Source organism: Helianthus annuus, chromosome 3, assembly GCF_002127325.2.
Source record: "Helianthus annuus cultivar XRQ/B chromosome 3, HanXRQr2.0-SUNRISE, whole genome shotgun sequence".
In the NCBI taxonomy this organism is placed as follows: Eukaryota; Viridiplantae; Streptophyta; class Magnoliopsida; order Asterales; family Asteraceae; genus Helianthus; species Helianthus annuus.
This window is the reverse complement of record NC_035435.2, coordinates 34049947-34122035: the sequence shown is the minus strand read 5'-3', so window position 1 is coordinate 34122035 and position 72089 is coordinate 34049947.

Sequence of the window (72089 nt, the reverse complement as noted above, 5' to 3'; positions counted from 1 at the left end):
AGGTGTAGGTATCCAGCGGAAGGATGCCCTAACCTCCTATTCCAAAGCCATGCTTCTCTACTCTTTGTTCCGTGAGCAAGCATCGCAGTCCCTAACTGAGTCACCTTATCCGCATAGTATAAGCCCTGTCGTTCAGTACCACGCCCAATTATCTTTCCAGTTCCGATGTCCTGTTAGATACAAAAATGAGGATGCATTAGAACTGTGTAATTGAGTTCCTTTGTAACATGACTTATTGATAACAATTGTGTGTTAACGAAGGAACATATAAAAAATTTGACAGTCTCAGATTTGGAGATATTTCAACAGTTCCTCCTCCCTTTACTAAGGCATTTTCACCATTTGCAGTTCTGATGTGGGTTTTGTTTGGTTTCTTTGTAGATACGAAGTTCGAAGGTTCATACGTCATCGTACCAGTGGCTCCACAATCAAAGATCCAAGGGTTGATTTGATCACCGCTTTTCTGCATTTTTAGACAGGCTTCCCCACTTGTTGAGGGAAAGTCTTTCAACAACTCATAGACCTGGTGATTAGCCATTTTTTTCTTTTTCTTTTTTTCCTTTTTTCGTTTTTTTTAAAAACCAAGGGTTTCAAAACTATGCACAGCCGCCACACTATCTACTCTCCCTGTCTTATCTCTGCTATGAGCAAAACAACCTAAAAACCCTAATCTCAAACTTCAGCCGCCACCCACATCATTCCTTCTATCTCATTCTATATCTTATAATGAAAACAACAATTGTTCTTCTTCTACTTATTAAAACAAGTGATGGTTGAGGTTGTTTAACAGTGATTAATGGTGTTCCGACACAAGTGATGGTTGAGGTTGTTTAACAGTGATTAATGGTGATTTATCAAATACGCCAGGAAACTTGAACTCGCGTTCAAGATTTAGGGTTGTCAAGGTAATTGGGCATATTTATCAAAAAATATGTAGCGTATTTATCAAAGAAGGGCGGTTGTGATGGGAACCAAAATAAAAACTCTGAAACCCTAAAAAACCGATCCCCGTACAACTGCTAATGGCAGATTAAGCTCGAGATACAGATCGTGGTTAAGCTCGCTAATGGCGGATTGTCGGAGCAAAACGAATGGGTGACTGAGATCAATGTTCTGAATGATTGGCTATATTGCGACGGAATGAAGTTCGATCTGAATCTCTGAACAATTGATTGTTAGTGTTGATCAGAAGAAATAGAATTCCTGTTTGTTGATTGCGGCTGTGTTGATCAGACTGAATAAGAAGAAACTTATTTCTTCGGCTGATTTGTTGATAGAACGGTGTATTGGATGGATTGTAAAAAAGATTGAAATCGAAGGAGAAACAGAAGTTTCAATGGCTGGAATAGATTGTTTCAAGAATCAGAGACCTACTCTGATACCATATCAAGGGTATAGACCTACTAAATTAGCCAAAACAAGAAAAGGTAATGATACAATCTGGGTGATTGTAGACAGGCTAACTAAGTCAGCTCATTTCCTACCAATGAAGGAAACTTTCAGTATGGAACAGTTAGCTAAGTTGTATGTAAATGAAATAGTTTCATTACATGGAATTCCTTTATCAATTGTTTCTGATAGAGATAGCCGTTTTCCCTCTCATTTTTAGACAAGCTTCCAAAAAGCCATGGGAACCAAGTTAAATCTGAGCACAGCTTATCATCCTCAAACGGACGGACAAAGCGAAAGGACAATTTAGACAATGGAGGACATGCTTAGACTTGTGTAATTGATTTCGGAGGTAATTGGGATGACCACTTACCATTAATAGAATTTTCTTATAATAACAGCTATCATACCAGCATCAATGGTGCACCATTCGAAGCACTTTATGGACGAAAGTGCCGAACTCCAGTCTGTTGGGCAGAAATTGGAGAAAAGAAACTATCTGGACCAGAAATAATACAAGAAACAACCGACAAGATTATCTAAGTCAAGGAACGACTGAAAGCAGCACGTGACCGACAAAAGAGTTATGTTGATAACAGACGAAAGCCACTGGAATTTCAGGTAGGAGACAAGGTGTTATTAAAAGTCTCTCCTTGTAAAGGAGTGGTAAGATTCCTCAAAAGGGGAAAGTTAAGCCCTAGGTATGTTAGACCTTTTGAAATCATTAGAAGAATAGGACCTATAGCCCATTAGCTACAACTGCCAGAGGAAATGGCAAGAATACATGATGTATTTCATGTATCTAATCTCAAGAAATACTTAGCTGATAAATCACTGGTAGTACCTCTTAGGGATATAGACGTAAATGAAAAGCTTAAGTTTATAGAAAAGCCTCTACAGATTGAAGACAGAAAGGTCAAGAACCTCAAACACAAGAGATTAGTTCTAGTCAAAGTAAAATGGGATTCCAAAAGAGGACTAGAATACACTTGGGAGCTTGAATCAGAAATGCAAAGGAAATATCCACACCTATTCCAGTAGACAGTAGACCTCGAGGACGAGTTCTAAAACAAGGTGGGAAGGATATAACAACCCTCCAAAATAAATTTCGACACCCCTAATATATTTATAATGTCCCTATACATCTTAAAATACACCTCGTATACTAAAACCGGGCCCAAAATACCATATATAATTAAAAATAAAATAAAACAATTAAAACAAGTCTGTCGCGGGCCGCGACAGACTGCCTTTGCTCTTACGCGGGCCGCGAGCGCTCATCAACGAGGCGGCACCCTGACCTGCCACGTGGCAGCATCGTGTCGAGCCTATGTGTGTGACCAGTCAAGGCTAAGGGCTACCCGACCTACGTCGCGGGCCGGGAAGACCCCGTCTTCGTCCGTCGCGGGGCGCGAGGATGAGTTTTATCAGCACTATAAATAGGGTCGATCGGTTTCAGTTGAAATCGTTCAAAACTTTCGTATTCTCTTTACAAATTCTGAATATTGAAAATAGTATCGGGCATTATACCCCCTAACTAGCGAAGCCCTGCCTCGTTGTAAGTATCATAACCCCCGGTTACGTATTGGATATGCTACCTGATTAATCTAGAGTTCTGTACGGCTGTCGAGGTTCTGCCCGACGTAGTCGTTGGAATGCCGTCTCGGGGAGGGTATTACTAATGTAAATATTGGGTTATTATACTAACGCATATGCATTGTGTAATTAATAGATAATCATCAGGAAATCCTTAAAGAAAACCCTAAGACAGCAATGTGAGTAATCTCTTTTTTTTTTGCAAACTGTTTTTACAAAACCACATATGATTAACATTATATTAAACAGTGATTGAGTATTTGTATTCTACAATTATCGTCGGTATGTTGGGGTTTTGTATACAAAATTTGTTACTACATTGTGAGTAGTAACATGGCCACAAGTCGGGTTGACAGTACCGTGGGTGGTAATTAAACTAGATGGAAACAAATGTAATTGCACGACCGCCCTCGATACTGCACAACGGTTTTTACATGTCTTGATTAAATTGGGATTCACTCACCAGTATTTTCCACTGACAAAATGTTTTAAACGCGTTTCAGGTAACAAAATGTGAAAGCCAAATAGAAGCCATTTGGACAGCACTGAAGGCTTGGAAAAGTGGCTATAAAGTTACCTAAAATAAAGAGATGTTTTATTTAAATAAAATAGGGTTTATCCCTATAAAAATGTGTGTACTTGAAACTTGGATTTTCCCATCTGTTTAATATTATAAAAGTGTGGTATTTTACTCTAATAAAATATTTCCTAACTACGGTCCTGATGTAATTTCTGCAGCCAAAATGATAAACACCGATACCACCAAAACTGGCCACGGCCGCCCGTTCCCGGGTAATTAGGGGACGGGGGTTGCGACACCACGCGTGTTGAAGTACACGCGTGATGAATTAAGGCGGCGGCGGTGTATAACGTGGTGTAACGCGTGAAACTTTGTTCTTCACGCGACGCCCCGGGTGTTCTTAATAAACCTAAAAAACTAATAACATTCCGAAATAACTAATTTACGAGAAACGATCCTAACTAACATTAATTAGCTATAAAGGTTTTCATTGGCTGTAATTGATCATAACTGACATTAACTCAAGCCACCAACCAATGACCGTCATTGACCATCAACGACTATAATTGACCATCATTTATCTTAGTTAATCAATAATGACTCTTACTGACCATTGATAACCTATATGATAAAAAAATCAACTAATTCACCATAAACGGCCCTTGTTGACAATAATCCATTAGGCTACCCGGGGCGCAGCGTGATGAACTAAGCTCCATGCGTTTTATAACGTGAAACATCGCCGCCACCCCCGTTGTCCACGCGTGGAATTTAAAACGCGTTGCCATGATCACGCGTGATTTTTTTACCATGGTGATGAGAGCCGGATGTGTGGAGAGTGGCTGAAGAGCGATTTTTCCGGTGGAGAGTGGCCGAGGAGTGGCTGATCGATTTTTTTCTGGTGGAGAGTGGCTGAGGAGCGGCGGATGTGTGGAGGCTCTGGTTGTGGATATGATTTAGGGTTTGTGGTGATGGAGGTTGGGTGTTTATCTGTATAAAGATGGGCCAGGCCTAATGTTGGGCCTGTTGGACTTAAGATGGGCAAGTTTATTGTTAGATTATAATTAAAAAAAAAAAAAACATCACTAGTGATGGACATTTCCACTAAAATCCATCACTAGCGATTGAATAAAACTTGATAACGTGGCAGAACTTGATTGTATGTTGTGAGTGATAAGATTCCATCACTAGTGGAGCGCTCCTACCCCTTATAGTTTGTCATCATTGGCTATAATTAACCATAACATTTACGGCTCATCCACTAGGGACCTTAAAGGACCATCAATAACCTAATTGACCATAATTTATCCTAATTAACCAATAATTAACATACTTGACTACCAATGATATAGTGTGTATCCAATATTTACACATATTTTCAAATCTTAAATACAATTCATTTTTCCACACCATTTTCAAAAACTAAAATTATGATTTATTTACCTAATTATATGTATCCAATATCCACACTAATATATGTAGGTATTTATTTTTCTACGTCATTTTCAAAAATAAAAAAAAAACAAAATAAAACTTATTTTACTTAATTTTTATGTATCCGTTAAAAGCATAGATATTTATTTTCCCATGTCATTTAAAAAAAATAAAACAAAAGTTTATTTACTTAATTTATCAACATATGTATTTACAAATATTATGTGTTGGCAAACATAATAAATTACCCACACATACATTAGTTTCTTACATATGTGTAGATAATTTACATACACAACGAAAATTTGCCGCATGTGTGGGTAATTTAATATTTAATTGAACGTCAATTTTGAAGGGAAATGTTCCCACGAACGCCATGTGTAGGTAAAACGTATTACCAACATATATTAAGTGCTAGTCATTATGAAAAATATCATCACCGATTACCCACACATATGCAAACACGTGTAGGTAATTACCTATACATTTACAACTGTTCTGTGACCGAAGCTAGACACGAGTTTAACTTTATTATCTCATATTATTATTATTCGAAACCCGAACATGCCCAACTCTACTATCATTTTCTGATTTTATTTGCAAAACTTCTATGACGGGAGCATTTTCTATTTTTCAATTATTTTGGACTTTTTTTGTATTTTTTTCAGAAAATTTTATTGACTCAAGACACAACTTAACCCTACGACACTATATCCGATCCCCACACTTAAGATTTGCACAATGCAGGCATAGAATACAACTCAAAACTACCTAACTAAAAATAAATAACTAATAAATAAAATATACAAAAAATACGGTGGAACGACTTAGCTGATATGCGAGACTATCAATGTGCTAGTTAATTTCAGATATGCCCTCGAATCCGAACACGCTCAGCAAACAATTGCTAAACTCTCTCACGCGAACAGAAGCAGCAACCAATACACCATACATATCAAACCAAACAAATATACCAAAACAAAATAGATAGATACTAGTGTCAAAAAACATCCATCACAACCAACATAACCAACCCCACCCAACCAAACAACCCGAATGCCAAAACAAACGACCCAAATGTTTCCTTGTGCTTCCAACCGTCAACTAATGCTTCTAATGCTCCAAAAACGCTCCAATGTCAGCTGAGAACTTGCCCGTTTTGATGTTGATTCGCAATTAGGGTTGATTTGTGAGTTAATGATGTTTAAATATCAAGTTCTAACACAATCCTTCTAAAACTCAAATGTGTCACGAAGTACAACCCTTCGCGCTACGCGAAGGGCTTTTGCCAACATGCTCGCGCGATGCGGCGCGTTAAAATGGGATTTATTATATTTTATTTTCGCGTTTATCCAAGGCCCTTCCAAGATCTGGTCGCGGGACGCCAGAGACCTTTTTTCTGGATTTTCTCGTTTTCTGTTCCTGTTCAGCAGCGTCACAACCTGGTTCTCGTTACAAACCCCTTTTCACCATATTTTAAGTGTTTTTTTCCAACTTTCAGCAACCGAGACCTGCAAACAAACAAACTAACGTAAGAAACTAATTCTAACTAAAAACCAAAATAAATGAAACAAAAATTATACCAACTTTACACTGTAAAAGGATGTATTTTGCAATACATCACTAATCGAACATGATCATTGGTACAGACAGGCAAATACTATACACAATACTAATTAATCTACTGTTGAGATTAAATATACCTTAGTGGTTAAGATTAATGGATTAAGACAATTAGGTAAAACGAACGGATGCTAGAACGAACACGAAGGGAGAGGGCGGCATCTCGTAGTGGCTACCGGTCTTTAACCTTGGTCGGTCAACTATCAAAAGGGCAAAGAAGAAAAGTGGGTGGCACCTTTTACAGGTGGTAGCTACCTTGATGCTGTGACTGTATCATAAACCTAAAAAGGGAACTCTCCTTTTTGTTTTACGGCTGGTTTAGAGGTGGCAACTACCTTGCTTGTTGTGAGTGTATCGCAAAACTAAAAAGGGAACTCTCCTTTTTGTTTCTGTTTTACGGCTGGAATGATCACACAGTATTAGGATAAATTATATTTGATCTCTTAATACCCTAATAAACATGAGATAATCTCCTCCCATGACCCAAATAGATAAAATAGTTATATGACATGTTATTTGTAACCCGTATAAATAATAAATTATGTTCGTGATCACCAATTAATTAAGTTATGTGGATTTATAACCCGTATTATTTGTAACCGGTATAAATAACAAATTATGTTCTCGTGAATATATAATGATTCCAAATTTGGTTCTCGTGAATATATAATGATTCCGGATAATTATATATTTTGTTTCGTTAATTGTTCGTGATCACCACACGTTAATCAAGTTATGTGAATTTAATGTTCGTTGCCCCAGATGTAACTCTTACGGGTTATAACTCGGTCAACAGTGTTGACTAATCGAGTCCATACATCTAAATCCAACAAATATAGTGTTGCTACCTTCCTATTTACATTTAAGAAGTCATGGGTCTCTTAGTTGAGTAGTGGGTAGTAGATTTTGTTGTTTGCATTTTATTCAGAAACATTATTCAGAAGTTCTCTATCTCTTATCTTGTTCTTGGAGCCTAACCCACTCATGGGTTTATTGGAAGATTGACCATCTCGAATCGGTCTCTATCATTTGATGTTTTCATTCTGGATCATCATGAGCGGACACAAGCTTAGGCGGCATAATCGACCGACTAATGACCCAACAAGAAGCTATTGTCGCCCAAGAAGCCCCACACACGAAAACTTTTGATTTTTGCGCCTAGAACCTCCAACTCCACTGCCCGGTCGATCACCACAGACAACAAACCTCACCAGAAACGAATTATAGTTACATAGAAATCCATCATAACTATATGCATGTGTTGTTCAAAACTAGTGAATAGTTTGATTAATTTGGTTTTACTAATAATTAAAATAAATCAAAATTATAGAAGATTAATTAGTGGACCGAAAAATATAAAATCAGGGCCTAATTGGACCATTGGTACTCAAGAAAATTAAATCTCACCTTTAACTTTAGTTAAACACTTGCTTCGGCTTCACTCGTAAGTTTCTTCTTCCATCGCAATCCATCAAGATGCTCCAATCAACATTTTTAATCCCATAACTTCAATTTTTAAGTTAACCGAATTTAATTACCCATTGGTGCTTGTTATACCTAAGAGTTTTTTTCCATTACAACAATTCTTGCTATTTGATACAATCTGGCCCGACCAATGCCGTAATCCTACGAGTATCCAGAATTATAAACCGATGACGGGATGATGACGTGCTTCATGGGTTTTAGTATTGTGCATGGGTTTTTTATTTTTTATTATTGCTATTTATTTGATATTGGTCTAAATTGTTCATATAATTTTATTGACTAGATCTACAATTAATAAAATATGTAGCCGAATAATAATAATCAAAATAATAATAATAAAAATAATAATAATAATAATAATAATAATAATAATAATAATAATAATCTAAATTCTAATAAAAGAGTTGATATTAAGTGCTTGTTGCATTCTCTCCATTAATTTAGTATTATTGTTAATATTATTAAGTAATATATTAATCTAATTTATTTTTTATATTTTATGATGATTTACCGATATCTTTTTAAAACGTTACTGTAAATTTGTTTTACTAATGCTAAAACTTGGACGATTTTTTAAACAAATTCTTTTAAACGTAATTAGATTTACAAATTAATATTTTTTAACACTAAAACATGGCAAACATTTTATAGTGTAAGTTGTAAACACATTAACTCTATATACAATAACGGTTTTTCCTCAAAATGTTTATACAACCTTTAAAATTTAACTGCAACTTATTAATTTATGAAAAATTAGTTAAAACTTTAATAAACTGTTTTTTTGGAATAACTAAATTCAATAAACTAATACAATGAAGTTTTTTCCCTAAAAATGGTAGTTTTTAATGATAATAAATTCAAGGGTTTTGAGTTATGATTAGTACCTTTTTGGTTACGTATTGTTTATTCATTTTATCTGATCTAATTTTACTAAAGGATTTCAATTATTGGCACATAACATTCTCTCCAAGAATTTAGTAATATTTTGTTAATATATTAATCTAATATCTTATATATTTATTAATATATAATAACGCATTAATGCTTTTAAACCATATCACATATTTATGGTTGTGCGATAATCAAAATAAACTTTTAAATTAAATTATGTTTATCAATTATTGAAGTTTCGTATTTCTTTCTTTCTAGAATTCTAATTTTTATCAATTGATATTTTCAATATTTCTTTATGGTTAACTTATTCAGTTCTCGGTAATCTATACACATCCGAAAGGTTCCGTCTTTCTTCTTGACAAATAGCATCGGAGCTCCCCAATGTGAGAAACTCGGTCTATTGAATCCTTTGTCAAACAATTCCTGAAGCTGAGTAGATAATTCCTGCATCTCCGAGGGTGCGAGTCTATATGAGGCTTTCACCACCGGTGCAGCTCCTGGAAAAAGGTCGATACTGAATTCGACTTGTCGCTGCGGAGGTAGTCCCGGCAAGTCTTCTGGAAAGACTTCAGGGTATTCCCTTTCCACAGGGATGTCCTCCACCTTGTGCTACTCAGCCTTCTTGTCGACCACATGGACAAGAAAGGCGATGCATCCTGTTCTCAGACTTTTCCGAGCCTTCATACAGTTGTTGGTCAGCAGCCGTGTGTCGTGTTTCTCTCCGTGCACCAAAAGATGTTCTCTCGTCGGACAGGGGGAAAAAGAATAATAGTTTTCGCAGCACAACTACTTCTGCTCGGTTGTCGGCCAACCAGTCTATGCCAGAAGTTAAGTCGTAACAACCTAATTGAATGAGTGAAAAGCCGTTACTGAATTTTCGTGCTCCAAGTTCGAGTGTGCATCCTTTGATGTCTTTCCTGACTTGACTAATTTACCACTTGTCAATCCTATTGAATGGGAGGACGTCTTGTTTACTTGACTCGGCCAAGCATACTTTGAATTTTATGGGGATGAAACTAATGCCGACACCGGTGTTAAACAACAGGGATGCAATGGGTCGGTTCATAGGAACGTATCGGTGACCCTTAATGACTTCACATGACTTCGCTAATTCCTCATTAGCTAACTTGATAGAGCAAGACATGTTTAACCTACATGACTCTAATTCGTGTATATGCTTAGTATCTAAAGACACTAAGTTAAGCCGACGTTGGTATCCAAAGAATTGATACATGATGGTTGTAGTGTAGAGCATACCCCTAGACTTGCTTACTCACTAGCTTGATTCATCCTTAACCATCCATGCTCGTAGTGACCTCCTTGCCACAGTAAAAACCACCACGTTCATTCTTAAATATAGCTAACTCATTAGTTCATGTTTTGTGCCAAGACTCACCACACTGCTACTCTTGTCACTTTTGCAGGTGCCCTCATGATGAAAGTTTCACCTATCTCATTCCGAATTTTGACAAGTTATTAGCATACTTCTCAATGCGAGCATCGATTATGGCAGTAATCGCCTTCGCTTTGCTTGTCACAGGATTTCTCTTTCTCTTAACACCCTCCTTGGGCAGTCCCCAATCCTCACCTCATCCTTGGTGAGACTAACTGAGAGAGTTACTGTAGGAACGTTTTACGACCTGACGAGTCGATCAGAATAGCGCTTAGACAGAATCAGAGGCGGAATTCATTGATTCGGTCTTCGTAAAGCTTGATTTCACTACTTAACGTCTCTTTTATTGATTATCTGACAATTATACACGTTCTGGAGACAAATCGGCAGGGCTTCGCCGTTACACGCACAAGACTCACCCTCATCTGGTTCGCTCCTATGACCTATATATAGACTATCTGGTTCGCTTTTATGTCATGACATAAAAGCGGACCTAACACTTGACACATGAGCGGACCTATTCAAGTGACACATAAGCGGACCTCACCTTTGACATAAAAGCGAACCTAACTAAACTTATGTGTTTCTTGATTTCCGATCACTCTACAATCAGCCCTAACCTAAGACTCGAACTAAGATGTAGTCGACAGACAACTGCACCAACAGACTCCCCCTTGAATGTTGACGGAATCTTCAGTGAGAGTCTTCAACATGACATTATCGATTTCGATCAGTCTTCTTCAGGAACTCTGCCTGGGATCATATGCCTGGATCCTTCTCTGGCTCTAACTTTCATCAGACTCCCCCTATCATCATGCTGGGATCGCCGTCTGGAAATCGTTATCACCATTGAAATCAACTCCTGGCTTTATCTCATCAAACTTCTTCGCAGGTTCTGATGTATCTCCTGGCTTTCCGTAGCAACAGGATCAGAAACCTGCACAACTCAAACAATCTATCACAAACAAACACAATTGTGATTCAACTTAATGAATCAACTAATCATTTAAGAATATTCAAGAGTTTTTCACATTTAACAATTTATTAAACTTTCCAAAATCTGATTAACCATTTCAAATCACTTTAACCAAACCAACTATTCATCTTGTTTAGCCTTTGAGATTTTGAATTTCAGCTCTCGAACATCAGTTGTCGAAAATCTTTTTGGATTTTTCAAATATGAAACACAAATGCAATAACATCAATTAAAATGCAAAAATGAAATATATACAAACATATTTTTGTGAGTTCGTGCAAGAGGATCATATCAGCTGCTAACTAGACACTAGCACCGTTAAGCTGTTATTTCATTTTAAGCTTTTAAACAGTACGCGTTGAATGTCGATATATTGATCCACTTAAATTCTCACAAAATGTTCAACCTGTTCGGGATACAGATTTAGTGTTTTAGAACTTAAACATCTACATGTGTCCCACCTCAGTATATACTCCCGTATCCAGACCCCAATATTCGGTCTTACAGGTGAGTATACCACAGCTGATATCTGTTAAGGAGTTATGTGCGAGGGCCGTGAGAGCTCAGGTCGATACTTCCGTATACGCAGAGAGATGACGGCTTCGACTTTAAGGTGGGTCCCCTTTAGAGGATCTTTTATTACAACAGCAAAGATTATCAATTTTATTGTTTAATCAGATTGCTGAGGGCTAGCTTATATTTCAAAGCTTTTTGCAAAAAAGTATTATCCGGGGACTAGGTCAGTACTTCCATACAGCAGAAGTCCCGGGATAATACCCTAGATATCACTGAGCATAAAGACCTAGTATCTCAGAATACGGGACCCTTCAAACAGGATTTCAGGGGTTACCTATATATCCTGGAGGTGTTCCCCACGTATACGCAAGTGAAATTTATGTTTATATCCCAAACTGATCTACTAATTCTGTGAAAACCTACCGACACATCTTTAGCGAGACTGCTTAATTGCATTTATACATTAAAAATCTTTAGCGTACTGTGCCAGTCTAGCTGATGTACTATCATTTCCCCTATTCGCACCAAAACTCATTTTTTATTTTTTTATGTTTTTGACATTTTCAAATTTTCTAATTTTTTTAAAATTTTACTCCCCCTAAAATCAAAATATGTTTCAATTTTGATTTCCTGGGAAAATTTGAAACAAACTGTACAAATTTGACAACTTGATGAGAATCGCATTAATTCTCCATCCACATGGCGTAAACAATCAGAACTCCCCCTCACAACAAACTATTTTCCCATTGTGATCTCAAAACACTTAAGTTTGTTTTAATCAAAATGGTTTTTCCGGAAAACTTAGTTTGTTTACCAATCATTTGTAGATTCTGGGGATCAAATCATGTAGTTAACTCAAGTTCAATTTAATGACCTTGATTAACCACTTGTAGGATTGATCTGATTCAAAATCTGAACCACTTGAATCAATCACAAACAAACCTTTTACCTTTTAAATTAATGACGTTAACGAATACGAATTTTAGAAAGATGCCGATTCATGCTCCACGCTTACCAAGTCAGGTTTTTCTATTTAAACAGATTCACCCAAGCCTGACGGTCCTTGGGTGATTTCGAATTCTTATTCAACAATGGTGGAAAATTTGCATCACCCATTGTTAAATCTGAATTCTCCTTTTTTACTTCAACCAATGGCTCCTCTGGTTTTGACGAACCAGAATCATTGCCCGCAGGTGGCTTGTCTGACTTTGACCTGTCAGATTCATCGCCGACCATTTTCTTCTTCCTCTTTTCCTCTTTCGTCCTCAAATTTGTATCTGATGAATTCATCTTGCTTGACTTTGCAGCCGTGGAAGCTGATTCATCAGAACTCTTATTCTTTCCAACGGATGAACCCGAGGACAAAATCTTCTCTAAATACTCTCTTGCTTTCTTCCTCTTCTTCCTCAGTCTGTCTTTCTGCCCCTGTGAAAGTTTAACTTTCTTTTCTTGACTTGTCTGATCTTGAACTTTAGGTTTTAGAACCTTCTGTTCATGGGGCTTGACTTTGACTGGAATCTTTGCCAATTTCTGAGACTTAGCCCTCAATCTTTCATTCGATCTCCTTGGGCAATCTCTGGCAATGTGACCTTTGATCTGACAATTGTAGCATCTTCTCGTCTCATATCTCCAACTCTGGTAGTTAACAGCAATGTGTCCTTGATAGCTGCATCGGTAACACACTCTGTTATCGTACCAATCACCATTTTCACACCAAACGCTCAGATCAAAGCACTGTTTGGCTTGGTGATACTCTTTCCTCTTCTTGATTGCTGGATTTGACTTTTGAGCACTGTGGTCCGACCTGCGCCACTTATTACCAACAATTTTTGAATTTTCATTTTTTACTTTTTGTAATTTTTCATTTTGATTGGATGATCGATCTGATGAACTTTTATTATCTTTTTGTTTCTGTTCCACTTTCTTTTTCAAAGGTTTTTGCTTAGAGCATTCTCCCTTTTCAGTCGATTGTAAAACAGTTTTCTGAGATTTTTCTTTTAATTTCAAAAACACTTTTTGTTTTTCTATTTTTTCTTTTACATCATCAGATTTCTCATCGCAATCTTCAACTTTGACATTATCAAAGTTTGTGACATTGTCACTTATTGGAACAGAATTAACAGGTTTTGGACAAGGAAATTTCAAACCATCAGATAAAGTCACAAAACCTTTCAATTTCTTCTCGAGCTCATCAATTTTCTTTCTAGAATTTTCAGCTTCATTTTCAAACTGAGATATTTTACTAAGCTGAGAAGCAATTGTATTCTCATTTTCAATTTTCATGATTTCAAGAACAGATTTTTCATTTTCCAAAGCTTTTATCTGTTCTTGAAATTTCTTTTCATTTGCTTTCAGATTTTTGTTTTCAAGTTTTATCCAGAAATCTTCATTTTCCGAAGATTTCTGTTTGCTTTCAAACTCCTTTTCTTTTTCTTTCAAAACCTTGTTTTCTGATATTAAATTGTTTAAGTCATTTAACAGTTTAACATTCTCAGATTTCAACTTCTCACAATTTCCCTGTAAATTCAGAATCCGTTTAATATCAGCTTGCTTCTCATCGTTCAACTTCTTGACTTCCGATGTCAAACTTTCCGCATCCTTCAAGAGTTTGTCATTTTCAGTCTTGAAGCTGTCACACTTAGAGCACACTGATTCACAATTTGACAATTCAAACTTTGCAGATTCCTCAGCACTTGAAGCTTCCTCTTCCTTTGCCTTGAATGTACCTGCACAGAACATTTTAACGAAATCAAGAGGATTTCCATTATTATCAATATAACAACCTCTCTTAAAATCGTATTTCATCACATGTTTTGCCCTGATACATTTACCAATCCTTTTGATCATCTCCTCAATCACATATAAACCCAGATCCAGCACATGATTTTCTAAAACCTTTATCATTTCTTTCTTTTTCCTTCTAGTCTCAGAATCATGAGTCTTTTGTTTGCTGATGAATTGGTTTAGAGGTAATTTTGAAAAGTTTGAATCCTTACGCAAATTTTTCAAACATTTACTCCATTCAACAGATAATGCATCTGCAAACTTTTCTATCTTTTCAGAATCTGATAGAAATATCTCATGATCTTTCAAAAAACTGAGTAAGACTCTATATCGATTTTCTAACTCTTCCAAAGTTTCATTCTGCAAACTCACAAAATATTTAAATCTTTTGACCCATCCATCCTTTTTCACATTTCTATAACTGTCATCCATAAAACCTCGATGCCAATCATTAAATTTCTCAAAATAATAGTTTTCTTGTTCATCAAATACCATCGCCATATTTCAAATTATTCCGACACGTCTTTGTTGAACACAAAAGCGAAACTGTAGCTGTCACAAAAGCGAATTGGTCAAGTGTCGTAAAAGCGAACCAGAATTGACCACAAAAGCGGACAAGACTTGTCACAAAAGCGGATCTCAACTGTCACTAAAAGCGAACCTCAACTAATGTGACACAAAAGCGAACCAGTAATGTTCACAAAAGCGGATCTCGTATGTGACTTAAAAGCGGACCAGATTTTGCACTTCGAGCGAACCAGAATTGCAATTCGAGCGGACCAGATGTGCACTTCGAGCGGACCAGATTTGCACTATGAGCGAACCTTAAAAGCGGATCTCTCACTTTACCGTAAAAGGGGATGTCAAACGGACATCATTTTAACCCACTTTTAGACTGAATTTTAACACCAAACTTTCAAGGGTTTGTCAATGTCCTATAACGTACAATCTGTGAAATTTTTATCCAATTTTGACCAGTAACACTCACTGAACTGATGAAAGAAGGTGTAGAAATCAGAATTTTGAGCGAAATCGAGCTAAATGGTAAGAACTCTTCCTCCTGAGCTCTGATACCACTTGTAGGAACGTTTTATGACCTGACGAGTCGATCAGAAGAGCACTTAGACAGAATCAGAGGCGGAATTCATTGATTCGGTCTTCGTAAAGCTTGATTTCACTACTTAACGTCTCTTTTATTGATTATCTGACAATTATACACGTTCTGGAGACAAATCGGCAGGGCTTCGCCGTTACACGCACAAGACTCCCCCTCATCAGGTTCGCTCCTATGACCTATATATAGACTATTTGGTTCGCTTTTATGTCATGACATAAAAGCGGGCCTAACACTTGACACATGAGCGGACCTATTCAAGTGACACATAAGCGGACCTCACCTTTGACATAAAAGCGAACCTAACTAAACTTATGTGTTTCTTGATTTCCGATCACTCTACAATCAGCCCTAACCTAAGACTCGAACTAAGATGTAGTCGATAGACAACTGCACCAACAGACTCCCCCTTGAATGTTGATGGAATCTTCTGTGAGAGTCTTCAACATGACATTATCGATTTCGATCAGTCTTCTTCAGGAACTCTGCCTGGGATCATATGCCTGGATCCTTCTCTGGCTCTAACTTTCATCAGACTCCCCCTATCATCATGCTGGGATCGCCGTCTGGAAATCGTTATCACCATTGAAATCAACTCCTGGCTTTATGTCATCAAACTTCTTCTCAGGTTCTGATGTATCTCCTGGCTTTCCGTAGCAACAGGATCAGAAACCTTCATAACTCAAACAATCTATCACAAATAAACACAATTGTGATTCAACTTAATGAATCAACTAATCATTTAAGAATATTCAAGAGTTTTTCACATTTAACAATTTATTAAACTTTCCAAAATCTGATTAACCATTTCAAATCACTTTAACCAAACCAACTATTCATCTTGTTTAGCCTTTGAGATTTTGAATTTCAGCTCTCCAACATCAGTTGTCGAAAATCTTTTTGGATTTTTCAAATATGAAACACAAATGCAATAACATCAATTAAAATGCAAAAATGAAATATATACAAACATATTTTTGTGAGTTCGTGCAAGAGGATCATATCAGCTGCTGACTAGACACTAGCACCATTAAGCTGTTATTTCATTTTAAGCTTTTAAAAAGTTCGCGTTGAATGTCGATATATTGATCCACTTAAATTCTCACAAAATGTTCAACCTGTTCGGGATACAGATTTAGTGTTTTAGAACTTAAACATCTACATGTGTCCCACCTCAGTATATACTCCCGTATCCAGACCCTAATATTCGGTCTTACAGGTGAGTATACCACAGCTGATATCTGTTAAGGGGTTATGTGCGAGGGCCGTGAGAGCTCAGGTCGATACTTCCGTATACGCAGAGAGATGACGGCTTCGACTTTAAGGTGGGTCCCCTTTAGAGGATCTTTTATTACAACAGCAAAGATTATCAATTTTATTGTTTAATCAGATTGCTGAGGGCTAGCTTATATTTCAAAGCTTTTTGCAAAAAAGTATTATCCGGGGACTAGGTCAATACTTCCATACAGCAGAAGTCCCAGGATAATACCCCAGATATCACTGAGCATAAAGACCTAGTATCTCAGAATACGGGACCCTTCAAACAGGATTTTAGGGGTTACCTATATATCCTGGAGGTGTTCCCCACGTAGACGCAAGTGAAATTTATGTTTATATCCCAACTGATCTACTAATTCTGTGAAAACCTACCGACACATCTTTAGCGAGACTGCTTAATTGCATTTATACATTAAAAATCTTTAGCGTACTGTGCCAGTCTAGCTGATGTACTATCATTTCCCCTATTCGCACCAAAACTCCTTTTTAATTTTTTTATGTTTTTGACATTTTCAAATTTTCTAATTTTTAAAAATTTTACTCCCCCTAAAATAAAAATATGTTTCAATTTTGATTTTCTGGGAAAATTTGAAACAAACTGTACAAATTTGACAACTTGATGAGAATCGCATTAATTCTCCATCCACATGGCGTAAACAATCAGAACTTCCCCTCACAACAAACTATTTTCCCATTGTGCTCTCAAAACACTTAAGTTTGTTTTAATCAAAATGGTTTTTCCGGAAAACTTAGTTTGTTTACCAATCATTTGTAGATTCTGGGGATCAAATCATGTAGTTAACTCAAGTTCAATTTAATGACCTTGATTAACCACTTGTAGGATTGATCTGATTCAAAATCTGAACCACTTGAATCAATCACAAACAAACCTTTTACCTTTAAATGAATGACGTTAACGAATACGAATTTTAGAAAGATGCGGATTCATGCTCCACGCTTACCAACCTGGGAGCTCCGGCAAGTCAGGTTTTTCTATTTAAACAGATTCACCCAAGCCTGACGGTCCTTCGGTGATTTCGAATTCTTATTCAACAATGGTGGAAAATTTGCATCATCCATTGTTAAATCTGAATTCTCCTTTTTTACCTCAACCAATGGCTCCTCTGGTTTTGACGAACCAGAATCATTGCCCGTAGGTGGCTTGTCTGACTTTGACCTGTCAGATTCATCGCCGACCATTTTCTTCTTCCTCTTTTCCTCTTTCGTCCTCAAATTTGTATCTGATGAATTCATCTTGCTTGACTTTGCAGCCGAGGAAGCTGATTAATCAGAACTCTTATTCTTTCCAACGGATGAACCCGAGGACAAAATCTTCTCTAAATACTCTCTTGCTTTCTTCCTCTTCTTCCTCAGTCGGTCTTTCTGCCCCTGTGAAAGCTTCACTTTCGTCTCTTGAACTTTCTGTTCTTGAACTTTTGGTTTTTGAACTTTTGGTTCTTGAACTTTCAGTTCTTTGGGCTTGACCTTGACTGGAATTCTTGCCACTTTCTGAGATACAACCCTCGATCTTTCATTTGATCTCCTTGGGCAATCTCTAGCAATATGAATTTTGATTTGACAATTATAGCATCTTCTTGTCTCATAATTCCGACTTTGGCAGTTAACAACAATGTGTCCCTGATAACCGCATCGGTAACACACTCTGTTATCGTACCATGTATCACCTTCACACCAAACGCTCAGATCATAGCATTGTCTGGCTTGGTGATATTCTTTCCTCAAGTTTGCTGGTTTTGACTTTTCAGCACTGTGGTCCAACCTGCACCACTTATTACCAACAATTTTTGAGTTTTCATTTTTTACTTTTTGTAATTTTTCATTACGATTGGATGATCGATATGATGAACTTTTATTATCTTTGTGTTTCTGTTCCACTTTCTTCTTCAAAGGTTTTTGCTTAGAGCATTCTCCCTTTTCAGTTGATTGTAAAACATTTTTCTGAAATTTTTCTTTTAATTTCAAAAACAATTTTTGTTTTTCTATTTTTTCTTTTACATCATCAGATTTCTCATCGCAATCTTCAACTTTGACATTGTCAAAGTTTGTAACATCGTCACTTATTGGAATAAGTGGTGCAGGTCGACATTACCAATTCGCTCTGATACCACTTGTAGGAACGTTTTACGACCTGACGAGTCGATCAGAAGAGCGCTTAGACAGAATCAGAGGCGGAATTCATTGATTCGGTCTTCGTAAAGCTTGATTTCACTACTTAACGTCTCTTTTATTGATTATCTGACAATTATACACGTTCTGGAGACAAATCGGCAGGGCTTCGCCGTTACACGCACAAGACTCACCCTCATCAGGTTCGCTCCTATGACCTATATATAGACTATCTGATTCGCTTTGATGTCATGACATAAAAGCGGACCTAACACTTGACACATGAGCGGACCTATTCAAGTGACACATAAGCGGACCTCACCTTTGACATAAAAGCGAACCTAACTAAACTTATGTGTTTCTTGATTTCCGATCACTCTACAATCAGCCCTAAACTAAGACTCGAACTAAGATGTAGTCGACAGACAACTGCACCAACAGTTACTTGAAAATAAATCTAGGTAGGGTGACATGATGTGATCTTGATTCGGATCTCAGGGCTAAACCCCAAATGTAGCACTCAGTGCGTTTGGATTCGAGTGTTATCCAATATGCAATCATTCCTTGACAGATTGTAGAGGCGTCGGGGTAACTAACAACATTAGCTCTAATCATGATTGAGTCCTAGAGCTCGGTTCCCAAACTTGGAATTTTTACACTAGCGAGCAATACTCTTCTCGCTTAAGATTCTTGAGTTCTTCCCACAATAACCTCCTTGTTGTATTACTCCCTATAGTTTGCACTTGGAGATTCCACCAAGTTAACGCCTCATTCAACAGAAGTCTATTCGTTTACCAAAACGTTTACTTAGGAGTTCATTTATTAGCAAGGTTAACTGACTTCCTTGTCTTTATCTAGCGGATAGAACGCACCGCACCTTCCATATCAATGAGGTCTCGCGGCTTATAATCCGGAAAAGCCTTAGGATTAAAATCTGGTGTGATTGCATCTCCAAGTGCGACATTGCCACTCTTTCTCGTCCCATTGGGATTTGAACCACTTGAACTACCGGTACCATCAGTACCATCACTAGTGTCGACTCGACAATCTCATGTTGTTCCATATGACCACTAGTTCAACTTTAATAGTAGGGCGCTGATTATAACCCGATGACGGGATGATGACGTGCTTCATGGGTTTTAGTATTGTGCATGGGTTTTTTAGTTTTTTAGTATTGCTATTTATTTAGTATTAGTCTAAATTGTTCATATAATTTTATTGACTAGATCTACAATTAATAAAATATGTAGCCAAATAATAATAATCAAAATAATAATAATAATAATAATAATAATAATAATAATAATAATAATAATAATAATAATCTAAATTCTAATAAAAAAGTTGATATTAAATGCTTGTTGCATTCTCTCCATTAATTTAGTATTATTGTTAATATTATTAAGTAATATATTAATCTAATTTATTTTTTATATTTTATGATGATTTATCGATATCTTTTTAAAACGTTACTGTAAATTTGTTTTACCAATGCTAAAACTTGGTTGATTTTTTAAACAAATTCTTTTAAACGTAATTAGATTTACAAATTAATATTTTTTTAACACTAAAAGATGGCAAACATTTAATAGTGTAAGTTGTAAACACATTAACTCTATATACAATAACGGTTTTTCTTCAAAATGTTTATACAACCTTTAAAATTTAACTGCAACTTATTAATTTATGACAAATTAGTTAAAACTTTAATAAAATGTTTTTTGGAATAACTAAATTCAATAAACTAATACAACGAAGTTTTTTTCCCTAAAAATGGTAGTTGTTAATCATAATAAATTCAAGGGTTTTGAGTTATGATTAGTACCTTTTCGGTTACGTATTGTTTATTCATTTTATCTGATCTAATTTTACTAAAGGATTTCAATTATTGGCACATAACATTCTCTCCAATAATTTAGTAATAATTTTGTTAATATATTAATCTAATATCTTATATATTTATTAATATATAATAACACATTAATGCTTTCAAACCATATCACATATTTATGGTTGTGCGATAATCAAAATAAACTTTTAAATTAAATTTTGTTTATCAATTATTGAACTTTCGTATTTCTTTCTTTCTAGAATTCTAATTTTTATCAATTGATATTTTCAATATTTCGTATATTTTGTATAAATATTACATGATAAAACCACTTTCAATAACAATGGCATTAATATCATTTTAAGTATCATTCAAGTATAACTATTATGTATTTTTTCCACAAATAGTACATTAAAGTTCTTTTTTTTTTCAAAAACATATATTGACAACCGTGTGTGTTAATTGATTGCATTATATTTATTCAAGTCTTATAAAACACGTGTTTATTTGACCCATGCAATACTCAGGTTTTTAGAGTGTAACTTATTTATTACTTAGTATATAAAATAATATTTATTTATTTGTTGGCATATTTCACCTCATAAAATATTTTTCGTCCAAATTTCATCATGACCATAAATACATAAATATGTTATAAAGTAAAAAAAAAAAGTAAATTAATCGACCCTAAGACCATGTGTAGTGGTGAACTAACATAATGCCCCCACCATGGGGCATTATCCGACACGTGGCATCCTAGTCAGCGTTGGGGCATTATAGCAAAAGTGGCGTAGTGGGGCATTATGCCAATAACCCCATTCAATCATTTCACAATGATTATCCTAGTGTAATTTGATTATAGAAAGTGATTTCAGAAAAGTGTGATGTTTAAATGCTATATTGGGGCTTTATTGATGTTAAGTTAGCTAATTAGCGAGCTATGAACTTGAATGCAAAAGATATAAAAAAATTCTGCCTCTATAGTGTTTGTTGAAATGATTATCCTAGTGTAATTTGATTATAGAAAGTGATTTCAAAAAAGTGTGATGTTTAAATGCTATATGGGGGCTTTATTGATGTTAAGTTAGCTAATTAGCGAGCTATGAACTTGAATACAAAAGATATAAAAAAATTCTGCCTCTATAGTGTTTGTTGAAATGCCTCAAAGAAGGCTTGAAACTGAATTGTTATGTTAAAAACGCATAATTATGATGTATGACAAAATGTGCGTTATGTATGTGAAACAAAGAGTTCTAAACATAAAGTGATTGAACTCTATAGGAAAGGAAGCCGGGGCATCTAGCGGGCAAACCGGTGTGGACGCACGTCTGAAGGGCTTGCTTTAAAGATATGTAACTTGACCCGTTACATTAAGTAGATTTTGATAATCATATAATGCGTAATTGAATTTTTAGAATAAGAGTTGTTTTAAATTAAAGCGGTGATGTCGCTACATTGAATAATAGGTCAAAGTTGGTTGGAACTCGTTGGTAGTCGTCACAAAGGAGGATTCCTTAGACGAGCCAAACGGGTCGAATAATCAAGTAAGGCATGGTTGATGCTTCGGAATATGATGGATTGATCTTTGATATTGGTTGATAGATAGCATATTAGAAATACGAGAATTTAAATAATGGTATGCTAGAAAAGCGAAATTCGGGATTTGGGGTTGAGTGTAATGAACAAATTAAACGAGATATGGATTTCCAGGGACTACCATAAGTTACGGTAGTACTGTAACTTACGGTAGAGGTCAGATGCTTACGGTGGTTTGCCCCTGTCTTACGGCAGACCAAAAGTTTCCAGGACCTACCCGTAAGTTACGGTGGAACCAGAAAAACTTGTAATTTATTATTCATAATCAGATGTTGGATCTCGTGTTTATATACTATATAATAATGTCAAAACTAATGTTTTAAACGGTTTTGACCATAGGTGACGAAGTGGATCTTACGGATGGCGGTCGAGCGAATGATGAAGAACCGAACACTATATTTTGAAGCTTCCGCAATGTTTTAAATCTTTATTAGACTTTGTGTATGGGTTGTATCTAATTTTTAAACAACTTTTGAATGTTTTTAATTAGTCTTAGTTGACTAATAGTTTGAAACTTTTGAACTTAATTATGAAAACTATGTTATAATTAGATATCTTTATCTAAAATGGTTTGAAATTAAAATTAATTTCAAGTAAAATCTATACGGGTGTTACAAGTTGGTAATCAGAGCTTAAGGATGTCAACAAAGTGTTCGGTTCAAGCTTGATCGATCGTCCGGTAAGAATTAACTCATTATGTTAGTAGATTATGTCTTATGTAAGGAATGACAAACGAATTGTTATGCATGGGAAGAGCGTGTTAACACACTCAAACCTGGAAAGTGCATTGAATGTGAACGGTTAAAGCAAGTTAGGAACTTGGCTAAACCGAAACAAACAAAGCAATGTCATGAATGAAATGTTTAACGTTTGATGTAAACATTTCAGTTTCAAGATGTCGAAAGGAAGCAATAATGATCCGGTGCCGACAAGCATCAAACAAATGAAAGAAATAATTGCCGAGGAAGTAGGAAAGGCAATTGAAAGCAGTCTATCTGGGTTTATAGACAAGATTCAAGGTACGGTGTTGTCACTCGTAGAAGAACGAGTTAAAAGGTTGGAGGATACGGTCAACCTTATGAAAGACAAAACTGGAGAACGTAAAGGGTGCTCATATAAAGAATTCATGGCGTGTAAAACGCCAACCTATAACGGGGAGGTTGACCCGATAATTTGCCAAAGATGGATAAGTGATGTTGAAGGAGTGTTTGAACGAACCCATTGTGACGTAGGTGACTTTGTTGCTTACGGAACGGGTCAATTGAGAAATCAAGCCAAGGACTGGTGGGATAACAAAAAGAAGGAAATGGGAGCCGAAGCGGTGAGGGTTATGACTTGGGACGAGTTTAAGGTACCATTCCTTAAACACCACAGTCCCAAAGCGGTTATTAACAGAATCAAAGAAGAATTCATCCAGCTGAGACAAAAGGGTGAAACAATCGATAAGATCACGAACATCTTCATGGATAAGCTCAGATTTTGTGAAGAGTTAGTCACCACTGAAGAACAAAAGATATATTACTATTACAACATGCTGATTGCTGAGTACCGGGAATTTATGACTCCGTCAAAATACGAAACCCTCACGGAGATTATCAACACCGCCCGGGAACGGGAAATCGAGTTAAAGAAACAAGTGGAAAGAAGTGAGCGAAGGGCACATGATGTGAATCCAATCCCTACAAAGAAAGCCCGAACGGGAGAATTGGGAAAGAAGGTGGATGCTAAAGGTCGGTCGCCAAGTTGTAAAGTCTGCGGGAAGGGACACAAGGGGGAATGTCGATTCAAAGACAAGCCATGCCCCATATGTAATAAGACGGGGCACACGACCTCGCTATGCCCGGGAAAAGTCTCTGTTTGCTACAACTGTTATCAACCCGGCCACAAAAAGTCCGAATGTCCTGACTTAGTTGGAAAGAGAGATGTTAAAGAATCTCCAACAGAAGCTCCCAAAGCGAAGGCTAGGTCCTTCCAACTTACCGCGGCTGAAGCGAAGACAGAACCCGATGTGGTTTCAGGTATATTCACAATTAACTCAATTCCAGCACGTGTATTGTTTGATACGGGTGCGAATAAATCCTTCATTTCGCTTGGATTTATTCGACATCCTTCATTTGTATTGACGAAATTACCTGTGCCCTTAGAAGTTGAAATAGGGGACAACAAAAGTTTTATAGTTTGTGATGTTTGTCGAGGCTGCAAATTAAGCATCGACGATGAGGAATACTTGATAGATCTAATCCCGATGTCAATGGGGGAATTTCAAGTAGTCGTTGGGATGGATTGGCTAGTCCAACACCATGCAAAAGTCGTGTGATTTCGTAAAGAGATAAAACTAACATCTCCGAGCGGGAAACACGTCACCATTTATAGCGAAAAAGGAGGTAACCCTATAGTGTGCTCAATGTTGAAAGCTCACAAGCTTATGAAGCGAGGATGCAAGGCATTCATGATATACGCAAATGAGCCCGAGAAAGAATCACGGAAGATTGAAGATGTACCGGTAGTACGAGATTATGGAGATGTGTTTCCGGAGGATTTACCGGGGATACCGCCTGAACAGGAAGTAGAATTCGGGATCGAATTGATTTCGGGCGCAAAACCCGTAGCAAAAGCTCCGTACCGACTCGCACCGTCGGAATTACAAGAGTTGATGTCCCAAATTCAAGACCTGCTTGACAAGGGATTCATAAGGCTGAGTGTGTCTCCTTGGGGCGCACCGGTATTGTTCGTGAGAAAGAAAGACGGAAGCATGCGCATGTGTATTGATTACCGGGAGTTAAACAAACTCACGATAAAGAACCGATACCCGCTTCCGAGGATAGATGATTTATTCGACCAATTACAAGGTGCGAACTGGTTTTCAAAAATTGACCTTAGATCTGGGTATCACCAACTAAAGGTCAAAGAAGAAGATGTACCAAAGACGGCTTTCCGCACGAGATACGGACATTACGAATTCCTCGTGATGTCTTTTGGGCTAACAAATGCACCCGCGGCCTTCATGGACCTCATGAATCGGGTTTGCAAGCCAATGTTGGATAAGTCGGTCATTGTGTTTATCGATGATATTTTGGTATATTTAAAAAGCGAAGCTGAACACGCACACCACTTACAAGAAGTGTTAGAGACACTTAGACGAGAAAGGCTATATGCAAAATTCTCTAAGTGTGCCTTTTGGTTACGAGAGGTACAATTTCTTGGCCACGTCATAAGTGCCGACGGAGTATTGGTGGATCCGTCAAAGATTGAGGCTGTGTTAAAATGGAATCCCCCGAAGAACCCTTCGGAAAATAGAAGCTTTTTGGGGCTTGCGGGATACTACAGGAGATTCATTCAAGATTTCTCCAAGATTGCGTCACCGCTAACAAAGCTAACTCGAAAGAAAGAAAAGTTCATTTGGGGTGTTGATCAAGAAAGAGCGTTTCAAACGCTAAAAGAAAAGTTAACTCAAGCTCCGGTACTGACATTGCCGGACGAGTCGAAGACATGGTGGTTTATTCGGATGCTTCACTATCGGGGCTCGGATGCGTTTTGATGCAACAAGGCAAAGTTATAGCTTATGCCTCGAGGCAATTGAAGATACACGAGAAGAAATATCCCACGCACGATTTTGAGTTGGCTGCGGTGGTATTTGCCTTAAAGATATGGAGGCACTACTTATATGGGGTAAAGTGCACCATATTCACCGATCACAAGAGCTTAAAATACTTCTTCGATCAGAAGGAGTTAAATATGCGACAAAGGCGATGGTTAGAAACGGTGAAAGATTTTGACTGTGAAATACATTACCACCCTGGAAAGGCAAATGTGGTGGCGGATGCTCTGAGCAGAAAAGTGGACTATGTCCCAATACGAGTGAGATCGATGCAGCCCGTGGTGACCTCGGGTATACTTGAACGTATTCGAGAGGCGCAATTAGAAGCAGTGAAAGAGGAGAATTGGAAAAAGGAAAGAATAATCGGTCAGTTGAAGGATTTGTCGGATGGAGATAACGGGTTGAAGACTCAATCCAGAAGGATATGGGTTCCAAATACTTGTGGGGTGAAGATGCTTCTACTAGATGAAGCTCATAAATCCCGATATTCAATTCATCCGGGAGCGACCAAGATGTATAAGGATCTGAAACAAAACTATTGGTGGCCCGGAATGAAGAGAGATATTGTGAAATATGTGGAGAAGTGTATGACCTGCTTGCAAGTCAAAGCGGAGCACCAGAAACCATATGGTAAGTTGCAACCGTTGGACATCCCAGTTTGGAAATGGGAACAAATCACCATGGATTTGTTGACCAAATTACCCAAGACTAACCGTGGGTTCAATGCTATATGGGTAGTTGTAGACAGATTGACGAAAAGTGCTCACTTTATTCCGATACGTGAGACTTATACATCCGAGAAGATGTCGGAAGTGTACACCAATGAAATCGTAGCACGTCATGGGGTACCGATATCTATTGTGTCAGACAAAGATACTCGGTTTACGTCGAAATTTTGGCGTGAATTTCAAGAGAAAATGGGAACTAAATTGTTCATTAGTACCGCTTACCATCCACAAACGGATGGGCAGAGTGAAAGAACAATACAAACGCTGGAAGACATGCTACGGGCTTGCATTATTGACTTTGGGGGTAGTTGTGATGTCTATCTACCCTTGGTCGAATTTTCATATAACAATAGCCATCACGCGAGCATTAAGATGGCCCCGTATGAGTGTTATATGGTAGAATGTCGAACTCCGGTATGTTGGGGAGAAGTGGGCCCACGAGGACTAGCACCTACGGATTTAATCTGAAGCGCTAATGAGAAAATTGAGGTGGTGCGAGCTCATTTGAAGGTGGCCCAAGATAGACAAAAGTCTTGCCGACAAAAGACGAAGACCGATTGAGTTTCAGTTGGGTGATATGGTTATGCTAAAGGTTTCCCCATGGAAAGGCGTTATCAGATTTAGAAATAGGGGAAAACTAAGCCCGAGGTTTATTGGGCCATTTAAAATTATCGAACAGATTGGCAAGGTGGCTTATCGCCTGGAATTGCCGGAAGAATTGAATGGAATACATGGCACGTTTCACGTGTCGCAATTGCGAAGGTGTCTAGCGGACGAAACGGCTTACATTCATTACGATGATATCGACGTGGATAATAGCCTGAATTATGCAGTAAGACCAGTGGAAACTTTAGATCGAAAGGTCAAGCGCTTGCGAAACAAATAAATCGATTAAGTCAAGGTCAAATGGGAGCATAGGAAAGGTTCGGACACTACATGGGAGTCCGAAGAGGAGATGCGACGTCTCCACCCTACATTATTTGGTACGTACTTTGGTTTCGGGGACGAAACCCTTTTAAGGGGGGTGGACTTGTAACACCCCGAAAATGTAAGACTTTATATTAGAATTATGAAGTGTAAAATAAACGGGAATAAGCTAACTAGGATAAATAACCCGGTTAGTTAGCAGTCTTGTAGTAACACATGAATAAAGTAAAAAGCCTAAATTATAAACCCAATTGAAAGTTGAGGGGCCTAAGTTGTTAAATAAGAAACTTAAATCACTAAGTTAGTGAAATTAAAAACCAAACACTCCATTTTTGGAGGTCTGGTCGATCAGAACAAAAGGGGGGTGGCCAAGCTTCTCACCAAAACCCTAACTTCACAAATTCAATCAACTGAAGGCTAATTTCTGTTCCAAATTGAAATCCGAGCTTAGAATCGTGATCCTGGTCGCAAGAGGATTATAAGGTATGTAAAATCTGATGAAATTTCTCAACTTGAAATTCTCATGATTTTGGAAAAATCTGAAATTAGATGTTGCATGTGTGTTATTTGATTAGATTAGGGATAATATAGTGTCTAGAAGTGAAACCTAGACAACTACATGTGAAATCATGTTCAAATGCAGAAATTCCATAAACACCTTGAAGGTGGGTTGTGGGTTTTACAAGATAATGATGAACATTAGGGTTTAGAATGATTATCCTAGTGTAATTTGATTATAGAAAGTGATTTCAGAAAAGTATGATGTTTAAATGCTAGATGGGGGCTTTATTGATGTTAAGTTAGCTAATTAGCGAGCTATGAACTTGAATACAAAAGATATAAAAAAATTCTGCCTCTATAGTGTTTGTTGAAATGCCTCAAAGAAGGCTTGAAACTGAATTGTTAAGTTAAAAACGCATAATTATGATGTATGACAAAATGTGCGTTATGTATGTGAAACAAAGAGTTCTAAACATAAAATGATTGAACTCTATAGGAAAGGAAGCCGGGGCATCTAGCGGGCAAACTGGTGTGGACGCACGTTTGAAGGGCTTGCTTTAAAGGTATGTAACTTGACTCGTTACATTAAGTAGATTTTGATAATCATATAATGCGTAATTGAATTTTTAGAATAAGAGTTGTTTTGAATTAAAGCAGTGATGTCGCTACATTGAATAATAGGTCAAAGTTGGTTGGAACTCGTTGGTAGTGGTCACAAAGGAAGATTCCTTAGACGAGCCAAACGGGTCGAATAATCAAGTAAGGCATGGTTGATGCTTCGGAATATGATGGATTGATCTTTGATATTGGTTGATAGATAGCATATTAGAAATACGAGAATTTAAATAATGGTATGCTAGAAAAGCGAAATCCGGGATTTGGGATTGAGTGTAATGAACAAATTAAACGAGATATGGATTTCCAGGGACTACCGTAAGTTATGGTAGTACCGTAACTTACGGTAGAGGTCAGATGCTTACGGTGGTTTGCCCCTGTCTTACGGCAGACCAAAAGTTTCCAGGACCTACCGTAACTTACGGTCACCGTAAGTTACGGTGAAACCAGAAAAACTTGTAATTTATTATTCATAATCAGATGTTATATCTCGTGTTTATATACTATATAATAATGTCAAAACTAATGTTTTAAACGGTTTTGACCATAGGTGACGAAGTGGATCTTACGGATGGCGGTCGAGCGAATGATGAAGAACCGAACACTATATTTTGAAGCTTCCGCAATGTTTTAAATCTTTATTAGACTTTGTGTATGGGTTGTATCTAATTATTAAACAACTTTTGAATGTTTTTAATTAGTCTTAGTTGACTAATAGTTTGAAACTTTTGAACTTAATTATGAAAACTATGTTATAATTAGATATCTTTATCTAAAATGGTTTGAAATTAATATTAATTTCAAGTAAAATCTATACGGGTATTACAGTTGCTTTTGGAGCTTTGCCAGAAATCCACTCCTCTAACAACGGAGATTGTTCAAAAACATTGATATCATTGCATGACCTGACCACGCCAAAGTAAGCCGACCAAACCCAAAGGTCCTGTGAAGCAACCGCCTGAAGAATAATAGTGGGTCCTTTTTGGTCACCACGTGTGTGTTGGCCTCGCCATGCAGTCGGGCAGTTATCCCAACGCCAATGCATGCAATCTATGCTCCCGATCATACCAGGCAAACCATGCTCAGCATTATGTACCTCATAGATCTTTTGAAGGTCGTCCCATGTGGGCGTTCTAAGATAACGCACACCGTACACATCAATTATACCTTTATAAAAAAATATAGACAAACATAAGCTTCAAAAAAAATAATTGTAAACATACTCGTCGTTTTAAAAAAAATAAAAGTAAAGTATAAGAATTGTACCGCGACAAAAATGCTCCAAGCTATCTCGTGTTGTTTTTCTCCGCCATTTTTAGATACTCGTCGTTGATGTCGGTAGTGTTACCATAAGCAAGGATTTGTAACGCCGAGGTACACTTTTGGATACCGGTAAATCCAAGTGCCCCTCTCGCATCCAGTTTTTGTTTAAAATAATCGTAGTTGGCTTCCAAGTCGTCGACTATGCGTAGAAACAACCACTTACTCATTCGGAAACGACACCTAAAAAATTCGTTCGAAAATGTCGGCGCCTCATCAAAATAATCTTTCATCAAATGATCGTGTGCCGCGCGTCGGTCTCGTTCAATATAACCTCTTTTATTTTTTCTGCTTGGGCCGACGAGAATGCTTGACATATCTCACCGCTAGTTGACAAGCACTCGTAACCGCCTCTTGCTCAAGCTCCTCATCGGTCGAACCATCGCCATCCGCAAAAAAACTCGTTGTGGTAAAAATTTACCATGGATGAAGAACTAGGAGAATCCATCAAGTTTTTTATAAAATGGTTGGGTTTTTAGAGAGTTTTTGAGATTGTTTTTGTTGAAAATGAATGAGTTTATCTATATATATATATATATATATATATATATATATATATATATATATATATATATATATATATATATATATATATATATATATATATATATATATATATATATATATATATATATATATATATATATAGGTAAAAGGTTAAAAAAATAAAAAAAAAATAAAAGAAGTAGCCGCTAATATATAGCCGTTGGAAGACATTGATTGGCCGGTCAAATCTTGCAAAGCGTTTTAATTAAAACCCCATTTTGATTTTTTTTTCGAAAAAAAACGCCCAGTAACGCCTGGTGTAGTGGTATGGGGGGCGTTATACAGCGTTATTTTTGAAAAATTTTTTAAAAAAACGCCCCATTACGGGTGGTCTAAGTAAAGAGATGTTCTATAAAATAGGAAATAATAACTATGACATATTTTAGTATTATTAATTTCTTTTTTCTCTACAAATTTGTAACATAATAAATTAACCATTAATTAATTATAAAAATATTTTATTCAACATATATAAACCGTTAACTTAGATCATATTAATTAAATCAACATAAAAATTATTAATACAAAAAAACAAATCTAGTTTATGACATTATTGTCATATGGTAATAGAAAACGACAGTTATGAAGTTTTTTTTACAAATTATATAATTATATCATTTTTATTGTAAAACGTCGTGTAATACACGGGTTTATAATCTAGTAATAATAATAAATATTCAACACCAAAACTAACCGAATAAGATCATTGGTACAAACATGCAAATACTATACACAATACTAATTAATCTACTGATGAGAATAAATATATCTTAGTGGTTAAGATTAACGGCTTAAGACACCTAGATAAAACTAACAGATGCTAGAATGAACACGGAAGGAGAGGGTGGCATCTCGTAGCAGCTACCGGTCCTTGACCTTGGTCGGTCTACCTTGCTGTTGTGATTGTATCACAACACTAAAAAGGAAACTCTCCTTTTTGTATTTTATGGCTGGTAAGAGGTGGCAACTACCTTGCTGTTGTGATTGTATCACAAAACTAAAAAGGGAGCGCTCCTTTTTGTTTCTGTTTTACAGATGGAATGATCTTGCGGTATTAAGATAAATTATATTTGTTCTTCTAATACCCTAATAAACATGAGATAATCTCCTCCTGGGACCCAAAGCACAACGTGATACGAAGTCCGAAAACTTAGTTTAATTACATAAAAGTGTTAAACGACATATTATTTGTAACCCGTATAAATAATAAATTATGTTCGTGATCACCAATTAATTAATTAAGTTATGTGGATTTATAACCCGTATTATTTGTAACCGGTATAAATAACAAATTATGTTCTCGTGAATATATAATGATTCCAAATTTGGTTCTCGTGAATATATAATGATTCCGGATAATTATATATTTTGTTTCGTTAATTGTTCATGATCACCACACGTTAATTAAGTTATGTGGATTTAATGTTCGTTGCCCAAGATGTAACTCTTACGGGTTATAACTCGGTCAACAGTATTGACTAATCGAGTCCGTACATGTAAATCCAACAAATATAGTGTTGCTAGCTTCATGTTTACATTTAGGAAGTCATAGGTCTCTTAGTTGAGTAGTGGGCAGTAGATTTTGTTGTTTGCATTTTATTGAGTCTGTACAAATCATTTTTGGTTAATGAAAAAGGTCATAAACATTATTCAGAAGTTCTCTATCTGTTATCTTGTTCTTGGAGCCTAACCCACTCAATAGGTTTATTGGAAGATTGACCATCTCGAATCGGTCTCTATCATTTGAAGTTTTCATTCTGGATCATCATGAGCGGACACGAGCTTAGTCGGCATAATCGACCGACTAATGACCCAACAAGAAGCTATTATCGCCCAACAAACCTCACACACGAAAACTTCTGTTTTTTGCGCCCGACTCGGCCTAGAACCTCCAACTCCACTGCCCGCTCGATCACCACCGACAACAAACCTCACCAGAAACGACCCATCAAAAATCATACCCACACAGGCGTCAACCGAGTCCTATAAAGGTCCCCAAAATAAAGAAATCATGGCCAAACGTAGTGGAATTCTATAATATTTTTTTAAAGGACCCCAGAAGTATAAAACCACCGCTTAAGCTATCAACTTCAGTATTTTCTTGGTCAAGAGTCCAACCACCGCAATGGGGAACCAAAGGCGTCGATGGCCTCCAAACAAGGTGAATTATTAATTTGTCTTCTTAATTTCATGCGATCTGTTAATTACTTTGTTTACTGATCTGATAGTGATTCAGCGATGCAAAATTTCTAGTCTCAGCCTTTTGTTGTTATTCAGATCAATTCGATTTTTAAAGCAGCTGAAGTTAATTGCCGATCAGTACATATGAGTGATCGGAACATATTAATTACTTAAATCTGTCAGTTTGTTTTAGTCTCGATCAACTTTGCTGATTTGACGGTGATTGTCCCTAATAATTCGCTTACCATTGCCACAATCTTTGGTTCAATTACTTCTGACTAGATCGACCTTAAATGTTCTATAATTATTAAATGGAGTAGTGTCATTCTAGGTTGAATTGTTAAGATTACTAATGACCTTCATTTTGTGCAGAGGAACCTCAAAGGATTAAATTCAAATGATTTTATTAGCAGAATGCCAGATGATATTATCATAATGGTGTTGTCTCGGTTGTCCGTAAAGGAGGCAGTGGTAACCAGCATTCTCTCCACAAGGTGGAGATTCCTCTGGTGTAATCTACAGACATTAAACTTTGATGCCAGGCAAGCTTTAGATAATATAGACAACGATTTTCGGTTTTATCTTTCAGAGCGCTATAAGTACACCAAACAGGTAAATGGTGTCATCCGGAGTTATAATCACCCGACGCTTCATCACTTCCGGATTCGTTTCTATTTGACCTGTGAGTATACTAGCGTCATTGACGAATGGCTTAAGTTTGCCGTAAAAAAGAAAGTAGAGAGTCTTGAACTGGATTTGGAGACAAATCAGAAGAATTATCTTCATAATACTTTTAACTATAGTTTCCCTTCAAGATTATCAGATAAGAGCACATCTATATTTCCATCCGCAAATTTGGAGTCTCTAAAAAAGCTTTACTTGAATAGCGTTAACATGAGGGAATCGGTTCTTGGAGAGTTGCTAACAAAATCTCCACATCTTGAGTCGATTTCCATCCATGGGTCTGGATACTTGACTCATATTCATGTTGGTGGACGAGACCTTAAGTTGAAACACTTTGAAATCGTGGAATGTCCACATGTGGTGTCTGTTTATTTGTCTGATTTTGGAATCGAGTCATTCACCTACGTGGGCCAACCAATAGATTTGCATCTCAGTGGTCTTCCAAACCTTAAAAATGTTGTTATGAGTCAAGGACTTGCAGGGTTGAGTAATACTGTGTTTGGCCAGATATTATCTTGTGCATCAACCCTACAGACTCTTTCCTTCAAGATATATCATCCTCTGGTTAGTAATTCATATCTAAGAATGTGAATATAACCTTTAACGTTAATTTCTTTTGAGTTTTTCTTGTTTTTTGCAGAAAATTGCAAAGCTTTATTCCATCCGTCAACTACCAAATATAAGGAAATTAACGCTCACAATTGTTGTTCGAAGAGATAATTGTTTACTCGACTTTGCCTCTTTAGTTAATGTGTTTCCAAATATCCAGACATTTACAATCGAGGTGAGGTATTTACCCTAATTGCCGTTGATTATTTACTATAACAACAGCATAACGTGTATCGATGTAATTTTTCAAAATATTTCCCATACCATTTATGAATGCCCGTCCTGAATGTTTCATGGGTTTGGGTTTCCCGCTGGGTCAAGTTCTTTTGCCACCTCAGTTTAGGTATTATCGTTGGCAACTATTAGGCTGCAGTAAATGAATGAATCCAACAATCATGAACAGGTTTGTGCATGTCCATTCGTTTAACTACGAATGAACACGCACGACCAAACCCACAGATTTTCTAGTGTTCCTAAATTAGTTATAACTGGTGGAAACTATTAGGCTGTAAATGAATTGAACAAACACGAATGGGTTTGTTCATGTCCATTCATATAACTTTAAACAAACAAGAACAATTAGACCAACTGATTTTCTTATGTTCTTTTTTTATGTTTGTTTGATAGTATTTAAACCAAGGAGACAAAATCCAAATGAACACCACTTACAAAGGAAATAACAATATGGCAGTTCTATTATAAATTTAATCAGCATCACATGTTTCATGTAAACAACAATTGTGTAAATTAAAGGCTACACACCCCAGTAATAAAAAAATTTGAATGAATATGTGAACAAACATAAACGCACAGTCACATATGTAAATGAATGACTGGGACATGTGATAAAGTTCTACGTTTAATTAAATGAAAAAAATAAAAATTCTCATGATCGTTACGTTTATTAGATGATGTGTTTAGGTTAATATAAATACGAATCGTGATTTTCAGCTACTCTGCTTTTCACTGATGGGAAGGAGGAGGAAAGCAACGTATAGTGCAGCTGCTCATCACCATGACCACCTCAAGCTTTTCCAAATTTTGGGTTATTATGGAGGAAACGGTGATCTTGAACTTGCTGCGTACATGTTACAAAATGCTAATGCACTTGAGAAGATTGTGATTGATCCTCGAGCGCAGCTTGACAAGGCAATCAAAGCTACAAAGGATTTCTCAGAGAACAACGAGGAAGCTGCTCGATCTTCGGCTAGGCTTCGGCTTCCACCATTGTTGCCTCAAGGTGTTGAGTTGGTCATACTCTGATCCTCATTTCAACATTTTCTGTAAACTTTACAAGTATGATGTAAAGTATGCATTGTGCGAATTACTAAAGACCTGGTGTGTTAAAGCAATCTCCCTAAGCCTACCTACTTTGGGAGATTTAGTTGATAAATTATACTAGTTGTGTATGTGGAGTAATGAAGTTGGGATAAGGAAGTAAAAGATTATCTTAGGACTTGCTTTTAATAAAGTGTCTAGGCCCATGGATATACTATTGATAATTCTATCTAGAGTCCAAAGGAATTTGTTATCTGAATGAAAATAACATTAAGATGACAATCCACATTTAAATGTCCTTTATTCCTCAGGTATTACACCAAACTAGTTTTTATGTTTCTCATGATTCAGGTACCAGAAAATAGTGTTCTTTAAATGTAAATTGTGGTTACCATTCTGTGTATTCCTATTTCTCCTTTTATTTACCTATTCCCAGATGACATTATGAAACTGGTAATATGTATGTAACTGACTGATATATTTTGTTTGACTGAGTCACTATGTGGATCATGCCTCCTTGTGATACGTTCCTTTCTTCAACAAAATTATTTAATTAGTCATTTCCTATTAGAGTAGTGGGTCATATTAGGTAGTTACCATGTTTACATGTTCATGTTTAAGTGTTCATGTTTTAGAGTAGTGGTTTATAGTAGCTTTGTAATCCTATTAAGGTTGTTTTTGATAAAAAAAAAAAAAAAAAAAGATATGCAGAAAAATTGTTTCAAGAATTCTGTCTAATTGCTTTCAATTTTCCTTCTATTTTCTTTGGTCAACAAATAATTGTTGGAACCACATCACTGGTATGAGAACCGTCGTGATCCCCCTGGACCATATTTGCTCAAACTCTAACTAAAATCGAGTTCTATGAATGGATGAATGAATCCCTTGCAAGACATGGTTATTTTTTGGTGATTTTCCCTTCTGGTCAACACAAATTTTCCAAAAACGCTTTTTATTAGTATCATAAGTCTTAACAAAAGCTACCATTCACATTTTGCCTAATTTAATAGTAAAATCACCCTCTAGTGATTTTACTTTGAAGATATTGCAAATTTCATTCAATCTCGGTTTTGTATTTGTCTGAGCCTTATAGAAAGAACTATTCCGTGATCCTTGTCGAATTATAGTTACATAGAAGTCTGTCATAACTATATGTGCGTGTTGTTCAAAACTAGAGAATAGTTAGATTACTCTGGTTTTACTAATAATTAAAATAAATCAAAATTACAGAAGATTAATTAATGGACTGAAAATATAAAATATAAAATCAGGGCCCAATTGAACCATTGATATTCAAGAAAATCAAATCTCGCCTTTAACTTTAGTTAAACACTTGCTTTGGCTTCACTCGTAAGTTTCTTCTTCCATCGCAATGCTTCGAGATGCTCCAATCAACAATTTTTAATCTGATAACTTCAATTTCTAAGTTAACCGAAGTTAATTGCCTATTGGTGCTTGTTATACCTAACATTTTTTTCCAATACAACAATTCTTGATATTTGATATGATCTGACCCGACCATGCCGTAATCCTACGAGTCAAAGTATCCAGAATTATAACCCAATGACGGGGATGTTGACATGCTTCATGGGTTTTATTATTGTACATGGTTTTTTTATAATTAAATATTGTTATTTATTTAGTATTAGTCTGATAATAATAATCTAAATTTTAATATAAGACTCCATTTATATTAAATGCATGTTGCATTCTCTCCATTAATTTATTAATATTTTTAATATTATTAATTACTATATTAATCCAATTTGTTTTTTATATTTTATGATGATTCATGGATATCTTTTTAAAACGTCATTGTAAATTTGTTTTACCAATACTAAAACTTGGTCCATTTTTTAAATAAATTCTTTAAACATAATTAGATTTACAAATTAATATTTTTAACACTAAAAATGACCAACATTTTATAGTGTAAGTTGTAAACACATTAACTCTATATATAATAACGATTTTTCCTCAAAATGTTTATACAATTTTTAAAATTTAACTTTCAACTTATGAATTTATGACAACTGAGTTCAAACTTTAATAAACTTTTTTTTTGGAACAACTAAATGCAATTAACTAATACAACGAAGTTTTTGCCCATGGCTTTATAGCCTAGTGGCATCTTGGTGGTGGGATAAAACTTTGGGCCAATAGGTCCTGGGTTCGATTCTCACAAGGGGGTTTTTTCATATTTATTGAGTTTCCTCCTGAATTGGTGTATAGGCATTATGTCTAGTGGAGATGGATATGATCGGGTGGTTCTACTGGTGGCACGATGATACACCAGTGGTCCGTTAGTGATCCAAATTTGCCGTTTAAAAAAAAATACAACGAAGTTTTTTCACTGAAAAAAGGGTAGTTATTAATTATAATATATTCAAGGGTTTTGAGTTATAATTAATACATTTTTGGTTACGTATTGTTTATTTATCTAATCTAATTTAATTTTACTAAAGGATTCCAATTATTGGCACATGACATTCTCCCCGTCAATTTAGTAATAATTTTGTTAATAAACTAATCTAATATCTAATATGTTTATTAATATATAATAACACATAAATGCTTAGAAATCATATCACATATTTATAGGAGTGCGATAATTAAAATAAAATTTTAGATTAAATTTTGTTTATCAATTTTAGAACTTTCGTATTTCTTTCTTTTAATTAATTCTATTTTTTTATTAATTGATATTTTTAATATTTCATATATTTTATATAAATATTAAATAATAAAAACACCTTCAATATCAGTGGAATTAATATCATTTTAACTATTATTCAAGTATACCTAATATGTATTTTTTTCCACAAATAGTACAACAAAGTTCATTTTTTTTCAAAAACATTTATTGACAACCGTGTGTTTTAATTGATTAAATTATATTTATTCAAGTCGTACAAAACACGTGTTCATTTGACCCGTGCAATACACAGGGTTTTAGAGATGTAACTTATTTATTACTTAGTATATAAAATAATATTTATTCATTTGTTGTTGCGTATTTCACCTAACAAAAAAAAAATTCCGTCCAAATTTCTTCATGACCCTAAATACAGAAATATGTTATAAAGTAAAAAAAAGTAACTTAATCGACCCTAAATAAAGAAATGTTTTACAAAATAGAAAATAGTAACTTAATCATATTTTAGAATTAGTAATTTCTGTAGGACCGTGTTTCGAGACCGAAACCGTGATTATCATGTGATTAGTTCATAGACGGGAAGATTAGAGACGGATGAAATACTTACTTGTATTGATTTTGTAACATAACATAACCAGCCGGCCCGATTAACAAGCTAACCGAACCATACCAAAGGAGTACACATCCGGGGAGAGACCAAGTGGTGATCTCTCACTGTGAGGTCTCAAACCTCCAAAAACTTCGAGTGTTACAAATGACTAGGGGTTGCTATTTATAGCCACACCCTCTAGTCTTGCAAACACACACACGGTCAAACAAATAACCCTCTCGTTTGACCACTTCAAATGAGCGGGTCTATACATGTTCGTTAGACCGTTTCACTAACTATTACAAATTCAGCATAAAATACATCTAATCTATTCGAACAGCATCGGACACAAAATCTGCATCAACAAATTCCCCCTTGTCTGTTGCTGTCGAATGCTGAAAATGCAACTGCAATCGATCTTCAGTCAAGTATTTATCTTCTCTGTGTAAACAAATTCCCCCTTGACCGATGATCTAGGTAAGTAGTATCTTGACGCTCTTTGTATAATATTTCCCCCTTAAAGTACGCGTATCCGTGTTGGGTGTTGTGCAATGACCTCACAAGGCTCAATTAACCGATCTTCCGCTGATCTTCCAATACTCTAACCGACATTTGATAAGGGTTCCATTCTTTAAGAACTGCATCAAGTCTTGATCTGTCATAAGAACTCTATCTCATTCAAGCATACTACATTGGTAGAGATTTCTGGTGAATTGTCTTCTATAAACCGTCTTTGTGGAATTGACCAAGTAATGCACTTTAATCCTCAACATCAATACTCAGGAAAGTCAGCTAGACCGAGTATATCCCTTGCAAGCTCAACCAAACAGCACACTTAGTTGAACTACATCCAGATCTCATTGTCTCGCCTTTGTGAAGTTGACCACGTAATGCACTACGGATCTTCAGCATCAGTACTCAGGAAGTCGGCTTGACTAAGTTGTCACGACCCCCGACCCCACCCTGGACGGAATCGGGAGCCGCGAGCAGCCAAGTGGTACCGGTGGTTATTTTAAAAACATTGCAGCGTAAATTTCATCAGGACCGTGAGTTAGCAAAAATATCAGAGTTTAGAAACACCGGATTTTATTTATTAAATAGATGGGATAAAAACCCATGTTTTACAATGGTAGCTTTAATAAGGGATAAACCCGATTACATAAAACAATTTTTCTTAATTTAATTTAATTGATAAATCAAGCCTCTTCTGTAAGCCTTTTTGGTGCCGTATCCATCTCATATTCTGATCTACTTTAATTACCTGAAACGCATTTTAAAAAGGTTTTGTCAGCAGGAAATACTGAGTGAGTTCATTCAGTTTGCATAAAATGACTCATAGTTATAATTTACAGTATTAAGAGCGATTATAATGTCTATACATGTCAACCATATATTTGTCACTCGACCACCCATTGGCTATCTCGTTGTCCAATGGTGTCTGTGACAATGGTCATATCACCCCTTGGCTATCTCGTTGTCCAATGGTGATTGATTAACAAGTAATGTATACAAAACCCCACACACCGGCTGTAATGAAGACTACACAGACTTAATCCCTGTAATTATAACTTTGAAAACAAACATGATTTTGAAAGCAAGTTTGGTAAAAAGAGAATGACTCACATTATAAGCATGCAGTATTGATTTAACAAGCTTCCTGATTTGAATCTTCTGAGAATTAACATATACTTTGATTGTAAGTGTATGGGGTAGAGTTTAGTCTACTGATAACCTAATTTAAGCGATAATGCACACGAAACTGGGTAAGTAACTGAATACAACTTTTACGATAAGCTCACGAGATTAAAATCCTCACGACGAATGACAAAGTGCAATACTTAAACATCCAGTGGATTCGCAACGAATGACAGAGTATAGCCTGAGTTCGGGCGACACTCAAACATCCTGTCGGAATCACGACGAATAACAAAGTATAAACCCAATTTGAGAAGCACTTAAACATTTGTCGGATAGTTTCAATCGATCGGATATTGAATCGTAGCAACGATCGAGTTAATACCCTGTATCGTAGCAGCATTTCGTGATCGTGTGTGTTTTTATAGTAAACGGACGATATCTCAGTGCACAGAACGAATTTGTACGTCGAACCAACGCCAGAAATCAAGTCCCACACCCTTCTATTTATATCTGGAAAAAGGCGCGCTCGCGTGGCGCGAGGCTCTGTCGCGTGGCGCGACGGGGTCGGTTTTAGCATAGGGTAGCCACGTCCCTAACTAGCTTAGCTGAGTCGACGGAACGAGAAATTTCGATTTCTATTAAAAACTGTGATGATAATATCAAATGGGAAATGCCCCCATTGAGTTTTAGGGGCCCTGATCCTAATTCTGTTTGTTCTGAAAATTTTAGGATTTATACAGGATTACTTGGGGGTCTCAAATAGGGTTTCTTATTTGCCGAAATAAAATAAGAAATAGTAGTTTTGGGTGAATCACAAAAAGGGAATAAAATGGTGAGAAAAGAGAATGAACCCACCTTGTAACTTTAGGGTTCAACTAGAAAACCTCCTGGTATAAATCTTGGGTATAACTTCTGAGCTATTTTAAAAATATATAATGCACTCGTGGTAAGTATAGTACCCCTAATTCAACCTTGTCCCTATGTCACCAGACAGAACCCAAACGAACTTAGTCAGCCAAAGCCTTGACATGCGTTATGGGGCTCAGATCAATCGGAAAGGGTCGTGGTGATCGGGAGTTAAAACACTTAAAACGGGGCAAGCTTTTATTATTATTATTAATCAAAATAAAAATAGAAATAGAATAATTTAGAGGGAAAGCTTGGCGAGACATAAGAAGAATTGGGAGGGAGAGCTGAGCAAATTCTAATTGTATGTGTTCTTATTTATAGTGGTTTTCATAAAAGCCCTGAGTGCATGGCCCTTTTACACGTACCCACATCAAATAAATACTAACTCATGCATACATACACGTATGCCTTTAGAGTTAATGCATTGTTTTGATTTGTTTTTCTTTTTGTTCCACGTAACCACAAAGCACACATATACTACCACCATAAAATGCAAAGTTAGTTTTATTATTATTTTATTATTTTAATTTATATATTATAATTAATTTAACAGCTTTACTTATTTGGCGCTTATATCTTATAAAATATAACGTTTTATAAAATAATAAATATGTCATTAGAACGAGAATAATTTTATCTACATTTTGAACCAAGTTTCATTAAAAACAGAGTAGGTTCAAATATAATGTATTTTTATAATTTAATTATTAGATGGTTCCTAGACCCGTCTAGGTACTTCATATTTCTAACATTTAACTTACCCGTAATCTACCCGTCTAATAATATAAGTTTTTATATACTTTTATTTTATTTAGAAAGGTCACCCATATATAGCCCAATTAATTATAATATTTCAACCAACTATGTAAAATAGTTTTTAAAACTATTTGAGTTGAATAATTTTATTAAACATAAACTAGTTACTAGTTACTAGTGGTAAATAAATTTAACCAAACCTATAATTCTTATATGATAAAAATGGAAAGTTACATCCTCCCCACCTTGTTTTAATCTTGTCCTCGAGATTTGGGCTACGATATCTCTTTTAGAGTTATGTCATGTCTTGGTCAATAAGAATAATTTTAAGGTAAATGATACTGAATCAAAATATCAAATTTTGTGAATATGATTTGTACAATAAATAGGACTTAATGGTTCAACTGAATTATTTGAAAAAAAATCAATATCAAATGAACCAGATGAAATGATATAGTTTCCAAGGTGACTAGGTTCAAGTCAAGAAAAGATATAGACGTCTAAATTGAATGTTTATAAATTGTGAATGACTTTTAGGAATAATAGAATTTATTATCAAAAGAAAACTTTCTTTGATTGTCAACTGAGAAAGACTAAGAATCAACAAGCTTGAATGAAATAAAAGTACGAAAATGATTTGTCAACTAGAAAAAAATCAATGGGTTGACATTTATTGAATTGCAAGGATACACCGATATACAATAGAGTTTAGTGTATCATTGTCTTAACACGTAGTTGTATTAAGACCACTTTCAAGGATGAGTCAAGCGAAAGAAATACACGGTTTTGAATGATTCATATGCTTATGATTAGCCAAAGCTACAAGTTTATTGCGACGCCACAAGGTGTCGTAGTAATCGAAAAAAAATAGTAGCGGTGACTGAATGAGTTCACCATGCTTGAAATCAAAATGAAGTAAGTCCGAATGTTTGTTTCAAACAAATCTAGTAGGATTTTTGATTGAAAATGAAATAACTAAATAATGTTTTTCGATCAAAGATGATAAAGTAATAAAGATTACGAAACGCTCGATTGATGATGTAAGAATCATTAAGAGATATACTAAAATATGATATGAATTTGTGTATCATTATCTTAGCACATGATTGTGTTAAGATTGCTTTTATAGGATAAACCAACAAAGCGGATTCAGTACAAATAAATAATTAAATCTGTATATAATGTGTGCAAACGAAAAGCATAAATAGTTCCGCATAAAACGACTGATAGTAATTTAGCACAAGTTGCAAGTTCATACCAACACCACAAGGTGTTGTAGTGATTGAAACAAGGCAATAATAGAAGTGATCAAACAAGTATCACCGTGTTTTGAAATTAAGCGAAGGGTTCACAAAGTAAATCTGAATATTTTTTTCAAATAATTTTTTTATAGGATCTATAACTGAAAATGAAATGAATAAACATTATTTTTGAGCGAAGAGGAAGGCAATGAATATCATGAAATGTTCGCTCGATGGTGAAAGAACCGTTAAGAGGTACACCTAAATATTTAACACGAACTAGGGTACCATTATCTTAACACACAATTGAATTAAGACTGATAATACATAGATCGAACAAGCGGATTTAATATCAATACACAATAAATAATTAAATAATTAAATCCGAGCATGGTGTGAGCAACGAGATGAGCGCAAGCTTCAAACTTGTGAAAACGTCACCACATGGTGATCGTGATCAAAGAAATGATGAAGTCGAAGGCCAAGCAAGCATGTTATGGTTCAAAGAAAATGAAGTGCTTGTTGATACTATTTTGAATATGATAGCCTCAATCCATCATATGGGATCTTAAATGGAATACGTAATGCGAGCAAGTTTAAGCAATTGAACTTGGTTTAAACACAACGAGTTCATATACTGATGAGAAAGTTCTGACATGGTCACAACAAAAACCATGTGTACCAGAGAATCGAGTTATTCAAGAAATTCATCGATTAGATATCAAAGAGTCATCGTTTTGCAAAAAATGTGGTTTACAATGCAAAGATTAAGTATAGCGAAACGATATGTGAGTTTTAATAAAACAACAAATTGGAATGAAGCCCTCCTATGGTCTTCATAACTCAAACGAACCACATGCGCAACAAACAGTGCATGTGTTGTCACACCCTCAAAATACCATTTAGGAGTGTCCCTGTTAGGCGTGTGACCCACTAGCAACGAGCCACCAATTACATTGAATCCATAAGTTTAAAATAAAGTTTCATCATTTAATATTAAAATCCAAACATAAGTTATTCGAAACCAGCAAGTTCAGCGGAAGCGTTAACGTATCACAATATAAACATTTTCCAACAAATGTAAGAACCAATGTTCAATAAATAAAACCAATCGGTGTGAACCATGACCACTCATGCCCTCCAGCTAGCAAGTTCCTGTTCCAAGATACCTAACGACCTGCGAGCATGTAACAAGTGTATCAGACAAAGCTGGCGAGTTCACAGTTTAAGAAAACGTTTGTTACCAGTTGTATGTAAAACAGTTCACTGACAAATGCAAGTAATATTGTTAATATCTCAACTCCGAACAAGACGGATCCTGAAATACATGACTGCCCTTCCCACGTACTCCTATCTAGTACTGGGCCCCGACTGGGTCATTAGTTCACATCCGTCCTATCTAGGAGCGGTGTGAGGGTGCCAAACCTAAGTAGCGCTACCAACTAATACCCATTACCCTCCAGGTAACATAATAAGGGACTTACAAGAGTGATAGGTGAGAATATTAACCAATATACCCGTTTTTACCCAAAGACTTATCCCTCCACGGGATACCCACTGACTGTCCCCAACCACTGGGACGCATGCTCGAATGTAGTGAACTCACCTTGAGTTTGCTCGGTAAGACTAGTTACTTGTTTACGTTTACAGTTGATCAACCATATCCTAACATAGTTACCAATGATAATCAGATTATATGCGCATAATTCATGTATTCGACATACACATTACACAAACAACGGACACATAGTCACACATCCTTATACAAGTTGTAACAAGAGATCACGTATCACATTGATCCTAAACAGCATGTAACAATCATTCAGTTCTCGTGCAAAGTTCTCATCACATGCTCGTGTTTCACAATAACACATATCAACAATTCAATCCTCGTTCATGTATTATGCAAGTTCAACATGATGAAACAGTACAACACACGTGTGGCCCAAAGAAAGTGTGCGGCCCAGTTTTCTGTTTGTAGCCCAACGACATGCGCAGCCCAATCGGTTTATGTTTTCCTCACAATGTGGCTCCTAGGTGATATCATCTAGAAATATAATAAGCCTAAATCCATTAGACTTATGCATAAAGCCCCATATTTCATTTGATTTCCTGCTCGGCCCAAGTCTCACTACTAATCCAATTATCAGTTATCACATGATTTATGCCTTTTACAATAATCATGTGCACAGAATCATGGAGCAAATAAATTCAAGGCAACATCACAAATTAAATCAATAATATAATTACCATCGTGCACTAGTTATCATACATGTAAGTACATGTTTAGGGATCTTAAGTTTCACATATTGCTATCATCAGTTTGTATTATCATAAGATATTCATTAAAGCACATGACCAAGGAATTCACCAATTGACAAATATATAGATATATATATATATATATATATCACATGTCACTGACAATTTTCATGCAAATATCAATAGTATGGCCGACAATATTAATGGATCCTTATCTAAATTGGTTGCACTTTCAAGATGCCCCACATGTATTGTTATAGGGCATTTATCACAATGGCAATTCACCTATACAGCACATAATTATCATTTACGTCACACATGAATAATATCTCACAATTATAAAAGTCAACAAGTAGGAGTCACTAACATGTATGCATATATATCCTCACTGTTATCCAAGTCCATATATGTTAAACCATTCGGCCCACATATCCACAACACCCATGTTCACTTATATGAATTAAGCACATATATACTGTTGTTGATTGTTGAAGAATTTAAATTATAAATTTCACAAGCTTTCTAAATGTATGAGTAGTAATTACCCTACCCTCAATTCTCATGTTACTCATTACGTTCCACTCCCTTTTGCCAACACAAATACAGCCCAGTTGGGTGCCGGCCCATAATTAAGTTGAGTCCAAGGAACTTAAGTATGTGATCAGGTGAATGTGTGCGATTTCTAGTTGGGGTACAGCCCCAATATTAAATCTCGGCCCAACCCCACTACACCGTATCCTTATTATCTATTTTATTTGTTGAATTGCCGCACACAACAGCATCAGTAACAATATTCAATTTGGATTATTCAACACCAAGTTTTCAAACTAATTAATGGTTCATCAAATACCCACATGATATCCATAGTAATTTTAATAATATTCACAGTTATCTCACATGAGCATCTAACATGAATTTGTATGTACGCAGCCCTCATATCATTCGATTACATCAATCCTTAATATTATACCTACTACCAATTCTATGCTGAACTTAAATAATATCCAATTCCCTCTTCACGCCCATAACATAAACCAGTCAATACATCATATATCATGTATCAATCACGTCATAAGATCCCAAACAGGTAAACAATCATCGGCCACTATCAAGCCACACTAATTTTTGTATTACCAGTACATGTTTAACTAGATTATAGTCCAGTTATAGCAAAGGAGTTCTAACCATTACTAGCATCAAAAAAAAAAATAACAAACAATGATCCATGGCTTCACAAAACAACAAGCAGATTTACAAGAATGATTTAACATACTAACCGTAGTGTAGGGTGCCTAACTCGAGATGTAGAAGTGTCTCGGGTGAGGGGGAAATTAGGTGCCGATGATCACACAGGGAGGAGACGAGGAGGTTATTAGGGTTTTTGTGTGATAGTTTGTTTTCTAAACAATGGTAACTTGATAACTTTCATGACCCCTGCGTATATACATAATCGGCCAGAGGTGGGCTTCTTGTTGGGTTCTTTTTGGGCCGAAGATCTTATCACAATGATTAGGGATTTGGGCCAAGTGGACATAATCATGGTGTGTGTACATTGTTGACTAAAGTGCACGTTATATAACAAGTGTACATAGTATTTAACATAATAATTTCATAACCAAACAATCCTAGTGATGCAATGTAATTTAAACGGGTTTAATGAGTTTACGCAACCTATACGTGTTGACGTCGTGAAATGAAACAGTAGTGATATAAGTTAAGTGCCACGAAGTTAAACGAGAGTCACCTTGAACGTCCAGGTTGTCACTTCATCCCCAACTTGAAAGAAAATTTCGTCCCAAAATTTGATAAGCACCACAAAGCAGTACAGTGCTAGATCAGAATGTGTTAAATCAGAATGACTGTGGATTTTCCCGGGTGCCACATCATCCCCAACTTGAAAAGGAATTTCGTCCCAAAATTTGCCAATGATATCATAAGTTAATACAACCGTTTGGACAACTGAGGATACTAGAGTTTACTCCGATCATTGCGTCCCCTCGTTAACTCCGGCAACGTTTTGAGTTCCAACGAAATCTCACGATTGGAATTCGGCTATACTAACGAATCCTGACGTCCTGGGTCTTGATTTTAGTAGATTCCACGCAACTGCAACTTGTCGTCATCCTTAGTTTCTAATAAGGGTATCACTAGTTTTTCCGTCAAGCAACCACTTCTTTAGATTCGAGGCATAAATGGCATTGTGACCGTTACCCAATTCATCAGGTAACTCATGTTTGTGAGTCATATCACCGATCCGTTACAGGAATCCAAATGTCCCAGCGTACCGCAGACTAAGCTTGCCACGCTTCCCATAGTGTATCGCACCCTCCCAGGGTGAGACTTCCAATATGACACGTTCGCCTGTAGCGAACTCCCGGTGTTTCTTAAGTTATCAGGGTTCCTGGCGATCACGCGTTGTCGCCACACAATTTCCAATACCGAGTGCAAGTCCTAGTCCCGTGATTAGGTTGTCATTCACCTCAATCCAACAAGGAGGTTGGCATTATCATGCACACAATGCCTCAAACAGAGCTGCATACATACTAACACGGTAGCGGCTGCAGTAGAGCTCACCCAAAGATAAGTGTCCTTCCCAAATTTTACTAACTTCAATCACGCACATGCTCGCAGCATGTCTTAACGAGTCAGGATGGTTCGTTACTCTATCTGGTGGTCCCACAGTGATAAGTAATGCTCATGTCTAGATGTGAGTCAAGGGCGTTGTGTATTGCCTGACATGAATCAAGGATAACTCAAAATCAGAGATGACAGGAGTTGGCACCTCGTGCCCTAAAGTCGCCTCTCTTAGAGGAATATTCTCAAGCTGTGAAGACTCGTCGGTTCATCGATTGCAAGAAAGTATACTAGAAATGTGAGTCCATCAACGATCACCCAGATGATAATGTTTCCGTTTCGAGTTGTAAGTAGACCAGTGACAAAATTCATGGCAGTCTGTTCTCATTCCCCTATGGGTGTTTCCGGTTACTGATACTCCACCTCGACTTTCCCATAGGTCCAACATAAACATAGCTAGGTGGGCCTTCATACCCAAACACCAGTACAAGGTTTATAGATCCTAATATCTCTCACCAAAACCCAGACGACTAGAGTATCGAGGCCGGTATGCTTTGCTCAACACGAGTTCCCTACAGTTGTCGTATAATGAGACCCACATTTTTTTCTATGAGGTAGCGAATATCGTCCTACCTGTCAATGGTTGCTTCCCCATGCCCCACATGGGTTTAACTTGCAAATTCTGTTCCTTTAGTTCCTCGGTTTGGACAAAGTGAGTCTTTATCAAGTAAGTTAGAGTTGATGGTGAGTTGCATAGCTCGTGCACGTTCAGGTTTCACAGTCGCACTTATTCCAAAGTTCCATCCAGCGGTGTCATTGGTTGCTTTAGCTCTTTCGATGATCGATACATGGGAGGCCCTTATGATCGGTCTAGGTAATGCATTTGGTACCGCCCAAGTAATGCCCCCATTTAAATCTAAAGCCATGGTTTCCACCCCAGGTTGCGACGCGTGTAAATCTTCTTGTAAACTCACCAAGTAAGTTATTACTTTCTTCGTGTTGCTCCAGCGTGTAAGCGGGACTCTGGATCGAACCGTCATGGTATTCCACTAAGTCACCCGCACCCTCGGGTAAAGACGATGCTCAGTGCATTGTAGAGTTGAACTCCATAAGCTAAACGAACGTTCTTCTATTTTGTCTTCCAGGAACACAGCACCCTGCTGTGCTAAATAGGTTTAAACTGCACGATCTTCGAAAATCCGGTTTTGGAATACAACGTCGCAATGGCCACCCTGCGTCTGGTATGCCATTGTAGGAACATTCTCCCCTCTGGACTCCCATCTGATGATAGTTCATTCGTTAGCTATTCCTCGAATGGAAACTTGACCCTCGCACTGGTAGACAGGTTGCTAATGCATGATCGAGGCAAACTGTTCTTAACTGTCTCCTTGCTAAGTTCTGGATAATCAGTTCACATACGGAAAGGTTTATCTTCACGGATATAACTAGGGCTCCCCAAAGTGAAAAGCTAGGTCCGACAAACTCCTGTCCAGTATTTCCTGTAGTTGATTAAACAGTTCTTGCAACCCTCCGGTGCAAAATGGTACAATGTACGAGTACTCAGAGTTGCCTCTGTCGTGAGATCAATTGAGATTCCGACTAACAGTTGTGCAAGTAAACCTGAAAGTTCCTTGGGTAGCACACCGAAAGGAATCACTAATGATTGGTGGATCCTCGATCCTCTATTTCCTTAGTCCTAACATTAGTAACGGTTGCCAACATAGCGGGGTAATCCATCCGTAGACGCTCCCGGCCTTCATTGCTAAACTAATACTAACCTTTACACCACACTGATGCTTTAGGACGGACAGCGATTCCTCTCAAGGTATATCCGCGCGTTGTCTGGATAACCAATACATACTAACTATTGCATTAAACTTTCAAGGGTAGTAGATGGAAGGTCGATGTCGAACACTTGTCCCACAAGGTCGAGTTGCATCCCAACAATCGTATGAGGTTTCAGTTGACTTGTCATCAACCGAGTTCACAACAGGTTCGTTTTCAAGAAGCATCAGGGTTAAGCAGAACAGTGACAAAGTGATTAGTTACCAACAACGTGTAGGCCACCATGTTGTTATAATCCTGGCGTCGCCCACGCCTATCCTAAATGCCCTTCCATGAGTATCATTTCCAGTGTTTGTTGTTTTTGTTATGAGCATTTCCAATACGACCGTCGTTCCCTTGGTTGTTGCCGTGACTGTTGCCTCTAATTTTGTTTTGCTTGAAACCGGGCCTTACGGTCTTTCAACAATAGGGTCCATCCTGTCTCATTCCATGTCGCATCCTAAGACACTACTCACTGCATAGAAAGTTACTCATTCCACCCAATAATCAGTTGCCATCGCTTACGTCCTGATTGATTCATAGGAGTTGACTCCCATGAGTCGCTGACTAGGGTTAAAGATTCAATTGGAGTCAAATTGCTGTTGTTCATCGCCGGTAACAAGGGTCGTTCAAATGCTGAAGTCGGTAAGGTACTACGTTTACCCTCTTGTCCATCGTTCTTGAAAGTTATCTGAATAATACACGGTATGTCGCGAGAGTGTTTGCAGAAGTGATCGCACTTCGGGATTTAAGACGTCAATATGTTAAGTTCCAGCAAACAAAGAAAAGTGAGAAAGGTATAGATCAATCATTGTCGTTGCAACATCCAACTCAAGGATGTTCGTACAAGCGCTTAACATTCTACACAGTTCGCTAGGCGTTCATATGGGTGTTCAGGTACTACTCGATATCATCGAGGTTCGAAAGGATTCAGAGAGGAGCGAAAAGATCATGTTCAAGTAGGAGACAATCACTGCTATGACTCCTATAGACTGTTGTGTTTCACATCGATCAAATAACAAAACATAACCCCTTTTTCACTTGTTAAGCCTCACTGGGATTCGCATGCACCCCACATTATTATTATGTGTGCACCCACAATAGTATTGTGATTTGCATGCACATCTCAGCTCCTCTTAACTCATGTCAAATGGTTCCTCAAACTCGAGTAGTTAACAAAGAGCATCACAGAACGTAAGTAATGAATGTTTAGGGAAATACCACCCTATCAGTCACATAACACATGCAAGTAATACATGAATTCATACTGTTGTGCTAAACGTGCAATCACATGCAATATCATATGTAAGTGTTCACTAGTTATGCAGTACAACGAGTATACGAGAGACAAACCTTGCAGTCTGGAGCTGAGTGTCATGGTCGTATTCAGGACTTGTTCGGTTATAGTCTGGTTTTACAAAAAAAAAAAAAAAAAAAAAAAAAACGTTTTTAAAACCAAGTTCACTATAACCAGTGGCTCTGATACCAAACTGTCACACCCTCAAAATACCATTTAGGAGTGTCCCTGTTAGGCGTGTGACCCACTAGCAACGAGCCACCAATTACATTGAATCCATAAGTTTAAAATAAAGTTTCATCATTTAATATTAAAATCCAAACATAAGTTATTCGAAACCAGCAAGTTCAGCGGAAGCGTTAACGTATCACAATATAAACATTTTCCAACAAATGTAAGAACCAATGTTCAATAAATAAAACCAATCGGTGTGAACCATGACCACTCATGCCCTCCAGCCAGCAAGTTCCTGTTCCAAGATACCTAACGACCTGCGAGCATGTAACAAGTGTATCAGACAAAGCTGGCGAGTTCACAGTTTAAGAAAACGTTTGTTACCAGATGTATGTAAAACAGTTCACTGACAAATGCAAGTAATATTGTTAATATCTCAATTCCAAACAAGACGGCTCCTGAAATACATGACTGCCCTTCCCACGTACTCCTATCTAGTACTGGGCCCCGACTGGGTCATTAGTTCACATCCGTCCTATCTAGGAGCGGTGTGAGGGTGCCAAACCTAAGTAGCGCTACCAACTAATACCCGTTACCCTCCAGGTAACATAATAAAGGACTTACAAGAGTGATAGGTGAAAATATTAACCAATATACCCGTTTTTACCCAAAGACTTATCCCTCCACGGGATACCCACTGACTGTCCCCAACCACTGGGACGCATGCTCGAATGTAGTGAACTCACCTTGGGTTTGCTCGGTAAGACTAGTTACTTGTTTACGTTTACAGTTGATCAACCATATCCTAACATAGTTACCAATGATAATCAGATTATATGCGCATAATTCATGTATTCCACATACACATTACACAAACAACGGACACATAGTCACACATCCTTATACAAGTTGTAACAAGAGATCACGTATCACATTGATCCTAAACAGCATGTAACAATCATTCAGGTCTCGTGCAAAGTTCTCATCACATGCTCGTGTTTCACAATAACACATATCAACAATTCAATCCTCGTTCATGTATTATGCAAGTTCAACATGATGAAACAGTACAACACACGTGTGGCCCAAAGTAAGTGTGCGGCCCAGTTTCTGTTTGTAGCCCAACGACATGCGCAGCCCAATCGGTTTATGTTTTTCCTCACAATGTGGCTCCTAGGTGATATCATCTAGAAATATAATAAGCCTAAAACCATTAGACTTATGCATAAAGCCCCATATTTCATTTGATTTCCTGTTCGGCCCAAGTCTCACTACTAATCCAATTATCAGTTATCACATGATTTATGCCTTTTACAATAATCATGTGCACAGAATCATGGAGCAAATAAATTCAAGGCAACATCACAAATTAAATCAATAATATAATTACCATCGTGCACTAGTTATCATACATGTAAGTACATGTTTAGGGATCTTAAGTTTCACATATTTCTATCATCAGTTTGTATTATCATAAGATATTCATTAAAGCACATGACCAAGGAATTCACCAATTAACAAATATATATATACATATATATATATATATATATATATATATATATATATATATATATATATATATATCACATGTCACTGACAATTTTCATGCAAATATCAATAGTACGGCCGACAATATTAATGGATCCTTATCTAAATTGGTTGCACTTTCAAGATGCCCCACATGTATTGTTATAGGGCATTTATCACAATGGCAATTCACCTATACAGCACATAATTATCATTTACGTCACACATGAATAATATCTCACAATTATAAAAGTCAACAAGTAGGAGTCACTAACATGTATGCATATATATCCTCACTGTTATCCAAGTCCATATATGTTAAACCATTCGGCCCACATATCCACAACACCCATGTTCACTTATATGAATTAAGCAGATATATACTGTTGTTGATTGTTGAAGAATTTAAATTATAAATTTCACAAGCTTCCTAAATGTATGAGTAGTAATTACCCTACCCTCAATTCTCATGTTACTCATTACGTTCCACTCCCTTTTGCCAACACAAATACAGCCCAGTTGGGTGCCGGCCCAGAATTAAGTTGAGTCCAAGGAACTTAAGTATGTGATCAGGTGAATGTGTGCGATTTCTAGTTGGGGTACAGCCCCAATATTAAATCTCGGCCCAACCCCACTACACCATATCCTTATTATCTATTTTATTTGTTGAATTGCCGCACACAACAGCATCAGTAACAATATTCAATTTGGATTATTCAACACCAAGTTTTCAAACTAATTAATGGTTCATCAAATACCCACATGATATCCATATTAATTTTAATAATATTCACAGTTATCTCACATGAGCATCTAACATGAATTTGTATGTACGCAGCCCTCATATCATTCGATTACATCAATCCTTAATATTATACCTACTACCAATTCTATGCTGAACTTAAATAATATCCAATTCCCTCTTCACGCCCATAACATAAACCAGTCAATACATCATATATCATGTATCAATCACGTCATAAGATCCCAAACAGGTAAACAATCATCGGCCACTATCAAGCCACACTAATTTTTGTATTACCAGTACATGTTTAACTAGATTATAGTCCAGTTATAGCAAAGGAGTTCTAACCATTACTAGCATCAAAAAAAAAATAACAAACAATGATCCATGGCTTCACAAAATAACAAGCAGATTTACAAGAATGATTTAACATACTAACCGTAGTGTAGGGTGCCTAACTCGAGATGTAGAAGTGTCTCGGGTGAGGGGGAAATTGGGTGCCGATGATCACACAGGGAGGAGACGAGGAGGTTATTAGGGTTTTTGTGTGATAGTTTGTTTTCTAAACAATGGTAACTTGATAACTTTCATGACCCCTGCGTATATACATAATCGGCCAGAGGTGGGCTTCTTGTTGGGTTCTTTTTGGGCCGAAGATCTTATCACAATGATTAGGGATTTGGGCCAAGTGGACATAATCATGGTGTGTGTACATTGTTGACTAAAGTGCACATTATATAACAAGTGTACATAGTATTTAACATAATAATTTCATAACCAAACAATCCTAGTGATGCAATGTAATTTAAACGGGTTTAATGAGTTTACGCAACCAATACGTGTTGACGTCGTGAAATGAAATAGTAGTGATATAAGTTAAGTGCCACGAAGTTAAACGAGAGTCACCTTGAACGTCCAGGTTGTCACATGTGTAACGTGTGGATTTACCAAGAAATGAAATAGATCAATTTTTTTGCTACTATGAAAGAAATCCTCATGGTATGATGACCATTTAGGGGAAGTAAAAACACGAAACTCAACTCATTATATGCAGAAGTCAGGATTTCAACGAAAGAAATATAAGAACTTTATTTGAAATTCGTGTGATAACCGTTGTTAAGTGACATTACCAAGGAATGTCGAATAAAATAAAATAGGGGATTTTGTAAAGGTATGTGACTTATTTTTAAGTGCCAATAATTATGACTCTGATTAGACTGTGCACCGATGGTTGTGAAATCTTGTTCCAACGTACCTCAGCGAGATTCAGGTCGTTTGTAGGATCACTTGGCAAAGTGCTGCTAGTAGTTCTCCCAATTCCAGGATTAGCATTGTTGTCGTGCACAATCATGTTTTCAAAAGGCCTTGCCTCGAAAGTCGTGTGTGATATACTTTGACATCTGTAGACGTATAATTTAAGTTTCATGTGTTTTCTTGTGCACTAGCACAACTTTACATGCTTCTTACTTGCGTTAAATAGTTTATGGTAATGCATTGGTAATTCTTATACTTTTGATGGCGTACCAACTTAAAGGGTTTCCATTGTTTATTTTGTCGCACGAGTTACGAGGCAGATGATTAAACGAAATAATGTTTGATATCAGAATTATAGATATATACAAGAGATTCCTGATAAAGAAATCTAGATTTATTATTGACACATGTGCTTGTGCTTTATTTCAAATTGTCAATCCTTATGATTATTGGATTTTCTTATAGATATACATATTTATATAATCATATATTTCACATGCTGTAATATACATACCTTTAGTAAGGTTAATGTATTTAACAGATTCTTGTTTCCAAAAACAAGTCAGATATCAGGTCATGATACTATTTAGGGAAATCTTGTCACTTGTTTTGACATATTACATACCTGCTTACTCGGTTCTAGCCGGAGAGGTAACCTCAGTATATCCGGATAAACTGGAGAGTCTGCTACACCATACCCAGTCTTGCCGGAGAAAAATTTTGTATTTCCCATAAATAGTATTTTTTTCTAAAATTATGATTTGGAAAGTGTATTATGACTTTCAACAAGGACTAAGCAAATTAATCTTCACATGACGGATCATGTTCTAGAACAAAGTAGTACTAATAAATAAGAAATAATAAGGGTCAATTGTTATTGCTTATTTATTATACTTGCAACGTTCTAGTTATCATTCTCATGGCATACCAAAACCCATCACACTTTAGTTACACAAGTATTCAGCTTATCTCAAAGCTTATACTAAGGCATCTTTTCTTAAGTTCAAGTCTAAATGCTATCATGTGTGCTACCAGTTAATAGCAACTTCCTAACTCTTTTATTTAGGCTTAGGTATTATTATTACAACACCTATTTGCTTAAATCAGTGGCTCTGATACGACCTTCTGTCACGACCCCCAACCCCAACCTGGACGGAATCGGGAGCCGCGAGCAGCCAAGTGGTACCGGTGGTTATTTTAAAAACATTGCAGCAGAAATTTCATCAGCACCGTGAGTTAGGAAAAATATCAGAGTTTAGAAACACTGGATTTTATTTATTAAATAGATGGGATAAAAACCCATGTTTTACAATGGTAGCTTTAATAAGGGATAAACCCGATTACATAAAACAATTTTTCTTAATTTAATTTAATTGATAAATCAAGCCACTTCTGTAAGCCTTTTTGGTGTCGTATCCATCTCATATTCCGATCTACTGTAATTACCTGAAACGCGTTTTAAAAAGGTTTTGTCAGCAGGAAATACTGAGTGAGTTCATTCAGTTGGTACAAAATGACCCATAGTTATAATTTACAGTATTAAGAGTGATTACAATGTCTATACATGTCAACCATATACTCACGGTATTTGTCACTCGACCACCCATTGGCTATCTCGTTGTCCAATGGTGTCTGTGACTATGGTCATATCACCCCTTGGCTATCTCGTTGTCCAATGGTGATTGATTAACAAGTAATGTATACAAAACCCCACACACCGGCTGTAATGAAGACTACAAAGACTTAATCCCTGTAATTATAACTTTGAAAACAAACATGATTTTGAAAGCAAGTTTGGTAAAAAGGGAATGACTCACATTATAAGCATGCAGTATTGATTTAACAAGCTTCCTGATTCAAGTTCTTCTGAGAATTAGCATCTACTTTGATTGTAAGTGTATGGGGTAGAGTTTAGTCTACTGATAAGCCTGATAACCTAATTTAAGCGATAATGCACACGAAACTGGGTAAGTAACTAAATACAACTTTTACCATAAGCTCACGAGATTAAAATCCTCACGAAGAATGACAAAATGCGTTACTTAAACATCCAGCGGATTCGCAACGAATGACAGAGTATAGCCCGAGTTCGGGCGACACTCAAACATCCTGTCGGAATCACGACGAATAACAAAGTATAAACCCAATTTGAGAAGCACTTAAACATTCGTCGGATAGTTTCAATCGATCTGATATTTAATCGTAGCAGCGATTGAGTTAATACCCTGTATCGTAGCAGCATTTCGTGATCGTGTGTGTTTTTATAGTAAACGGACGATATCTCAGTGCACAAAACGAATTTGTACGTCGAACCAATGCCAGAAATCAAGTCCCACACCCTTCTATTTATATCTGGAAAAAGGCGCGCTCGCGTGGCGCGAGGCTCTGTCGCGTGGCGCGACGGGGTCGGATTTAGCATAGGGTAGCCACGTCCCTAACTAGCTTAGCTTAGTCGACGGAACGAGAAATTTCGATTTCTATTAAAAACTGTGATGATAATATCGAATGGGAAATGCCCCCCCCCCCTGAGTTTTAGGGGCCCTGATCCTGATTCTGTTTGTTCTGAAAATTTTAGGATTTATACAAGATTACTTGGGGGTCTCAAATATGGTTTCTTATTTGCCAAAATAAAATAATAAATAGTAGTTTTGGGTGAATCACAAAAAGGGAATAAAATGGTGAGAAAAGAGAATGAACCCACTTTGTAACTTTAGGGTTCAACTAGGATACCTCCTGGTATAAATCTTGGGTATAACTTCTGAGCTATTTTAAAAATATATAATGCACTCGTGGTAAGTATAGTACCCCTAATTCAACCTTGTCCCTATGTCACGAGACAGAACCCAAACGAACATAGTCAGGCAGAGCCTTGACATGCGCTATGGGGCTCAGATCAATTAGAAAGGGTAGCGGTGATCGGGAGTTAAAACACTTAAAACGGGGCAAGCTTTTATTATTATTATTAATGAAAATAAAAATAGAAATAGAATAATTTAGAGGGAAAGCTTGGCGAGACATAAGAAGAATAGGGAGGGAGAGCTGAGCAAATTCTAATTGTTGAAATGTGTTCTTATTTATAGTGGTTTTCTCAAAAGCCCTGAGTGCATGGCCCTTTTACACGTACCCACATCAAATAAATACTAACTCATGCATACATACACGTATTCCTTTAGAGTTAATGCATTGTTTTGATTTGTTTTTCTTTTTGTTCCACATAACCACAAAGCACACATATACTACCACCATAAAATGCAAAGTTAGTTTTATTATTATTTTATTATTTTAATTTATATATTATAATTAATTTAACAGCTTTACTTATTTGGCGCTTATATCTTATAAAATATAACGTCTTATAAAATAATAAATATGTCATTAGAACGAGAATAATTTTATCTACATTTTGAACCAAATTTCATTAAATACAGAGTAGGTTCAAATATAATGTATTTTTATAATTTAATTATTAGATGATTCCTAGACCCGTCTAGGTACTTCATATTTCTAACATTTAACTTACCCGTAATCTACCCGTCTAATAATACAAGTTTTTATATACTTTTATTTTATTTAGATAGGTCACCCATAGGTAGAGGATCCTGTACAAAGTCCATCTTTTGTAAGAAGTGTAAGAAATAATTTGGGAATGACAAGTGTCCCTCATCTTAATTAATTCAAAAGGGTATATTAGTAATTGTACATTCTTGTCAATTAATTGATTTCCAATATAACTGAAAAAAAATAACTGGCGATGAGAATGTTTAGGGATTGATTCGAATTTTGTTTTTTTTTTTTTTGCAAGATCCAATACCATTGTTATCTACGTATCATTCTTCATCAATTATAAATACAAGAAGTCTTATGAAATCGCTAGAGACAAAACAGTTGTTTAACTTCTGCACCCTTCTTCGATTCTGGTGTTTTTAAGGGTTATATACATACAGCTTCGATCTTGAATTGGTGTTTTAATGTTTTTTGGATTCCAGATAAAACACCATGACTTGAATCATAGACATGGTGTTTTAAAATCTGGGAATGTTTCGTATTGATTGTCCAGATGTTAAAACACCATGGATGTAATCACAATACAATGTTTTCTTGGATTCCAGATAAAACACCATGACTTGAATCATAGTCAATGTCTCCAGATTTTTAAAACACCACGCCATGGACAATGTCTCTAGATAAAACACCATGACTTGAATCATAGTCAATTTATCCAGGTGTTTTAAAACACCACGCCATGAATCTGATTATACAATGTCTCCATATAAAACACCATCCCTTGAATCATAGATGTTTAAAACACCACACCATGAACAATGTCTCTAGATAAAACACCATGACTTGAATCATAGTCATGGTGTTTTAAAATCTGGGAATGTTTTGTATTGATAAAACACCATGTTATGAACAATGTCTCTAGATAAAACACCATGACTTGAATCATAGATGTTTAAAACACCATGCCATGAACAATGTCTCCAAATAAAACACCATGACTTGAATCATAGTCAATTTATCCTGTTGTTTTAGAACACCACGCCATGAATCTGATTATAGATCTCTTTATGATAACGTATGAAGAATATGCAACCAAAGACCTCCCTACAATTAAGGTGAATCATTAATTCCGATATTTAAGGAAAAAGGAGTGAATGTAGGTGTTTTTGGTTGTGTAGGTTACGGTTACCATATTTTAAACATTGAAAAAGACACTATTGCCCTTCAATTTTACATAAGGTCCCTCTAATTAAAACACAATTTACATTTTTATACCCTATTGATCTCAACCATTAGATCAAATATCCAATGGTTTAAAACACTTCTTACCCTTCTCACATTTTAAACACTTTTTACCATATCCCTACCCGTCACCCATATATAGGCCAATTAATTATAATATTTCAACCAACTATATAAAATAGTTTTTAAAACTATTTGAGTTGAATAATTATATTAAACATAAACTAGTTACTAGTGGTAAATAAATTTAACCAAACCTATAATTCTTATATGATAAAAATGGGAATGTTACACAAGTACATCGTATGCAAACTCAACAAATTGAGTTACCCCCAGATCCCTGTAAAATCCCAAAGAAACATCAAACCCAAAACTGAATCCTGCAGGTCTTCAGCCTTGAACTATCAGCTTTCATAAAGATTCCCCGAGGTCTTCAGTGAACAGCGCTTTGAAACTACTGTCGACTTTAGATACCTGTATGTTTCCGTGCAACACTCTTCACGTTGGCTGGAGAATTAATTAAAATCCTCAAATATGTTATGTGTTTATGCAAAAACATTCCACGTAGGACCTTTAGTATCACCAGAAAATCATAAACTCTACCACCTGTTATTGCGTTTAGAAATTTACCGAAAAAATTCAACATATGAAAATTTTTATCCCCACATTTCTTTGGTAAGATCTCTAAACCTTAACAGATTCCCTCCACTTCAAAGGAACTGTCGTCAATTTCACAGAACAAATTCTCTCCACTTAGAAGAATTTATATTCAAATGTTCACCAATTCCCTCCACTGAGCGGAACTGTCGTCAATCTTCACTGAATGTTCTCGGTTTTTCGAAAAATCACGAAAACGACTTTCTTCTTTGCATATTCTAGTTGAAAAAGAAAGTCCCCTAGCACCCCGTAGGATCCGACTTGTATCCCTCCAAAGACTTTGTGAACTCGTTAGGACCGGTATTGGCATTCCAGGTTCATTCAATCGTTAACAAATGCGAGAATATGACAATAAACAAAATGCTTTCTTCTTTGCATATTCTAGTTGATAAAGAAAGTCCCCTAGCACCCCGTAGGATCCGACTTGTATCCCTCCAAAGACTTTGTGAAATCGTTAGGACCGGTATTGACATTCCAGATTCATTCAATCGTTTCCAAATGCGAGAATATGACAATAAACAAAATGTTTTCGAACATTTACGAATAACCGATAACAATCATAAACATTGACGTGCGGAAGTAAACATACCATTTTTTTTTGTTTTTGGCCCATAGTAGTCAAGTTACCAAAATTGACGTTTGCATCGGTAACCGTGACTACCCCACATTTTTCAAAATATCATCATCTGTTTTCATCATCCTAAAGTGATCCCGCTCGCTCCCGAACCCGTACGAATTTTGACGTTGAAATTTAGAAGCACGATTCAAATCAACTTCGCGAACACCCGACCAACTAGTTGTCTACAAATTTAAGAACTAAATTTGCAACAAAACTCAAAGCCCACACTCGAACTTATAGAAAATTTGGTTGATCCAAAATAACTTTCAAGAAACCCAATCATGAATTATTTGATGTCTTTCAATATTAGAGGCCCAAGACATAAAAGCCCACCACATGTAAACACAACAACCCCATCTCATCTTTATATGAATGGCCCAATAGAAAAGCTTTATCTGCCAACCAAATCGTGAACTCTTCATTCTAATTTCAAACCTAAATACATTAAAAACAGCCAAGATCTCACTTTGTCTCTTTCTCTCTCTGCGATCTACCACCACCAAACCCCCAAACTTCATCTTTCTTATCTAACGAAACCCCCAAATTTAATTTCTGAAATCAAACATTCAGCCTATAATCATCATCACTTTCTGCGATTCCACCTTCAAATCTCTGTCTACGAAGAACAATCACAGCATCTCCTTTCTGATTCCGATTCATCCACCTCCGATTCAATCGAAAACCACCATCGTCTTCCACCTGCAACAATCACCACACACCATTGTGCACTGCACTGTTCTGATCGAAGCTTCTCCGACGACAAATCAACCGACCTGTAGCATGTTCTCTTCGCAGATCTGAGGAAAGACCATTCTCACAAGATTGGCGGCATAAGGTGTGGAACAGCAGCACCTATTAACATCTGATCGGAGTCCGGAGACTAGTTAACATCGGAGACCGATCAACATCTGAGCTGAAAGATGTTCTTCGTCATACGTCAGAAAGTTCTTCGCCGAAAGTTTTGTTGATGGAATACATCGTCGAAGGTTTTGTTTGATTCTTCGTCATACGTCAGAAGGTTCTTCGCCGAAGGTTTTGTTAAGGAACAAGGGTTCTTCGTCGATGGTAGTTCTTCAGGTTGTCGTTCTTTGTGGGTCCATATGTGACGAAACACCATACTAGTTCTCCGTGGAAACAGTCTTTGTAACTAAAATGGTTCTTCGTCGATCATGATATGAAGAAACCCTAGTTTCTCTAACAACCACCACCCTCATCTCAAGAAAACAGTTAACTGTTCGTTTCCAAATTTGACGAAAATCACTTCAAAAGTGATATTTGATGATGAAAACTTGATTATTTAGGTGTAAAATATAAAACCCAACTCTTTTGTGTGTTCCGTTTTAGCTAGACCCGCGAATTACGGTCCAGATCTGGGTTTTTCTTATTTTCACCATTTTTACATCTTGAACAAAAATCACAATAAACACAGATCTAGAGAACATGTGATTTAGCAAACGGTTAGATTTACTAAATCGGGTACCATGGCTCTGATACCAATTGTAGGACCGTGTTTCGAGACCGAAACCGTGATTATCATGTGATTAGTTCATAGACGGGACGATTAGAGACGGATGAAATACTTACTTGTATTGATTTTGTAACATAACATAACAAGCCGGCCCGATTAACAAGCTAACCGAACCATACCAAAGGAGTACACATCCGGGGAGAGACCAAGTGGTGATCTCTCCCTGTGAGGTCTCAAACCTCCTAAAACTTCAAGTGTTACAAATGACTAGGGGTTGCTATTTATAGCCACACCCCCTAGTCTTGCAAACACACACACGGTCAAACAAATAACCCTCTCGTTTGACCATTTCAAACGAACGGGTCTATACATGTTCGTTAGACCGTTTCACTAAAGGAATTGAAAGTTGATGTCAATCTGCCCGTTCGGTTATTTTGTGATAACACGGCTACCCGGTGTTCATGAACGCACAAAACATTTCAAAATAGATCTTTATTTTTTAAGAGAAAAAATCTCTAAATGCATTATTCAAATGGTGGGAATCAAAACAGAGGATCAAGCTGTCGATATTCTCATAGAAGGCCTATCTAGAGATCCGCATGAAAAGGTTTGTTCTCTCCTTAAACTTGTTTGATTGTTTCAAGTATTGAATTGAGAGGGGGTGTTAAAATATATAAAACTTTTATATTTTTTCAATTCAATTCTCTAATATCCTTTCTTTTTTTTGTCATGTTTTTTTGTGAGGTTCATTGGGCTCGTGTCTTGGGCTGTTCCTTGGGCTCGGCTGCTCATCTCTGGGCTCGTTTCTAGGGTTTGCTCCCCCTTTATCTCCTCCTCTTTTCTCCAGTTGGATCATCAAACGTGCAGCCCTCTTTCTCTTGCTCTATAGAACACTGACTTAAAGCCTTGGCTTCATCATCCTGTTCAAGAGTGGTCTAGACTTGTTGCTGCAGTTAAAGGATCTGCTTTGTTTTGCTATTTGTAAACGGTGATTACACCGTATTTGATTAGTATTCTTGTTTAAAGTTGTGTACTCTTGTTCTGTTTATAAATCGTATCAACTTTTCACAATAATCAAACTATTGCATTTTTACTACCCGCACAGGCTTTTTAATTCTCAAGAACGACCACAGGTAAAAAAAACTGAGGATACCCCTCACTTTTACTTCTAGGTCTGCCACTGGTATCTATATTGTGGTTGTAGTAGCATTTTTGGAATATCTTGTTAGAAACCTAAAGTTTACAGCCCCAATTCTTAAAAGAATCATAATGGTCATTTGGTTTCCTATTTACACTTTCTGATTCCATGAAGGTACACTTAAATGTTTTGAGATGTATCCCTTCATTCATTGATCACTTTATTGTGATTTTAGTAATAAACATATTCTTAAATATAATGTTTAGCTGCCTTTTCTGCCTTTTCTAGTTTAGGTTGAATCATGTGTATATGGCATTAGTTATATTAATTCTATAGTAGAAGTTAATAAATCATGTGATGTTTTGCCACATAATTAGCAACATTATTCATATAAACATTTTATTAAGCAAACATTAAATGACTTACAAAAACTAGACATCCATATATATGTAACAATTTGTGGACAGCCCATGTTGGACATAGGTGTCAATTTAGGATTAAGGTTAGATGCTATGTGGCTCAACCTTAAAAAGAATAAAATACATATAAAATAAGCATATGTCTAGATGTTTATATACATAAACTAGTAAGAAAACCTAAAGGATTCAAATATTGTAGAATCCCTTCTCCTATCTAATCCCAAAACATGGGCAAGGGTAGTGCTGTAAATAAATCGACCTTGTTCGTGTTCGTTCGTTAAGGAAATAAATGTGTTCACAAACGGTTCATGAACACTTACCGAACGAGATTTTATGTTCGTGTCCGTTCATTAAGGAAATGAGTGTGTTCGCGAACGGTTCACGAACACAAATAGATTTGGTGAACGCGACCAAGGATAAATGTAGATGGCTCAGAGAGTAGCACTAGAACTTGAATCCCTTATTGTGGAACGGAGGCCGACCGTATTCGCCAATATAAATAATGAGAAATGAAAGGGAAATGGTGCATAAACAAGGTGAAAGAGGGTTTCCTAGTTTAATTGTTAGGGCAATAAATTAAATAAAAGTTTAGTAATATAAAAATTATAGATAAAATATATGAAAATACAAAAATATTCAACTAAAACACAAACATACGAACATAAACAAACGCAAATGAAAGAATGTTCACGAACACGTTCACGAACACCTTACCGAATGTTCACGAACACAATCGAACGAACGAGACCTCTGTTCATGTTCGTTCATTTAACTAATCGAACGAAATTTCTTGTTCATGTTCGTTCATTTATTAAACTTATTAAACGAACAGACATAAACAAACTTCCAGCCGAACGGTTCACGAACGGTTCGCTGAACGTTTGGTTCGTTTACAGCCCTAGGCAAGGGTTATGATTCTAGTAAAACTATTCCTTTACCATTGAAGCAGGTTAGAAGGGGCCGGGGGCACCCGACCCACCGAACTTTTCGCTCAGTAGTGTAATATATGTGGTTTTCGTATAGAATTTTTTGGGTATACGATTTTTTTTGGTATATACGTCTTCGACCCCCTAGTTCTATAGAAATTTTTGGGTATATACGTTTTCGACCCCCCCCCCCCCGGTCGGAAATCTCAAGCTTCGCCACTGTCCTTCACTAACTTGATATTCATTTTCTTTGCAGGGAAGATACTCAATAAGAACTCCAAAGTTGTGCTCATTATGTGGCTAAGTATGATCTTCATAGTAGTTCAAATTTTCACAGCTACATTGTCCTCGTGGTTGACACTAGATCAGCTTCGTCCCAAAGTGCCTTCAAGTTTTGAAAATGCTGGCTATCCAGATGGTTCTTTTTTGAAGGATTTTATAATAAAAAAAAATACAATTGTTCGGGCAAGAATTTATTACCCCTAAGAACTGTTGAAGAATACAAAACCGCTTTGTCCAATGGTAGTATAAATGTTGTCATTCATGAGCTCCCATATATTGAACACTTTCTTGCTAAGTATGGTTCTGATTATATGAAGTTTGGACCGCTAAACCAGGAATTCGGAAATGCATTTGTGAGACTCTCTTCACTCTGTCTCTTATATGAAGTTTGGACCGCTAAACCAGGAATTCGGAAATGCATTTGTGAGACTCTCTTCACTCTGTCTCTTCCTATGTGAAAATCAATCCCATTTATTAGTATTGATTTGCCCCCTTTTTAACTTTATAAGACCGCCCGTAGTGGGGCGTTTTTTTTTTTAATTTTTCAAAAATAACGCTGCAAAACGCCCCGGTCACCATTGCATGGGGCGTGACCGGGCGTTTTTTTTTTTTCAAAAAAAATGACTTTGGCATTTTAATTAAAACGCTGTAATTTTGATTGGGTCGAGAAAATGGACCGTTAGCAAACGGTCAAAAGTTGTTTATTTTTTTTTTTAATTTAATAAATTACCCCACTATATATATCCACCCATTTATCATATTTTTTATACAACAACAATCACTTTCTCCTACTTTCTTGTATTTTTTATAAAAAAAACACCCACTTTCTCCTACATTTTTATACAATCATGCATCCATTCCGACCCCCTTTTGGTGTCCACGCAAGACCCACGAACCCGAACACAACCCAACCGCAAAACCCGTATAACCTTCAAGACATGGACCCGAGCTTTTTAACGTACACGGCTTACTTGAGTGGCGTCACTCCGTTTGTGCCTCCCTCTTTCGGCTATGGTAAACCGGCGGGTCTCAACCGTCACAACCCGAACCCGATGTCGATGTCGTGCCGGAGACGCAACCCGAACCGGAACCGGTGCAAGATAAATCGAAACGCGCCAAAAGGTCGCATAAGAAGAAGGAAAAAGACGCACCTCGGCGTACAAAAAATATCATTAAATGGACAAAGGAAGAGGAATTCACGTTGACTCGGGCGTGGCTAGACATTTCGGAGGACGAAGATACCGGTAACTATTTTATATATATATTATTTTACTTATTTTGCTACTTTAATTTTTAACATACAACTTATAATGAAGCGGTGGACGTTGACGAGGAAATTCAAGAAGAGTTGGTCCGACCCACCGGTAGAAGAAAGGAAACCGGGAAAAAAACGGTTGAGTCGTCTTCCGATCTCGAGTTAAAGGAAGATTTCGAGGAGATGAACCGTCGTCTCCAAGACATTCGCGACCTCGGCCACCAACGTTATGAGATTATGAAATAACGAGTGGCCGAAACCAAAAAGTTTAACGAGATGCAAGAGGCGACGCAAATGGAAAAGGACATTGAGTTTTTGTCCAAACCTATCGACCACTTACAAGGCGATGCGTTGATCCTTGCGCAAATGCGTCGCCAAAAAAATAGAGAAAAATATGGACTCTAGATCATGTTCTTTTTTTTTAACTTTATTTTATTTTTTCGGTTTTTTTGTTTCTGTTTTTTTATTTTCTGTTTTTTTTTCAGTTTTTTTTTTTAATTTCAAGTAGTGTAATTTTTTTTTTTTAAATTAATGAAGTTTTTTGTGTTTTAAATTAAAAAAAAATAATTGTGAAATGATTGTGAAATGATTGAATGGGGGTTATTGGCATAATGCCCCACTACGCCACTTTTTGCTATAATGCCCAAGTGTGACTAGGATGCCACGTGTCGGATAATGCCCCATGATGGGGGCATTATAACAACTTACCACTACACATGGTAAGAATTTATTACCCCTAAGAACTGTTGAAGAATACAAAACCGCTTTGTCCAATGGTAGTATAAATGTTGTCATTCATGAGCTCCCATATATTGAACTCTTTCTTGCTAAGTATGGTTCTGATTATATGAAGTTTGGACCGCTAAACCAAGAATTCGGAAATGCATTTGTGAGACTCTCTTCACTCTGTCTCTTTCCTATGTGAAAATCAATCCCATTTATTAGTATTGATTTGCCCCCTTTTTAACTTTATAAGTAATAACACCATTCTTAAAATCACTTTAATACTTCTTTCTAACACATACTCTCCCTCATTATGACTCATTATATATCAAATGCCAATTGATTGTAATAATTCATACATGGGATACATGCCTTATAAAGGCAATTTACAAAAAGGAATAGGAGTGGTTACTTGAGACTAAATTAGGAAGGAGCCTAAAAGGTTTGAATTACAAGATTTTAGCATACATTCCATTTACACGTTTGACTAAATCTTCAATGTTGACCCATTTGTGCATGTAATGTCGACATTCCTTATACATATTAGCAAGCATAATCAATGTTAATTTTGATCTTCTATACTCATTTGACATTATTTTTTCTAAGTTTATATGTTTAATGTCCTAGGCATTCCCACACGGATCTCCTTTATTAAATACTTTTTCAAGGGCGTTAATAAATGTCACTGAGAGTGACATTATGATGGAACTGAGGAAAAGATATCTTGGATACCATACTCCTGATGAATCACAACATAATCAGGCACTTCCACAGAGTCTTGATGTTCATAGTTTTATTGGGTTATTCGTGTTCATGGGGACTTTGATTGTAGCGGTCGTTATATCGTCAGAAATTTCGATCAGGCAGAAAAACAAGAAAATAGTTCCCGTATCAAATGGATAAAAAGATCTACATTTGACATGTTTCTGTCATGGCCAACTATCTAGGAGGAACACATATGGGTTGCATATGAAAACCCAATATTATTTGGTGTTGTTGGGTTGACTTTTTGTATAGTTGAGTTGACTTTGTCGTTGGGTTGACATTATTATACATGTGTGGTGGTTAGTGTTTTGTTATTGTTGATATGCTCTGCATGTAGGTTTCATATTTTCGGTACATCTAAATGGCTTTTCGGATGGTACTTAAAGGTGAACCCAGGGGCAGACCCACGACCAGCCACGGGTGGGCGGCCGCATGAAATAGCAAATGGTTTGAAGAAAATAATATTTGAACTAAAAGGAAAAAAGGGTAAATTTTTGCAAGCTTGCATCAATGTAATATTGGAGAAGATCATTCGACTCTCTTTTATACGTGTTACTCAATTTCGCATGTTGGTTTTTCAGCACAAATCGCATGTTCAAGAGTGAACTCGCACCAGATCGTACGGCTGAGGTGATCGCGTACATTTTGTACGATAAGAGCCATTGTACGTTAACCTAAACCTATATATATATATATATATATATATATATATATATATATATATATATATGTATATATAATATATATATATGTATATATATATATATATGTATATATATATATATATGTATATATATATATATATATATATATATATATATATGGAGCCGCTAAAATAGAAACCACCTCCAGTTGTAAGAACCGCGGGAATCACTCTCAACCAATCAGAATATGCCAACTAAAAGGTTATTTTAGTCTTTTACTCCAAATGTCAAATCCATCTCTCTCTCCATTTAATTAATGCCCCTGACATTCAATCCATTTATACATTCTCTCTCTGATATTAATCGGCGACCGGTGTAACCGGTTTCTGATCGGCGGCTCCTCGATCCGTCAACAACCACCACTAACACCCATACCCCCTGTTAATCGAGAATAGGTGGTCATTCACCATGACGGTGGCGGCACACGGTTGTAGCGACAAAAAGACAGAGAATACAGGAAGAAAGAGAGGTGAGAGAGAGAAGCACAGAGACGAGATAGAGAGAGAGACTAGAAAGAAGGAGAAAGAGAGACGGAGGTTGGGAGCAGCGCCGCCGTGAGAGTGAGGGCGACGAAGATGTTTCTAATGCCCGACGAATTTCCGGTAAGAATTTGGCTTTTCCTCTTCTTTCTTTCTTCATTTCTTTTTCTTATGCTTGAAGATGATAATGCTAGGCAACTGTTGATGTAGAAGATGATGATGTTTTGGTTTGGGATACAGTGATAAATGAAGAAGTGATTAAGTTGCTGTAGTGATTAAGTTGTTGTAGAAATAAATAAGAATTGCTAATCTCGTGTTCGATGATGCTGGTGGTGATGTTTGGCAGCGGTGGGGGTTTTTTGGGTGGTGTGGGGCAGAGGTGGGTGACCGTGGGAGTCTCTGTGGGTTGAGAAGTGGATGTCAGTGGTGTTGTTGTTCCGCAGGTGTGTAACACCTCGAAATTTTGCGTCCAATAATGTATTGACACGCGTCATAGGTTTACACGTGGTAATAAATACTAAATAAGGACTAATGTTGACAAACATAGAAAGTATGTGAAACCGAGGGTTTAAAAATGTCAACAAGGGATAAATATACTGTACAGTAACCCTAAATGATGCTCGTACCTTCAAACGAATAATCATGGATCGTATGGAACGAAATATGGAAGAAAGTGAGAGATTACAAACTACAGGGGTTAAATGTGTCAACATGTTTAAGTTATACCTCTGAGTGACCCTTTAACGAACCCGAGACTTTGTAACAGTAAAATACGCTCACTAGAATGTACGATATAAATTCGCGAAGTTTCGTTTTAAAACGAGAAACTTATGATCAAATTCGTATGCGAGGGGTTAAAAGCGTCAACTTTGAAAGTTAGGACTTTTCGGGTAGTAATAAATTAACCGAGGACTTAACGGCGAGGGTAAAAGTCACGAGGCCCTTATACGTAAATAAAAGAGGCCCAATACGCAAAGTTACCCCTTCGAATCGCCAAAGGCCAACAATAATAATTGAAAAGATTTGAAAAATCTTACTTTTAGGTCTCAGGTGGGCCGCGTAAAGGTAGCTAAGGGCTTTACGTGGGCCGCTTTGACAGTAGAAGATATGGGCTCTGACAGTGAGATTGAAGCGGGCCGCGTAAAGGTAGCATGGTCTTGGACGCGGGCCGCGTCAATGCCCTAGATGCAGATAATTCGGACAGAAGCACTGTTGAGTGTTTTAACCGACTTATTGGCCATTATTGTGAGCATGGGCGCCCCCTAAACGTCCCCTAGCACTCAGGGACACTTGGTGATCATCCAAGAACACTTGTAGCCTTAGTTGTCAAGGATCTAAGGTGTGTAGTTTACTATAAAAGGCCACCTTGTGCAACAATGAACTTCACACCTTCAATCTGCTTTCTTGATCACTTCTGGAGCTCAAGTGCCTTCAATACTCATCCCTGGTCGTGCATAGGACTCTTGTAAGTGTTCTCCACCCTTTCTTGGTTAAGTTTTGCTTAGATATGGCCTAAAAGTCAATCCGTCGTAACTAACGGTTGACTTAACGATAACTCACAAGTGGTCCAGTGATTTGTCGAATCAAAGGTAGTTACATGTTGGTAATTATGTGGGCATTAAACCCCTAAAAGGGCACCCTCTGATTCCCATTCTAACTAGTCCAAATGTCGGGTCAAAGTTACTTAGAAAAAGTCAACAGAATGCTAACTTTCGATTTTATGCATAAGCAGTAATGTAGATGGCGTGTAACCTGTTCTAACACTCATAAAACATGATAATATGTATTATAAGTGGTCTAAGCTTGTTTGATCCGACCATTTACTGTTTTGACCCGGTTCGGAACCGAAAGTCGCAAAACTTTTACTTTTGCTTTGACTTTAGTTCTGACCCGTTATGGTATGATTTAGATATGCCTTAGGACTCTCTTAGGACCAGGTTACATGATGGTATAACCCTCTGTGACCGGTTCATTGTTTGTCCGAGTCTTTTGCACATTTCCGTTAAATGCTTAAAAGTTGACCATAACGCCCTTTTACTTTAAAACGAGAATTTTGGATATGTGAAAAGAAAATAACCTTAGTTACTGATTTCTAAGCATGTCCCTAAAATTTCTCGTCAATCCGAGGTCTAGAATAGGAGTTATGCTAAATAGCGCAATTACGGAAACTTTAGTAATTAAACGGCGCAATTAGCATAAAGCCTATCTAAACCCAAATTTCGACACCAAACCTTTTACACACTGATGTAAAATAATATTTTGGAATTTTTAAAGATTTTTAATTATTTTTAACCTGCTCATAACCTCCGGTTATGGCATTGATTCGGTAAATACCGAATATACCTTTTTCGAACATAAAATGAGTTCTACAAGGTATTTTGACCCGAATCCAGTTGCTACTGATTTTAAATAATAAATAGAGTATTTTGGACTCTATAAACTATTCGGAAAACTCAGATTTCCTGTAGAACTCGGAAACCTCTTTTATAATCTTTAAAATGACCAAAATACCCCTACGGGGGCGTATATTGGGATTAAACTCGTTATGGGCATAATGGAAGGTATCCTACCGATACCACAACCTCTTTAGAGCATATTAACTTAGGAAACCTATGTAGGACTCTTACGGTTACCCGATACGCCTTTTACGTGTACGGTTCGGTTTATGTAACTAGTTTACATAAACTAGCCGAAACGGGTCAAACCTTATCGTTTTTACTTCAAAATCCAGAGTGTGGTTATATTACCCATATGAAATAAGTCTTCAAACTTGTTGGGTCTAAGCCACATTCCATTCCCGGTTTTCGCCTTTCACGTGATTAAACCGTAATTATCCTTTGAAACTGACCGGTCTAAGCTAAGGATAAATTAAAGACCTGTTAGGATTCTAATAGGTTGTTATAAACCTTCGTTCCA